Source organism: Triticum urartu, chromosome 4, assembly GCF_003073215.2.
Source record: "Triticum urartu cultivar G1812 chromosome 4, Tu2.1, whole genome shotgun sequence".
Taxonomy (NCBI): Eukaryota; Viridiplantae; Streptophyta; class Magnoliopsida; order Poales; family Poaceae; genus Triticum; species Triticum urartu.
Genome location: NC_053025.1, coordinates 578,557,854 through 578,628,740, shown reverse-complemented (window position 1 = coordinate 578,628,740; position 70,887 = coordinate 578,557,854). Strand labels below are relative to the sequence as shown.

General features: G+C 47.4%; 6 protein-coding genes and 1 long non-coding RNA gene across 7 annotated transcripts; 4 read left to right on the top strand and 3 right to left on the bottom strand.

Annotated features, from left to right (window-relative positions):
* Window positions 1-10,206: 10,206 nt before the first annotated feature.
* LOC125554227 (protein TIFY 11a-like) lies at window positions 10,207-11,200 on the bottom strand. The gene has a single exon (XM_048717810.1). It carries the CDS (start codon window positions 11,002-11,004, stop codon window positions 10,477-10,479), a length of 528 nt encoding a protein of 175 aa, XP_048573767.1. The 5' UTR covers window positions 11,005-11,200; the 3' UTR covers window positions 10,207-10,476.
* A 2,862-nt stretch (window positions 11,201-14,062) lies between these two features.
* Window positions 14,063-15,612, top strand: LOC125552846 (protein TIFY 11c-like). The gene is made up of 3 exons (XM_048716539.1): window positions 14,063-14,660; window positions 14,793-14,974; window positions 15,075-15,612. Exons 1-3 carry the CDS (start codon window positions 14,455-14,457, stop codon window positions 15,269-15,271), a joined length of 585 nt encoding a protein of 194 aa, XP_048572496.1. The 5' UTR covers window positions 14,063-14,454; the 3' UTR covers window positions 15,272-15,612.
* An 8,741-nt stretch (window positions 15,613-24,353) lies between these two features.
* Window positions 24,354-25,196, top strand: LOC125552847 (protein TIFY 11b-like). The gene has a single exon (XM_048716541.1). It carries the CDS (start codon window positions 24,517-24,519, stop codon window positions 25,051-25,053), a length of 537 nt encoding a protein of 178 aa, XP_048572498.1. The 5' UTR covers window positions 24,354-24,516; the 3' UTR covers window positions 25,054-25,196.
* A 9,948-nt stretch (window positions 25,197-35,144) lies between these two features.
* LOC125554226 (pollen allergen Dac g 3-like) lies at window positions 35,145-35,557 on the bottom strand. Its single transcript, XM_048717809.1, has one exon. It carries the CDS (start codon window positions 35,527-35,529, stop codon window positions 35,164-35,166), a length of 366 nt encoding a protein of 121 aa, XP_048573766.1. The 5' UTR covers window positions 35,530-35,557; the 3' UTR covers window positions 35,145-35,163.
* Window positions 35,558-37,071: 1,514 nt separating this feature from the next.
* On the bottom strand, window positions 37,072-40,754 carry LOC125552844 (cyanate hydratase-like). The gene is made up of 4 exons (XM_048716538.1): window positions 40,255-40,754; window positions 39,968-40,039; window positions 37,787-37,895; window positions 37,072-37,349 (listed from the first exon to the last, which is right to left on the bottom strand). The coding sequence occupies exons 1-4, from the start codon at window positions 40,680-40,682 to the stop codon at window positions 37,305-37,307; spliced, it is 654 nt and encodes a 217-aa protein (XP_048572495.1). The 5' UTR covers window positions 40,683-40,754; the 3' UTR covers window positions 37,072-37,304.
* Window positions 40,755-40,878: 124 nt separating this feature from the next.
* On the top strand, window positions 40,879-41,654 carry LOC125552845. Its single transcript, XR_007303810.1, has 2 exons — window positions 40,879-41,133; window positions 41,228-41,654. It is a non-coding gene; the product is annotated as an uncharacterized LOC125552845 (long non-coding RNA).
* A 22,943-nt stretch (window positions 41,655-64,597) lies between these two features.
* LOC125552843 (protein WHAT'S THIS FACTOR 1 homolog, chloroplastic) lies at window positions 64,598-66,999 on the top strand. Its single transcript, XM_048716536.1, has one exon. It carries the CDS (start codon window positions 64,802-64,804, stop codon window positions 66,287-66,289), a length of 1,488 nt encoding a protein of 495 aa, XP_048572493.1. The 5' UTR covers window positions 64,598-64,801; the 3' UTR covers window positions 66,290-66,999.
* Window positions 67,000-70,887: the final 3,888 nt, after the last annotated feature.

Here is a 70,887-nt window from a genome sequence, read left to right as displayed (position 1 = left end):
GTGGATGAAATGTTTCACGCACAAAAGCACATTGCGCCTTACGACATGTACATCATTCAAGAATGCAACATGAGGTCGTTATCGTATTGTTGGCACGCTATCCAGAATAGCGTCACCAAGTTCTGTGATGTGGTTCGCCAGCTGGAGACAAGATGGCCATTGCACACGGTAGAGGACGACGTAAGTTTTGCTTCCTCTTGCTTAACCTATTAATTGATTCATTCACTCAATGTTGGTCTACGCATTATGTAGCCCGCACGCGCTGTTGTGATGTACCACAGGACATGGGGGACAACCATTTACGAACACACACTGTTGGATGAAACTGAAGGAGGGGGGGGGGTATTGGAGGGCATGATCCGTTAATGAAAACCTTGTTGGACATCCGGACGAATTTAAGACATTGTTGTACTAGATTTAATTTGCATACTATGTATTGGTGATGTGTGCTATCCTCTATCCGAACTTTGATGAATATCGATCGTTTTGCATAAGCTTCGTTCGGTTAGTTTAAATGCGGGGCAAAATATATGTGGGCAGCGATGGACGATGACGGCTTTTCACATCCGTGTCCATGGACTGATTCACCTATCTGTGAACGGATGCGGGAGAAAAATTACTGTTCGCACTTGAAGATGCCGTAAAGAAAAGAAAACCGGCAACGGGGCGTAACGAAACGTGCAAATGTCAAATGCTCTTTTTCAGTTGCAAAAAGTGCCAAATGCCGGGAGATTCGCAAAGATAAACAGGTGCCAAGCACCGAGAGAACGTCACTGTCATGCACGGCGCCACCATACCGAATCGTGTTTCCTCGTGACTCGGTGGCCGCAACGCGTGTGTGCGTACGTGCCAGTACCATGGTGGGGGTCCCGTGCTACCACCACCACCACGCACTCGATCGACGCGGGCGGGTCACGAGTTCACATGTGCAACAACTCCGGCGGAGGAGATCGAGTATCATGGTAGAGGCAGCAACGGACAGCGGCGTAGCTGCCCTGAAAGTGGGAGCACCGACGTCCACGTCGATCTCCTCTATAATTCCTCCATCCCGCCCTCGCGGTCGACTGTAGACTCACGAATATGTGTGTGTGTGTCTGCCTTCCGGGAAAGAGCCATCGACTGGGACTTCTTCCTTTTGCTATGAGCTATAGAGGAGCAGTACGCGTGCATTATCGGCACCGTGTGTAATGTAACATATACTGTGCGTGAAAGCACGATGGAGCGTGCATGAGATGGGCGTGCGTGCATGCGCATGCGTCCGCGTTTGTTGGTTTCATGTTCCTGTCATCACGGGGCACCGCACCGTACGTCCGGCCGGCCGGGACTCCAGAGAATGACAGCAAGTTTGCCGCTTGCTGCATATCCTCGAAGAGAACTACTCCCTCCGTCTCAGGGGCGGAATTAGACCTGGGGCAACTAGGGCTATAGCTCCAGGCGTGGCCCAACTTACAACTACATGTCCAGCCCTAGACGTGCACATGCATTTCCATGCCTAAGCCCATATACAACCCACAGAGCTTTCCATCGCCACCAGCCCATAATGCATGACCGCTCCAAAAGGAATCACCCATCTCGCCCGTAGCTCTCAGTGATTGTGTCTGCGGAGTTTTTTTCCCTCACGTTAGGGTTCTTTCTCCTCTCGGGGCGATTGTAGTTGCCGCCGTTGAGAAACTGCACTTCCCTGCCTCCACCAAGTTCCCCGGACTTCTCCCTTGGATCGGGGGCGCCGTGTGTGCTCGCTGGTCAAGGGAAGGACGGGGGAAGGGGGGGTCTAGGGTTTTCTCTCAAAGCCCGCGTCTCTCTTTCCGATCGGGCTAGGTTTTTGAGTCTTCATGGCATCTGACGGATCTTCGGGGCCAGCCGCTAAGGGGGCTACGGAGCCAGATGATGTGGCAGCGCTCATGGCAGAGTTGGGGCTCCGGGAGGAGGACCTCGATGATGTGGTTTTCGATGAGAAGGATGCACCAGATGAGGCGGCGCTTTGGATAGCGCTTGTTAGGGTTCATACCGCTAAAACCTACAGCCAGTTTTGGTTCTTCAGGAACATGCGAGCAGCATGGGATCTCGCCCAGGAAGCTCAGTTCAAACCTCTGGAAGATAACTTGTATATGGCGCAGTTTTCATGCCTGGGCGATTGGGAAAGAATAACACAAGACGGCTCATGGCACTTCCGTGGTGATGCGGTGATCATTAAACCGTACGATGGCTTGGTGAAGCCGTCTACAGTACAGCTTGACACCATCGAGATATGGGTGCATATCCATGATGTACCTCCCCTGTATGCTCATCTAGTGCCCTCCCTAGCTTCAAAGGTGGGAGAAGTTCTTTTTGCTGAACCACAATCGCATGACTTCGCGGGAAATTTTCATCGCGTCTGGGTCCGGATCAATGTAAATAAGCCGTTGAAGAACGCAGTATCGATGATAAGGGAAGGGAAGCGCCAGATTTACAGGTTAAAATATGAGAAACTGCCCGACTGATGTGCGGTATGTGGTATGTTGGGACATCTGTTCAAAGAACATGGAAGTGGTTTACACCCTCCTTCAGCTCTGGTTTTCAAGGATCTGAGGGCAAGCTGGGTGATGAGGTCTGGACAGGGCCCGGGAGGAGGCCGGGGACGCAGAGGAGGATGACGAGGTGGACGCGCTGGGCGAGGAACAAGCTCTCGTTCGGATCCCGATGGGAGTGGTGCTTGGAAGGATGAGGCTGGCCATGGAGATGACGAGGTGATGGCTGAGGCAGAATATAATAGGAAGAGGGCGCAGGCAAAGCAACAGCCCAGCAATGTAAACGACACTTCTCAAGGGGCTATGCTGTCGCTACCCTCAACCCAGATTGACCCACTGAGCCCAAGCAGCAGTCAAGACCAAAAGAGGGCCAAGATCAATGCAGAAACAGGAGGTGAAGATGTGGAGAAAAGGAACGGCTCTGGCACGGTCGTCTCATCTTTGGCGGGCTCCTTCGAGGGGCGCCGCCGGGCCCAATGAATACCTTCGTTTGGAACTGTCGTGGCGTGGGCAAAGCGGCGACAGTTCGTGAGCTTCGTGACTTCGCGAGGCAATTTGCCCCTACCCTTTTTTGTATTCTGGAAACACAAATGGATAGTGCAAGGGTAGAAGCATTAGCGAATACTTTTGGTTATGATAACTCCTATGCGGTTAGTAGTCAAGGTAGAAGTGGAGGAATAGGCTTGTTTTGGAACAATTCAATAAAAGTGGAAATTCTTGGTTATTCTGTTTACCATCTTGATGTTTCTGTTGAGGAACAAAATACAGAGAAATGGAGGCTGACTTGCATATATGGAGAGGCGCAGACCAATTTGAGGCACCAAACCTGGACAACACTGAAAAACATTAGTACTTTGAGTGCGCTTCCATGGCTCTGCGTCGATGATTTTAATGAAGTGTTGCGGCCAGATGAATACCAGGGTGTTGGACAGCGCAGCAACGCACATATTCAGGCTTTCCGAGAGACTAGACGTATGCATGTTGATTGATTTGGGTTACAAAGGCAATTTTTGGACTTTTGAAAAGAAGGTGACGGGAGGAACCTACACTAGATGCATATTTGACAGAGCTCTAATGAGTGCTTCATGGTTAGCTAGGTTTCCTTTGGCCTCAGTATCTCACTTGGTGGGCGTTACCTCCGATCATTCTCCGCTTTTGATAGAGCGAGATGCAGGGAACACAGCTAGTTTTCAGAATTTGTTCAGATATGAGACAATGTGGGAAACACATGAAAGCTCTAATTATGAAGCTCACAACTTCTGCGGTTTTTGATTTTTGCAATTTTAGTCATGAATCTAGAAGCTCTAATTATGAAGCTCACAACCTAGCGAAACATGCCCTCTCTCTCGGTGATGGCCGCCATGTTTGGTTAGGGCATCCCGGGAATTTACCATCCATCCCTGTAAACATTGTGACGAATTAATAAAGCTTCGCGACGTTGTCTAAAAAAAACCCCATCTCACCCGTTCGCTGCTCTCCATCGCCATGATGCACGACTCAGGCTCGCTCTCTCGGTTTCCATCGTCTCCCTAGATTAATCAGAAAAACAAAACCTCGTTCATGTTGCGCCACCAATTCACCTCGTTTATCTGCAAAACTAAACCCGCTTATATCTGCAAAGCATTTGCGCTTAGCGCACCTCATTTAGAACATACGAGCTACGTCGGCTACATTTACCGACACTAGAAAAACACTCATTAAACCGTAAACTTCTCTTCTTCTTTTTATAAGGAGATTAAAAGAAACTCCCTTTCATTTATGGATCTCTCTTCCAAACAAGTTGTGCCATTTCTTTTTCCCCTCGAACACTTAATATGTGCCATTTCATCTAGTTGATCTCGATGTTGCTAAGCTTCAAGTACGTTATCTATCAGTTGTTCTTCTACTATATATTCTATCAGCTGTTCTTCTACATTATCGGATGGAGGAGGGTACACTGCACCTTGCATGCATCAGTCTCTATCTGATGGACAATGCTTCCTGTTTCCTACAGCGTGTAGGACTGGTTTTCTTTAGTGATGCCATCTGTACTTGGTATTGGACTTCAGGTAACCAATGCAAACATGATCCATGCGGATGAGACTGACGGTAGTGACATTCCGTTGCTGCGTACACTAATTAGTTAGACAGCGAAGGCGCGACCCTGACTGCTGGTTATGGATAATTAATTTGATTTACTATACACAACGACGTTGCATCTTATGTTCCTGTGACTGAGACAAGCAATACTTGTGGCGATTCTAAATTGCAATGAATTTGAGCGTGTTCCACGTTGCGCGATAATGCTCCATCGATGGGGATTGGTCGTGTGTCACGAAGAGAGCACCGCTGCGTTTTTTAAATATATAGAGAGGTTGCTTTCGTTGTAATGTTTGCTTCATTGCGTGTCATCTTAAAGCGTGGACATGTGTTTTGGGTGCTTTTCTTGTGTGCTGCGGGGTAATGGGCGTGTACGTCCTCCTCCATGATTACGCAGTACGGGATGAGAGGTATGTTTAATCTGCTCATTCTGTTTGTTCGAGTGCAGAACACACAGTGATTGCTGTGATGAAGAAAGGACGAAGAAAAAGAGAGTGAGATTACAAAGTCTCTCTACAATAACACACTGAACACATCTGTTTCTGCTTGCAAGGTATTTTCTGTGACACGCTGAACAATACTGTTACTGCCTGGAAGCTCAGGATTCAGCTCCCGCACGCACGCTGCAGCTTTTTTTTAAAAAAAAAAAGAAGGTTAACCCCCGGCCTCTGCATCATTCAATGCACACAGCCATTTTATTTAGAAAATAGTCCAAAAGTCTCCTCAGGTGGTCTCTAAAGATCATAAAGAAACAAATGCCACACGCGGCCAAAGTAAAAAAAGCCACAGCCGGCTATAATAGATCAAGATGTCTACACACCTAGCCTATTACTGAACCGTAATCCATATCGGTTGTATGTATCTCGTGCAACCGTTTCTCATCGGTTGCACCCAATAGCCATGTGCTCCCTATGGTCCGTATGGCTTAGCAAGGACCACGTACGGATCCATGTAGACGCTCTGAAGATGACCTGCAAAAAATTAGTAATGTTTTGTCTGTTAAAGGCAACATCATTCCGACAATTCCATAACGCCCAAAGCAACGCACATACTCCGACTCTAATTTGTGCAGCTGTCTGAGGTGCCACCCCATTCAGCCAGTTATGAAAAAACTGTGATATTGAAGTTGGTGGAGTGATGTTAAAAGCAACATGAATAGTTCTTCAAAGTAATCTAACAATCGGACATTTAATAAGTAGATGTTCAATTGTTTCATTCTGGTCACAAAAGTAACATCGTTGACTCCCTTCCCAATTGCGTTTGTCTAGATTATCTTTGGTTAAGATTACACCTTTGTGAACAAACCACATAAACACTTTTATTTTCAACGGCACCTTAATTTTTCAGATATGGCCCGACCTTGGGATGTCTCCAGTATTGATTAAATCCGTATACATTTATTTAACCGTGAAAACACCTGACCCCGTTAACTTCCAACTTATCGTGTCATTGGCATCCGAAAGATTAATCTCCATTAACCTACCACGCTGCAGCTATATGATGATATTTTTTTTTGTGTGTGGGTCTGTGATATTTCTTCAGGTTTAAATCCATGGTGTTTCTCCATTCCAAACTAGTCGAAGTTCTAGCTTTGTTCCAAGTCAAACTTCCCCATATTTGATCAGAATCATATAAAAACGTGCTAACATCTTTGGATTCTTTTTGGAAAATAAATCTATGACAAATCAAAATGAAACTAATTTGGTGTTGTAGATGTTGATGTGCTCTTTCTGTAGATTTGGTCAAAATTTTAAAAAGTTCAACTTTGGTAGGAAGAAGAAACTATAACCCGCAAAAAAAGGGGGGCATCAGAGGTACTTTCCTCTGTAATAAAGGAACATAAGACTTTAGTGATCTAAGGTGGTGTTTGGTTCTCTAGTTCTAGGATTTTTTTCTAGTCCCAACTAAAAAGTCTCTAGTCCCTAAAAAGTCTCTTCCTGTTTGTTTCCAGAGACTAAAAAGTCCTTAGTCCCTTCCTAGAGGTTATTAAATGACCATGTTGCCCCTAGTATATAGAAAAATAACAATCAAACAGCACCATGGGGTCGCGGGCCAATGGGTGCATGGAGGGGCATTGTTGAAAAAGTCTCAAAAAGTCCCAAAAAGACTCTCCTTGAGAGTCTTCTTCATTTAGTTCCAAATGTCTAGTTTAGTCCCTAAAATGTCCCTCCCGTTTGGTAAAAAAGTCTCTAAGAAACAAACACCCCCTAAAAGGTCTAAGGGCATGTACAATGGTTGATAAGGTAGTCCTATCTTAAGTTTTGCATGTAATTTAGAGATGACAAAGAAAAATGTTTACAATGGGTCATCTCTTAGCCTTATCTTCAATAATTAGCAATTCCTAAAAATATGGTGAGACATATTGTGCTAAGAGATTATCTCTTGTCTTATCTTAAATAAGAGAAGACAAGCCTTCTCTTATAAGTTCTATCTTCTCCACTTCATCATTTATCCTACGTGGCACTCTTAAGATAGCACCAACTAATCAGTTGTTTTTCGCAAAAAAAGAAAAAGAACTAATTAGATGTCCAAGTAAACGGAAGAAACCGGTGCCCGGCCGGCCATGGCTTAAAACATGCCGCTCAAACCGGCAACGGGGCGTAACGGGATGTGCAAATGCCGAATGCTCTTTCTCTGTAGAGCCGCAGGTGCCGAACGCCGGGCGATCGCAAAGATAGATAGATGGAACCTGCACCCACCACCGAAGCCCAAGGTCGCCGTCATGCACGCTGGCGCGACCACCGAATTGTTTTTCCTCGTGACTCGGTGGCCGCGACACGTGTGCGCGTACGCGGGCCACCAGACACGGGGAGGGACGTACGTACGTACGTACTAGCTAGCTAGTCCGACGGCGGGGATCCCGTGCTGCCGCCACCGCCACCACGCACCGAGGTCGATCGACGGGACGCGGGCGGGTCACGAGTTCACATGTGCAACAACTCCGGCGGAGGGGATCGAGGCCGGCAGCGACAGACCGCGTAGCTGCCCTGAAAGCGGGAGCACGGCCGTCGCCGTCCGTCCGCCCGTCTCCCCTTTTAACCCGTAGTCCATCTCGCCCTCGCGGTCGACGGTGGACTCACGAGTGCGCGCGCGCGCGTGCCTTCCGGGAAAGAGCCGGAGTAGTTGGCGTCGACCGGGACGTCTTGGGTACAGGAATATTTCGAGCGGGCGAGCATGAGATGGGCGTGCATGCATGCGTCCGCATTTGTTGTTGGTTTCATGTTTCTGTCATCACGGGACGCCGTACGTCCGGCCGGCCGGGGATCACAAGAAGTTTGCCGCCTGCTCCATTCTCGAAAGGAACTATATCCACATACTATAGGATTCTGTTTGCTGCAACGTGCTAAAAAAATGAGAGCTGTTCCTACTTGAAGCTGGCTTTCTGGTGAAGTAACAAGTTTTCTTCTGGCGATCGAGGTTTCTCGCTAATAACTAATAAGAGAAGCTGCGATGACATATAGTACAACTCAACAGCTCACCGTCTCATTCTCATGCACGCCCATTTCATCATGCAACTAATCGCAGGTGAAAAAGAGGAAGATGCGTACGGCGTCCGTGTCACGCTCGCATGCTTGCCGGGCAGCCCCAAAAGCGCCTCAACCCATGAGCGTGAGCGAGCGGATCACGCGAACCTCGCCTCCCAACCAACCACGGCATCACAGGGGCACACTTTCGACCCTTGCTCCTCCTGTCACGCACGCACGCATGCAGCGGCGTCATGCCGTTCCCATTCCCTCTCTCTCTCTCCCGTGCTCCCCTCCGTACGTCGCCGCAATGCATGACGACGTACGCACACGTCCGTTCCGTGCGCATGCACGGTGCTTCATGGGCGCTTTGCCGCACGCGCGGGGGTGGGTTGATCGGGAGGAGCCAGGAAAGAGGGAGCCGGCCGGAAGCCACCGGGGCGCCGAACAGTTGGGCGCGCCGTACGTAGCGCCGCATCATGCATTGCATGCATGCATGCATGGTGGCTCGAAAATCACATGAAGCCATCCACATCGAGGCACATGTAACATGCGATTGGTCGCGAGTTAACTAGCTGGAGTACGCCTCAAGGCAGCAAAGCAACGGGAAATCAACGTGCGGTTCCTGCAACTGGTTTCCGTGCCTGATGGCCAGCTCGGTCGGAGACACGGCACGTACGCACGTACGGCGGTGCAATGCGTACAAGACGTGCGTACGCGTACGACGATGCCGTGCTGCACTGCACTGCAATCAGTGCGGGCCCATACAGCAAACCGACCGATATCGATCCCTAATTTTAATGTGTCCTGTCCATCTGTACGTGTGTGTTAAATCACACAACCATCGTACCGATCGTATGCTTTTGGTCCTAACAAAGAGCATCTCTAGCTCGTTTCCTCTAAAATTTAACTCCTCGAATCACCACCTAGAGATCAACTAGAATGCGGCGTCAGATTTTTAAGCACGGCAAATCAAATGTTTCTTATAGCAAAGTATGTTGCCACGAGGATGACAATTTTCTTTGACAAACTCGGCGATTCCTGACAAAAAAAACTGAACATAGCAAGGATCCGCCATTGTTTGCTAAAGGAAATTGTCATCCTCACAACGACATAATTTGTCATCTCGGGAGTTCAATTTTCCTGTTAAAATATCTGACGACCGATTGGTGACGAAATCCAAGCTTTCCTCAACTGGTTTCTTCCCTAAACCTAACTCACTGCTTTTTTTGCCAAATTATACTACGTTATATTCTTTTGCATTAGAAAATTCACTCCAAAAACACCACATTATTTCTGGATTTATTTCAGGCCTTGCAGTGATGTGCGTTTAGCGGGAGGAGACATTCTCGTCGACCATGAAGGTGTCTGTGACAACTTCGTTAATCTCAAAACGATGTGTCGGCTCAATATCTCGGCGGTGCTTATAAGGGTTGGGTGTGCGTGCGTGTGTTCATAGGCGTGAGTGTATAGGCGTATGTATGAGCGTCCGTGTCTACATTGTGTTAAAAAAATCCACATTATTATAGAAAACATAGAGAAAATGAGGAAAAGAAATATCCTTTTAGGCATATCACACACATGCATTCTGATATTAATACACATGTTTAAATTTTATAGGGTCATCAGGACATAATTTTGATTATTATTATTATTATCATCAGAATACATGTGTATGATATTTATATATAGTATTAGCACTATGTATAGAAACACTGGACGAAGAAACATCTTGTTATGAAGCTTCTAATGAATTTCATTTGGAGAATTGTCACCCATGCTTAATGGTTGAATATGAAATTTGTATGAAAATGGTTTTTTCCTTATCTGTAGTTCCATACATAACAGGGTTGTGTTTTTTTCACTTTACGTGAACTATTATAATTTAAATATTTCTAGATGTGACATGAAGTTCATTGAATTCTTTTGTTGAAATTTTCCTCCATGATTAATGGTTTTATACAAATTTGTATGAATAGTGGAATTCTATCAATTTTCTTGTATGTAATACTCCCTCCGTCCCATAATATAAGAACGTTTTTATTATACTACACTAATGTAAAAAAACGTTCTGCCGACGGAGGGAGTACCATATATAATAGTGTTTTGACAAACTCATTGATCATTAAATTTAAAATAAATAAACGGCGCATCAGTATATATGAGGCGAGCAACTTGGCAACACATGGTTGATACAACATACATAAATTAAGAAACATAGTGCATGGGTTAAATTTTGATGGAATGTTACGATTATGTTACCGCGCTCTGCAGTGAGCATGCATGCCACGACATGTGGCTTGAATTGATGTACTTACTACTACTACTAGACGTTAATAACACCGTGCTACGGAAGCAAGGGTTGTTTCAATTCCCCGCTGATCACAGCTCGATGTACCAATGTTGCCGTGCATGTTGAGAGGTTATCACGGCGCGTGCATGTCCCCTAAGCTACCCAGGGCAAGCCAGGAAGAAGCCTCCGTCTTGCCCTTCTTCTTTGGCGGCGCCGGCTCCTCCTCATGATGCGCGTACGGCGGACCCTCGGGGGCGGGGGCGGGGGCGGCGCCGGCGGACCTGCCCTTGCGCTTCGACAGGAACCGCTGCAGCGACGCCTTCCTCGCGATCGGCATGTCGACGAACGCCGGCGCGGGCGGCTGTGCGACGGGCGCTCCCTGCGAGGCCGCCGCCGCCGCGGCGGCGAACCGGACCAGCTCGGCGGCCCTGGCCGGCGTGCAGCCGTCGAGCACCACCACCCTCCCCCCGTAGAAGATGGTCAGCTGCTGCGCCCCGTCCGCCGGCGAGCCGGGCTCCTGGAGGGCGGCCCCCAGCACGCCGGGCGCCGAGACGCCGGACGCCCTGACGTACTGGCTGAGCACGCCGCAGGCCGAGGCGAAGCGGCGCGCCGCGGAGTCGGCCGCAGCCGCCGTCGCCGTCGTGGTCGCCATCGGCGGCATCGTCGCCTGGACGGACGTGCGGGCTAGTGGGCGAGGCGAGGCGAGGCGAGCCGAGACGAGAGGGAGGGAGGGTTTCGGTGGCGATCAATGGCGTTCGCTAAGCTCTGCGCACCAACCGCGGTCGCCGTTCGATCGATCGAGTTCGTGGACCCCGTGTTATATAGATGGACGCGGCAGGAGGCAGGGGAGGTGGGGACGAGACGGGACGAGACGAGGAGTTGGTTGCCATGCAGTTGAGGGAGGGAGGGAGGGGCGGTGCGGCGTGGCGACCCGATGGTGGTTAGGGACGGGCGGGACGTGAGGGAAAACGTGGGCGGTTGGCCGGCCGGCGCATGCCGCGCGCGGGCGACACGGCGAGGCGAGGGGGCGCTGGGGAAGGTGGCGGATCGACCGCGCGAGCGCGCGACGCGCGTGCGTGAATTCGGAAACGGGCGCCCTCGCGCTGGCGCGACGACCAGCAACCGTCTCCTCCTTCCCGCTTCGGGCCTGGCAGTAAAAAAACGAGAGGCTGTGATGGACTGGGCAAGGGCCTCTGGCTGACTGGACGAGTGGCCCGAATCCGTCGATTCACATCGGATGGACGCCGAAGCTGCGTGATTAACCGCGTGCCCGCTACGTTTCTGCCTCGTGCGCCGGGGGTGAAAAAAGGGATAGGGTTCCTTTCTGCGAATGTGTCGCGTGTGTTGTGGGCGATGGAAATGCTCAGATCGAGATAAGCGCTGCTTTTATCCGGTTGGTTAATTAGGGTCCCCGCCCCGCTGTTTCCCCTTAACCAAGGATAGCAACACTCCTAAATAAAAGTGTTCCTTGGAAGAAAGCAAACAAAAACATGGGAGCCACATGACTGTTTTGGCTTTGTGGCACGTGCATCACTTCTTTCACCACAACATATACCGCAAGAGCTTCTCGCATCCTCCCATCCCAGGAATCAACTCGTGGAGCTGAAGGCTACTGTACACCGCAGGTATCCCAACACGGCCAAACCCGCGCATGCACTTTAGGCGAGGCGCCACGTCCACTGCACATTATTAGCTCCGGCACGGGTCATTTCCTCTTCCTGCTACGAACCCGACGCGCTGAAACAACACTGCCTTCATAGCGAATCTGCACGATTCTTCTCCATTTCTCCCCGCGTTCGAGCACCCGACGCGCCCCACGGACGTCGGGTAGCCCGAAGGAGCAGGTAGGCTGCCCCCGTACGTTCGGCGAAGCCAACTTGTGTCGTTGTGCGTCCGTCGATTCTCTCTCTAGCTAGCCGAACCGTGCATACTACTTTCTCCGTTTCGGATTACTTGTCGTAGGTATAAATGTATCTAGATGTATTTAATTCTAGATATATTCATTTCTGCGATGAGTAATTTAAATCGGACGAAGTACCATCGACCGAGTTGGACGCGGTTCCTTCCCTTTGGCTGGCTGGCTAGCTAGCTTTCGGTAAAGAAACTTACTAGAAAGGCACTACGGGCGACTGGCGATCACGCGGCCGAGGACACGGGGGAGGCAACCACTCCTCTCCACGCGAGCTTTAGTAGCTAATCTAATAGCCGATCCCTCATGTGCGTGCATGATTAGTCGCGGGACGTCTTGTCTTAACATAATGTGCGCGAGCTCATCTACGCGACGTAGGACAAATAGGATAGTACGATGCGGCCAAACCGATCCCATTTGTCTATGCAGCCATGCTTTGCGCTCGGCTGTTGGGGGCCATTATCCTACCATATCGTCGAGCGCAGGACGTCGTGCACGCACTCGCCTGCAGGATCGGCCGATTCCCTGTGCATCCCGCGTGGTGCCTTCTCTATTCTGGCTGCCGCCGCGACGACTTGCACGCGTCAACGACGAGAACCAAGCGTCGCCGGATGCATGCACGAAGCTTCCAGCTCCGTTCGTAGCATGGCTGATTGCGCGCGTGGCGGTGCTATGCAGTGTCGACGGGCGTGCCCACGTGTCGACGACGATACGTGTGCGTGTGGCGGCGTCGGGGCCGACCTTTGGTAGTCGGCCAAGTACGTCAAATCGTGCCGCTACTCCTTGAGTTCGTTCGTGCGTTCCCATGCAAGTCGGAGTGTGGGACTGATGGATGGATTCGATGCCCCGCGGCTTTGTGCTGCTTTCACACTTTCTTCGCCCCAAGTACAGCAGAGAATAGCTTGGCGTGCCGTGCCTCGCCGCCTTTGCACGTCCCCTGCATGACATTGGCTCTTTACGTATTGATCGTCGTGCCGATTAATTAAACTACGTACTGCTTAGACACTTCTTAGTCCTTCTCTTTTGTTGCGAGCATGTGCTGATCACTTTTGCTAACTTGTCCTGGACTGGGCTCCTAGGCACTAGCCAGTCACCACCTTTCTTAAGTGATCGCTTTTAATGGATTATTATATTTTTCAACTCGACCACCTTTTCTAATTGATCGTTCTAAATTCTTTTGTATTACTCCCTCCGTTCCGAATTACTCGTCGCGGAAATGGATGTATTTAGAACTAAAACGGAGGAAGTACTTTTCAACTAGAAGTACCTTTGCTTCTACTCCCTCCGTTCCAAAATAGATGATTCAACTTTATACTAATGTTAGTACAAAGTATGATTAGTACAAAGTTGAGTCATCTATTTTGAAACGGAGAAAGTATTGCATAGTCAAGCAACGTAAAATGAAATGGGTGCGGCTAGGTCCTAGTCGATTAAAAGGCTTAAGCAAGTCTCAGTCAAATGATATAGTATGTATGAAGAAAAAACTGAAAAGAATTTTTTTTTGCATGAATCTTCATGCAAAATCAAAAAAAGATAGTATCGACTGTAACATAACGAAGTCTCAATGAACGCAGCTATACCATGAAAAAGAAAAGGAAGAACATGTTAAAAAAAAAGAAAAGAAAAGAAAAGGAAGACACAACCCCCGACGTGGCCAAGAAAAACCACCAGGAGAGAGTATAGGGGCCCCACCACCAGCCCATGACCCGCGCTGCACACTGCACGCGCAACCGTGGCCTAGCAAAACCGGCCGCCGAACTCAACCCCGAAAACGTACAGAGCCCAGGCATTTCTTCCACCACCCCCTTTCGTCGCTCCACGCCACCACCGCCACCAGGCCGCGCACATGCGCAGCACCCCGCAAATACACGCCGACCGGCTGGCCGATCGGCGAAAACCCACGGCGAAATTGGGCGAGACGTGCGGTGCTGGGAGACGGACGGGCCTTCCGCTCCTATCCATCCATCCATCCATCCATCACTCCTCGTCCCGTCGCCTCCCGGCCGGCGCCTTTCACATGCTGCTTTCCTCTCCTGCCCGCGAAACAGAAATTAGGCCTCGCCCAGCTGTACACGCCCGCGAAAAGGAGAGAGCGCGCCGGGACTTAACCCCGCGACTCACCCGCCCCCCGGCCGGACGGGCAAACACACGTACATACCTCGGCACCGCAGGTCTCATCTTTTCCTTCCGCTGGAGATCGACATGGGAGCCGAGCAGCAGCACCAGGCCGCCGGGGACAGCAGGTTCGCCGCGGCGTTCGGCCTGCTGCGCCAGTACATGAGGGAGCAGCCTGGCGTGGTCACCGTGGGCCTCTCGCCGGGCGTCGAGGCGGTGGCGCCCGAGCAGCGGATCCGGACCATGGAGCTCTTCCCCCAGCAGGCCGGCACGGTCAGGGGCTCGCACGAGAGGTACGTCTTTGCGCGCCAGCCACACCTTCGTGCCCGCCGGGTGACCGGAGAACGTCCTCGAAACGTCTTCCCATGGAGTTCTTGGAAAATATTCACTCCTGATTGATGGATGCTAACGCTGTTGCTAATCAGGACGGGGCCTGAGAGAGCGCCGCTCACCATCTTCTACGGCGGGAGGACGTTCGTGTTCGACGACTTCCCCGCCGAGAAGGCCAGGGAGCTCATGCAGCTCGCCGGCTCCTTCTGCGCGCCGCCGCCCGCCCCCGACGCCGAGCCCGCCTGCCAGAAAGCGCCGGGGCAGCCTTGCTTGTCAGGTCCGGATCGCGCTACACTCGTGCTCGGTCACCGTCCGTATTAGATACAAATACAACCAACTGACAAAAACATGTGTCGTGCGCGCGCGCGCTTGTGTAGACCTGCCGGTCGCGAGGAAGGCGTCGCTCCACAGGTTCCTGGCGAAGAGGAAGAGCAGGCTCACCGCGGCAGATCCGTACCCGGCGCCGTTAGCGGCGCCGGGGGCCGGGGCGGCCAAGGAGACGGCCGGCAAGGCTGCGCCGGAGGACGGCGGCGCGCCGTGGCTCGGCGTCAACCCCGCGCTCCAGCTCAACTGAAGGATTTGATGAGCCGGGGAGAGGAATAAATCACTGCCTCACTGCTTCTCCACGTAGTACTACTAGTACTATGTACTGCTACGTGGATCCTTGATTGTTGCCGTTTTTATCTTACGCCCGTTAATTGGCTGCGTCAGGGCTATCAACTGCATGGCGCTGGCTAAATATATATAGCACGTATGTTCTTCATCTGTTTGAGAATTCTTTGGTGTCGAATAAAAGAATTCTTTCATGCTGAATTTGTTACTGTATGCGAGTATACTACTAATTACGTAGCTTAGATTTGTATAAGCTGTATTAAATGTAGTGATGGTGCGCAATATTGTTACTTTTACTGGTTATTTTTTTATGTGTTAGTGTGAACTATTAACGTTTGCTCGTTAGATCGTTGGGTCATGTATCTTCATGAGAATATGTGAAAATTGAGAGAACTACATTTCACGCATGTCTTGTGCTGCCCGCACCCGTGACTTGGATGGCGAACCTAGCAGCCACCGAACACTCCCCTCCCTCGTCATTTCCTTCTTCGCCACCATTGGGGCAAAGCCGGAATGGGGGAAGGTGTTGATTGGGCTTCATTCTCGTGTAAGCTATGCTAGGGTGGCGACAACCCTTCTTGTCATGTCTTTGGAAGGGGAGCGGAGGGCAGCGATGCCACAATGATCTTCCTAGGTGGTGCAATGATCTCCTCTATCGTGACATATGCGGTAGGGGCCGGTCGGGTAGCGTTACTACATGTCGGTTTTATCTTACGCCCGTTAATTGGCTGCGTCGGGGCAATCAACTACATGGCACTGGCTAAATATATATAGTACGTATGTTCTTCATCTGTTTGAGAATTCTTTGGTGTCGAATAAAAGAATTCTTTCATGCTGAATTATTTACTGTATGCAAGTATACTAATTACGTGGCTTAGATTTGTATAAGTTGTATTAAATGTAGTGATGGTGCACAATATTGTTACTTTTACTGGTTATTTTTTATTATGTGTTAGTGTGAAATATTAACAGTTGCTCGTTAGACTGTTGGTTCTTGTATCTTCATAAGAATATGTGAAAATCAAGAGTTCACCCATGTCTTGTGTCACCCACACGGGTGACTTGGATTGCGAACCCTAGTCGCCACCGAGCACTCCCCGCCCTCATCATTCCCTTCTTCGCCACTATTGGGGCAAAGCTGGAATGGTGGAATGTGTTGATTAGGCCTTCATTCTCGTGTAAGCCATGCTAGGGTGGCGACAACCCTTCTTGTCATGTCTTTGGAAGGGGGGTGGAGGGCGGCAATGCCACAACAATCTTCCTAGGCGGTGCAACGATCTCCTCTACCGTGACATATTTGGCAGGGGCCGGTCGGGTAGCGTTTCTACACGTCAGTTCTGGTTAGGGGTGAAACGGGAGCCTTAGCTTCGGTTTGTTGGTTAATACTTCAAAGTTTATTAGTAATTTGGATAACAATATTTAAATGGTTTGATTATCCGGCTAGAAATAGGATGTTCCTATATCTTCGTATATTAGAAATGCCATGTCCTATATAGCCTATCCTAATTTCCCACACGAATCGTGGTCAGATTGTGCTCAAATGTCTTACCATATATGGACTAAAAAATGATTATGATCGAAAATGACCCTAACCACTTTCACCCTTAGTTTCAGTTTCCTCAAGGTTGTGGGCCTGAGTTGGGTGGTGGTGGTGCCTTGATGTCGCCCCCTCCTTGAAGGCGTCGTTTTTAGTCCATTGTTCTATGCTTCTCTCAGGGTTATGTGGTGGTGGGGTGCTATTTGATGATGGTAGGGTGTGTTGTAGACCTGCAGCGAGATGTGCTCTTTTGACTGAGGCAGGGACGGAACCAGGCTACCACCGGGCCCCAAGTCTGCTTCATCGCTACAGTGATCAACAATGTAAAAAACACTATAGTCAAACAAAGGGATAAATCCTCACGCCCGGGCCTAGCCCCCCCCCCCCCCCCCCCCCCCCCCCCCCCCCCCCCCCCCCCCCCCCCCCCCCCCCCCCCCCCCCCCCCGCCCGGCCTGGGTCGTGTCTCCGCCACTGGACTGAGGGGCCATTTGTCCATGCATTGGCTCACTGTGGGGAGCTTCAGACTGTCGGGATTGTGTCCCTCATTTGTGGGGAAAGGTCTGACGATGTGGTGCATTCCTAACGATCTAGTTTTGTTCTTTCCCATCCGACGGCTTAGTCTCTTCGCATCGTGTTGCTTCTTTGTGTTTTGTTCAGTCCCACTCGCCTTTAGATGTAACTTCACTATGTTCCATGTACATGTATACCTCTTGTAGTTGCCCTGGTTTGTATGTGTGTTTGTGATTGTATCGCGAAGCTGGTTAAACAATATATTGTGTTTATGTTGCGCGGTCTTTAATTCACCCCGGGCCACGGAGGTTTCTCCATAGGATATGTGAAGATTGTAGAGTGTCTTTAAAAAGGAAGTTTATGAATTCCCCGAACTGCAAGACGATGACAGTAGAGCATCTTCAGCCATGTAACTCTAGTTCGACACCTCAAACGCCCGCAGACGCTGACCGGGCGTGTTCGTTTTGAACCCCTATTTATTCATTCGCGCAGCCACAATTCTCATTTTCTTCCTTATATGTCCGATCATTTGCACGTGATTGGTGGAGATGACGAGAGGGAAATAAAAGAATGACTAAAGAAAGAGAAAAGGTGGTTCGGCTGAGGCTGCGTTCTATGTGGCGGATTGACCGGCGTGTCCGCGAGCCCTCATATCCTCCCCATATTTAAGATGGATATGAGGGTTCGCGGACAGCCTGGACATGTAAGGAACATATGAGGGGTCCAGTTGGGTCACTTGTTTCCCTCTCTCCTATCCGGCCGGGCGCGTCGACGGGCGTTTAAAGGATCCGGTTGTAGATGCTCTTACAAGTTGTTCATTTCTTCTGGGATTAGTTGTCGCTTAAATGGATGTGTCCAGTGTACAAATTTAAACGACCACGTGCCCGTTGATGCCCCTGTCTTTGTAAAACTGCGGAGGGGCCGGATTCAAGCATCCTGTCTTTGTTTATCCCTGTTGACAATTTAGGTCCTGTAGAAAGTAGTGCAACGTTCTCCATTTATAGATCTGCGCCTGCCTTTATCGGACAGGTGGCGTGCCACCTTGTGATCGATGAGCTCAAGATTCGATTGCCAAAAGCTAAAACCTGGTCATCCAATTCGTCCCCGTACGTGTCGTGCGCGGTAGGAAGGCGTTGGAAGAAGCAGGAAACGTGCGTGATGCATCATGCATGGCATGCGTAGTGTGCGCATGGTGTTCGCGGTTACACGTCGTTGTTCTCGTCGAGACTTTGCGTGCGCGCGCACGTCAAAGCTTTTAATTACCACGTCAAAACTTGATGCGGCTAACCTTGGAAATTAAACACGCTGCGGTCGCTGTAATTATTTACTACTCTAAACTCCTGTCGGCCTCGTGGCACGTAGGAGTACTTAATTCGGCGTCGCAAGTCAAAAGCGGAAGAGTAAATTACCAAGAGAGGATCCGTCGTGATCAGAAAGAGGAGCAAGTTTGATCAAATCTTCTTTCTCTCGTACGTTTGGCAGATCTTGCACGTAGGTCCGCAGGATTAGTTTTCAGTTAATCTTTCCATTCCGGTTCGCTGGGAGCACCCGAGCTGGTACGTGTCCGCAGCGTGTGACCGCGCTCTGCTATCAAGGCTGGCTTATTCGCCTGCGTGCGCACGTACGTGGTGTGCATGGCTGTATTTTTGATTTGTCATGTGTAGACTTTTCTTTCCTCTGAGAACCGGTGTAGCTAGGGAGTTGACAAGAGGGCGACCGGAATCCTACGATTACCAAATGTCTTGGTAAATAAGATTTTTTTCCTGACACGTAAATGGAAGGGCGCAGGCAACTGGTGGCGAGCTTGCGGTTAGAGTTTTGCCACTTCCGGTCTCATCTCCCCTGGTCATACGTAGGCTCGTCAGTACGAGTAGATACACTAGTAGTACAAGTTGGGCCAATTTGAATCTGCTAGTTGAGCTCGGTCAGTATGACTTAATCTATTACCAACTGAAAAGAAAGAGCGGCAAACCAATCTGTGGTTGGATGGTTAGAGGGACTGTGGCATCCCAGCCCGTTAGGGTTCAAAGACTGATGCTTGCATTTATTTCTGAATTTATTTCAGAAATTTCGGCGATGCCCGTTCAGTGGAAGGAGATGTTTCCGTCAACGACGAGGTGCCTATGGTTACTTTGTAAATTTTAAGATGATATGCTGACTCAGTCTTTCGGAGATGCTTATAGAGGTACTGCGTTAAAAAAAAAGAGCGGAAATGTTGAGGACGACCGAATTTGTTTCGCATGTGACCGGTTCGTAGCTGCACGCCTGGAATCCCGGAGGCCCCAGCGGCGCTCCGCCCGTCGACCATCGCGTGCTCCTGACACGGCCGCGGCTGACCCCATTTCTTTTCTTTTCGATTGATGCTTGGCTGGCCCCATTTCCTCCCCGTTTACTTTCGCTTCCTACTCCATTACCATCATCACGCAAAATTCAAACCTTATCAGCGGAAACTATGGACGTCAACGCACATGTTCACCTCGTAGCAGAACGGCTGCGACGAGACCAAACCAAAACAGAGCAGCACACACCTCGAAATTCATCAATCAAAAGAGAAAAAGAGAAGAAACTCAACGCAGCGCCCATGGTCGACGGACCATGTGCCGGTGGCCCCCGAAAGCGAAAGCGCGCGCGATCCTCTTCCTCCCCCTCGGAGCTTTCGCACCGCAACAAAACCGCATACTGGTAGCACAGCATATACTAGTCTAATGCCAGTACTCCTACTGTCTACTGGTACTATTATCATCTTTCGTCGTCTCCCCCACGTTTCTCAGCATGTGACCACGAGTACTAGTTTATACTTGGCCGGATGTCCGTCGACCGGCCGACCTCGCCGCGCCCGCCATCGGCCATGCCGTACTGGCCCCGTCCGCCGCCCGTGAAAGCCTTATATTTTCGCGTGTTTGTGCGCCGGTCGGACGGGGACGGGTGGGCGCCGGGTCGCTGTCCTGCTCCCCGTCTCCGTGGTACCACCACCAAAGCGGGTGCGCGTGACACGCCGAGTCTCCTCCGGCGAACCGTGGGCCGGGAAAGATAAGATCACGCCGCGATTCAAGTACAGTCGACAGCATGTACCCGTTTCTCCCTCCTCCTCGTGTCCTCGTGATCGGCGGGCACGGCAAAAGGGCGGGGAGCCGGAGTAAAGCCCGGCTGGCCGATGCCGACTTGATGCCGGGAGGGTGCGTCTCGTGACTGTCTGGTCTCTGGTGTAGGGGCGGTACGGCTGTGCGGGTTGGCCGAGATTTATTTGCTGCTCTGTTTGGTTGATGGCGGCATGCAAATGCACGTGTGTGGGCGAGCTCGCATATGCATCCGTTTGTTCTTGGCGTGTGCAAGCAAGCAAACCTTGTTGAAATCGTGAACACGCTAATTTTATTTAGGTGGTGTTTATGTCTGTTGTTTGTTAATGGAGCGCCGTCTCCGGTTAGCCATTATCTCACCTAGTGTCGAACCATGCGTTCGCTTTTTTTTTTGTATAGTTCACCTCGATATAATCTGAAAATGACCGACATGAAAATATCAAAGGGTCTCATATACCGGTATAACCACGGACATCGGAATATACATGGAGCACAAGCCGGGAAAGAGGGAAGAAAAGGGAGGGAGATGGCAAATCATTCAAAGAAAAAAAAAGATGATGGATGTCCCCGACTTATAGCGGGAGTTCAAACCATTACTAGTGGTTAGAATTTTTTTTACTGCACGTATGATTAGCTTGATCTACTAGGATGAACGAAGTAAGGTGGCGATAAAGCTTGGCTGATTTGGCCGTGATGCGGATGGATATGGTCGGAATAGCAAACAAACCGCCCGCGCGAGAGCCAATAAAAACCTTGTGGTATTGGAATGGGCTAAATGGGCCAAAAGCTAAGCGCTTCATAACTTTTCTTTCCTAGCTATTGTAGATGTATAGGAAGATCATTTTTCCGTTTGTTTTAAGATTTAATTAACCAGAAGACCAATTATAAACTTGGTCATCAACCAAGATCAAAACACATATTAATTATAAGTCTTTTCTCCTTTTTCTACATGTGGTGAAGACAAATGCATATAATTTGGAAGTTAGATAATCAACCTTTTGTGATATTATATTATTTTCATTATAAGTTTCCTCTGAAAAGATGGAAAGTGCTTCTATATTATGCTGGCAAATTCAGATTGTTTGTATACTCACACATTGTGGTTTGACATGCACATACAAGTTAAATTTGTGAATAAATATAAATATACGTCCTTCCACCGATTGTATCTAATGGCTACTTCCGTAAGAAATACTCACACATTGTGGTGCAAATTTCGCATATTGATTTTTTATTTCAACGTTAATAAACCACTCTTTAGTGATCTGAACGCCCTTATATTTCTTTACGGAGGGAGTAGATGGTTATTTCGTGTTCAATATGCTCTAAATCAACTCTTTGAAATTTACTCTGTACCAAGCAACTTTAATCGTTTCTCTTTATATAGTTATTCACCATGTTAGTGAAAATATAATAATATAAAAATCTTTTACGATCAATATATGCATACAAACTTAATGATATTGTTGCTACCGGCATTTTTTGAGGAAATAATTACAATTATTCGTAATCAAATTTAGATAATTTAACTGTACATTGTGAATAGATATATGTACACAACTTTGCTTATTGTCATTGCAATAAAAGAGTACAACAAAAACATGGGAATTCTTCAACAACCTTTAATTTAATGGTGCACTACATGCCTACAAGGATTCAAATATGAAGTTTTACAAATATTTTGATATGACACAACTCTTTATCATTTCGTGGTACTTTCTATTTTATACTAAAATCTTTGTCGTTGGAACAAGGTTTATTAGCACATCCATTCATACCCACTTCTCACAAAACGACTTTAAGATGGTTTTGTATGATAGTTAAGCATAGCGAGTTGTGTAATAGTTTGTTACATATGAAAACTTAACATCTAAACAACAACTCAGTGAAGATAAACCATTTTTTTCTTAAGAGGAGAAGAAATCATTTTTTGTATGAATTTAAAAGTTTGCAAATTACTCCGTCTGTTCCTAAATACAAGTCTTTTTAAATATTTTAATATGAACTACATACGGATATATATATATATATATATATGTATATATGTATATATATATATAGATGTATTTTAGTGTAGTTTCACTCATTTTCATCCGCATGTGGTTTGTATTGAAATCTCTTAAAAGACTTATATTTATTAACGGAGGGAGTATAAGATAGGTGGAATACATTACCCAACAAAATTAACCCCCAATAAAACACACATCATACCGGAAATTTTAATAAAAATTCTGAAAGCATACTGTTGTTTAAAGATGAGATTGGTAGAAACATATTTACTCTCACTGATCCATATTACTGATGTATCTAGCACTGAAATGGATCGGATGAAGTACTAACAAATAGTAGTTTTGAACCGCTTGACCCCAAAAAATGCTCAACTAACATCTTCAATGAGCGTGCAGGTGTTTTGGTGGTGATTTCTAATGCGATATTTTCCTTTGGCATGGATACACCACACAATTCTCACATATCATGAGGCAACCCTCATATAGTGGTTTCACACAACATGCACACATATCGCCGGCAACCACACCAGTCGCCAAACTCATTTGGCGGACTCAAACAACGCACACACACTAACAAGAAGTCTCATCCGGTGCTATCATGTAATCTCTTCCGACGGTATCACACAAGGCTCATACAACATACAACTCATGCACGTTTACATTCATACAAGAGTGCATTAGTAGTAAGATTGACCCTGAGCGCATGGAAATTATGGCATGGTGACAGTATTGTGGATTCGCGCACTTTACGCTCATACAAGAGTGCACGATCAATACAAATAGAACATCCGAAAGGCATGTGGTGAAAGGGAATTTACCTCCCGAAGTGCATTGGTTTGATGACGACGTAATTTGCGGACTGATCGAGTTCTTGAGGTACTAGGGCATACTCAAATGACACAACCCCTCGTGCTCGTCGTTTCTATACCCCTCACGGTTTTTTGGTATAGAAAGTTGCACTACCGTTTCATTCGAAGTCATCCCATCGCCTGCTGCCATTTGCGTGAAGAGTGGCACACCAACATGGCAGTGGATGGGAGGAACTGACTATCACGCGCTCTCCATATGACATATGGGGTCCACTTGTTAGCAAAGTAAGCAGACATAAAAAAACATTAGCATCCCTGTTTGCACCGTTTTCCCCCAGAATTTTCAAGGAGGTGCTATGTTTGCGGACAATACATCCACAGGCATATCCGTTAGGATGCTCTCTTCTGGCACCCCCGGCTTGCCGCTCTCCCTTCATACATATTGCCTTTGTTCCTGGATATAAGTATTTTTAGAGGTTTCAATACAAGCTAGATAGGGACGTATATAGACATATTTTAGTGTGTAGATTCACTTTATTTTCTCCGTCTCTTCTTGAAATCTCTAAAAAGAATTAGATTTAGAAACGGGAGGGGTAGTTTTAAATCCATTTGCATTCAGCTGCAAGCTCACTGGTTCACGCCCCCCTGGGGGCAAAGGAAACTTGGGTTCGTTCGGTTCATGCAACTTGGTCAGAAATTTAAAACATTTTTCAAAAACGAGAGACAGAAGTAGTAGAGATGAAACTAGAAAGCCCCCCGAGGCGAGGCGGCAGGCGCACATGAAGCGCGTGCGAGATAAAACAAGTGGCGGGAGACGGGGCAAAGCCGCGGTCGACAAGAGACACGGCGACAGGGAGAGAAAAGAAAAGAAAAGGTCGCAACTCTCCCACCGAATACGCATCCGTCGCCATCACCCACCCATACCCCCCGGCCTCAATCTTCACGTGTTCTTCGTGCCCCGCACCACCACCACGTCTCCTTCACTCGCCTAATCTATTCACAAAAACAAACCAAGCGGCCATGGAGGATGCGACTCTGCCTGCTTCTCCCTCCCTTCCCCTCCCCCCAACACCCCCCCCCCCCCTCTATAACCGCCCCCCCCGCCATAGAGTACCTCACATCCCGCCCCCCACAGCCATCCGTCCACAGAGTCACCACAGCCGCACCGCAGCTCCATCTTCACCACCGTCATCGTCAACGAGAAGCAGCGGCGAGCAGCAGCGCCCGGCCAAGAGACGAGACGAGACGAGAGAACAAGTGTTGCCATGGCCGCGATGGAGAGCAAGAGCCGGAGGTTCGCGCTGGCGTGCGGCGTCCTCAGCCAGTACGTCAAGGCGGAGCAGAAGATGTCCTCCTCCGCCGTCGTCGCCCCGCCCCCGCGCGCCCCGCCGGCCACCACGCTCAGCCTCATGCCCGGCGCCGACGTCGGCCAGGACCACGCCGCGGCGGCCGCTGAGGAGGCGGGCCCGGCCACGCCGCTCACCATCTTCTACGGCGGCAGGGTGGTCATCTTCGAGGACTTCCCCGCGGACAAGGCGGCCGAGGTCATGCGCATGGCCACCACCGCCGGCGTCGAGCGCGCGGCCGCCACGCCCGCCCCGGCCCCGGCGCTCGCGGACCTGCCCATCATGCGCAAGGCCTCCCTGCAGAGGTTCTTCGAGAAGCGCAAGGACCGCCTCGGCGCGCGCGCGCCCTACGCCCGCCCCGCTGCGCCGGTAGCCAACAAGGGCTCGGAGGACAAGTCGGCGTCGTCCTCCTCGTGGCTCGGGCTGGCCAGCGCCGACGGCGCCTTCGCGCTCTGATCCGGACGGACGGACGGACGGGGCAAGACGGCTTGCTCGCTCGCCTCAAGACATCGCTTGTAGAGCACTTTCAATTTTAATGTATTCTTTGGGTAAAAATTCGAATAGCGAAAGAAAGAAAGAAAGAAACAAGATTGAGTTCATAGCAAGCCCTCTTTGTTCGTTCGTTTGATTTGATCGACAAATTCTTGTGATTTCTGCGCGGATCATCAGCCATGGTTCGCACAGAAACCCAGTTCAGTTCATGAACCGAACAATAACTTGAAATAAAGACGAGTGCTACCAGCTTCAAACAACGCTTCCTCCATGTCTGGCATCACGACCACGACTAGCACAGCTACGATTACCATCTTGAGTACGTATGCCATGATCCCATGAACCGAAATGTCAAGGGAAGAAACCCATCTCCAGTTCGGCAAGCACGAGTTCATGGCGGAGGGGAGGGGAAGGGTGGGTGAGAAACGGTCAGAAAAGGGGGAGCGCAACTTGTCAAAAGGGGGACGGGGGTTGCGGTGGGAGACTTGGACGTGCGTACGCGTCATTGCCCTTTGTTTTTGTCTTAGAATAACGAAGAAATGGCGCACGTTCATGGCGTTCCGGGTGAACAACCATTGCTCTGCCCGGCCGTCCGTTGGCCCTTCGCTCTCGGCCCTCGCGCACACGCGGCGACGGCGACGGCGGCGAAGACGACGACGACCCTCGGAAGCCCCGTGGCTCCCTCTCCTCCTCCAACGTGGAGGTGGCGGCGCCACCTGTTGGCCGCCGGCCTCGTGAAAGCGTGTGCTGATCCGACCCGAACGTGACAGCGGAGGAGCGAGTGTGGACGGGGCGCGCGGCATCCATGGATGCTCGCCGGAACGGAGTGGTTTACTTTGCGCTCTGCACCCGGGGGCTGGAGGTGCTTTCCTCGTCGGCGCACGGCGCGCGCGCGTGGCCGGCCGATTCGGTCGGTGATGCGCTCTGTCTGCCCCCCGGCCGGCGCAACGTGCTCGGCACGGCGCGTGGGATGGGAACGGGAAGGAAGGAACCGGTTGCTTGCTTGTGCTTGAAAAGCTTCCCTTTTTCGCCTTTCCGGACGGCGAATCCGCCACGTTTTTAGTTCGTTCGCGCCACGCCGGATCTGATCGAGGGGACTTTGCTGTCCTGGGCGACTAATCTTTTAGTACTTTTTAATAGGGAATCTAGTGGTGTTGGTGGTGGCGAGCTGGGGCTGTTTGCCCGCTTTGCTCCCCCCTGGGCTGAGATCGTGTTTAGACTTTATAGACGGACAAACAAAAGCTAGTACTAATAGCACCGCCAGGAAAAGGGTCGGAGTAGGCCGGCCATGATCGTGCTAGCAGCAGCTTGAAACGTCAAACCAGTTAGCTAGGCATGCTGGCCTTTCAAAGCACGTTGCCCTGCGCTCATGATGGACAGATCTCGGCGCAAATCTTCGAGGCAGCAAAGCACTCCGGCACGCAATGTTTGTGCGCGACAGGCGACACAACAAGTCAAAGACCGAGCGACGCCGCCGGCCTAGCTAGCGAGATAGCCTAAACGAGTACGTACATAATAGTATAAGAGGATTCTCCCCTTGAAAAGAAAAGAAAAGAAAAGAAAAGAAAAGGTCTCGGAGACAACGTGTGCGCCTTCTGCTCAGGATGCACCATGCCTTGGTGAAACTTCTCTGTCCCGGAGAGCATGCAGCAGGGGTGGGAGAAGAAAGATGGCACACCTGCACCAACCAAACTGCCCAGTTGAGCTGCAGGCAAAGAGACTGTAGGAGGAGCATGTGCGAGGTGCGGTGTGCTTTCCCTTTCGTCCAAGAATCCAACACCCCGTCACGAGAAGCAAACTCCATCGACTAGCACATGTTTTCTTTCAGTTGACACATGTTTCAATCCCCCTCCACCGCTCATGGATTTTTAAAACCCTAGCAATTTGCGCCGCGATTCCCCCACCCCCGCAACCGCTCACACGAGAGGGAAGTTTCAGCATATGGCCTCTTCCTCCCGTGCGCATCCCGATCAATGGCGCGGTCATCCGTACTGCCGACGTTTCCGCCCCTGTCAATGTCATAGCTGCATATCCATGGAGAAGAGTATCAATTAATGGACGTTGTGGCGTTTCACACCGGTCTTGCCACCCCCAACGCGACAAATCTCACCTTCACGGAGCATGCTCATTCCAGGGTATATAACCCCCATCACCCTTCTTCGTCGGCGCCACCACATCCACCCTCTTCCTCCATCACAGTTACCGCAAACTCACCCACCATCGCCCCTTCGTTGGCCTTCACCCTCTCTCCCCCCATTACAATGTCGGTGTGACCGTACCCTCACCATGAACCTTTCTTTGACAAGACCGAAATGGACCGCCCCGAGAGAGAGTTCTCCGAGAGGCTGTGTGGGAGTTCTCGAGTGGGTCGAGGACCATGCACGTCTTAAGGTTGAATCCGCCATTGCCCGTGCCAGCCTCGTCGCCGCCCTCGAGTACTTTGACCACATTTCAATTGCCCCCGTCGCAGAAATGGTCACCGTATTCATGCCTAAATTAGAACGTGCTACGCAACAACAAAATATATGCACATGATCATCTGAAGACCATTATGGGCTTACAGGCCAAGATCGTCTCACAATCCACACAATGGAAGTAGACGAAGGAGAGTTGTTGTAGAGCGCCGTTTTTCGCAACTAGGTTATACCTCTCACCCACGAGAATTCTTCGGAAAAATCCGTCGATCTACAATCGAAGTAGGCGACTCCTCTGAGGTATCCACGTGTACCGATCTATAGCATCACATTTTTATCAGTGAACCAGAACATAGTGCATAGGTACTCTTCACTCCTCAATAGCTTCGTGCACCTGATTTTCTCTCTCACGTGTCCGCCTCTTCTTATGCAATGTTTTTATGGCGTCAGTTAGCATCACATTTCCATCAAATATAGGGGTTTTGTTATTGATGCTTAAAATCTCTTAATTCTTCGGAATCCTAGCAAAAATAAGCCCAAAAGCGATAAAATACAGAATTTCTATTACTACAACGCAAAAGCAAAAGATAAAAAAGTGATGCAAAATGCACTCATCAATATGGCCAACCTTCAGTCGCCCATGAGGTTGTAAATAATGCACAATAAGAGGGTTAAATGTAAGAGTATCTACAATCACCCATCATATCTAACACAAATCTTGGGTGGATATGGGGAGGCCTGGTACGCCCGCGCGCGTTTGCCACGTCGGACCCGACCCTCGCTGGCCTACCCCGACCCCATATATATTCGTCCTCATCCGCTCTCTGAGTCAAACCCTAGCCACTTTGCTCCACTCCACTCCACTACTCTCCGGCCCAATGCTCCCTTCTGACGATTTTCGAACTTCTCTGGCATGTGAGACAGTGGATCCGACTCCGACCAGTATGGACCCATAGACTGCGGCGTATGGGCCCGACCTATTATGGATTCGATCCGACGGGAATCCATTGTATCGGTGGAATGGATGCTCGAAGCCGCCGGAGTAGGAAGCTCAAGGTTCGTCTGTCGTCCATCTCCGATGCGGTGGAGTATGAGAGCTACATAGACCTGTGTGCCCACCGTAAGAAGCAGATTGCGCGGGAGGTCGAGGCCCGCCTTGCTGCCGACATGCTGACCGACGGATGTGGCGGCGCATGCTGCCTTGGAGGAGGAGTTCGTCTGTGCCCGCATCGTACAGAAGCAGCAGAGGAAGAACCACACGCCCTCGTCCGAGAGCAAAGTCGGAGGGTCCGTGCCATGGCCGGACTGCCCTCCAAAGATAAGGAGGACAGTGACGGGTCGGACAACTCCAGCAATGAGGAAATCCAGCTTGATCCATTTTGCTTCTTCAAGCGCAAAGACGACAAGGGGAAGGACAGTCGTGGATGATCTTTGTCCATAGCTAGCATATAGGTAGAACATGTCAATTTTTGATAGTCCAATGACATGTATAGTAGCCGGACACTTTGAATTTGAGTTTTGTTAAATGAGGTATCCGATTATGGAACTTTTTAAAAGCGTGACCGCTCATTGTCCGCGGAAGATTGAGGGGCTGGATTTGGTATGCTCTAAAGCAGCCGGCCATGGGTGACCCCGGGGTATATCCGCCAATCCACGATCATCTTCCTGCATCCGTCGGGGCAGTACCGGAGATGGAGAGTGGCGATGATTGCATGTTGTCAACCATGCCTTTGAAGCTCTCCCTCCGGCACACTTCTAATGGCTACTCGCCACCGGAGGGTTGGACGGGGGCAAGGCAACCGGTGCTGGTGCCACTTGTCGGTGAGGAGCGTGAGGAGGAGCTAGTAAACTAGGGTTGTTTGCCCACTTTGATCCCCCTGAGATCATGTTAAAAGTTTTGACAAAAGCTACTAGCATGAGCAGGAAGTGTCAAAACACTTCCTCCGTTTTAAATTAGGGTGCGTATTAGCTTCGATCAAAGCTAAGCTTTGTAACTTCGACAAAGTTTACAAACAAAAATATTAAAATATACAATAACAAATCAACATCACTTGGTTCATTATTGAATGTGTTTTCACATTATATATAAATTTATTATGGTAAACGTTTATCTTGTTTTTTATAAACTTTGTCAAAGCTTACGAAGCTTTGTCAAAACTTTGTCTGTGCGCGACGCAGCAGCCGGCCGAAACGATGGTTGTCGACGCGACAAGATTCTCCCCCTCCCACAGTTTCCTCCTTCCCAAAGGCATCTGAGAGAGACGAGGCAGGCAGGGGAGCAAAGCCCGTTCGTTGGCGGAAGCGTGTTCCGAAGTCCCACTTTGTTTCCGCGCAGCTCGGTGCCGCCCGGTGCCGTCTCCTTTAGACCAAGCCCGAGTTGACCGGGGGACAAAGCAAAGACTTGTTAGAACCCGAGCCGGGCTCTTCGAGGTGCACTGCTTTACCTTTCGTCCAAGAATCCAACACCCGGCCTACGGAAGCAACTCCACCCGAGCACGTGTTTTGAGCCCACGCCTTATGCAGTTATGCACGTGTGTTTTCAGTCGAGTGGCATGCGGTTTTGGTTTATTTGGGGCCCGTTTGGTCCCGAATTCTGTTTAGCGCTTAAAGCGCCGGTTTTAGGTCATTTGGCAAACTTCATGGGCCGCCAAAAGTAGTTCTTTTTAACCGTTTCAGGTTCTGCAGTGATTTTCTTGGAATTTTTACTTTCGTTTTTTCTCTCGGGGATTACTTTCGTTTTTTATGCGCGGTTTTCTCTCAGTTTTTTATGTTCCCTTTATTTTTTTAAATGCACGAGCTTTTTTCAAATTTGAATACTTTTTCAAATTCATGATTTTTTTTTTCGAATATGCAAACTTGTTTCTGAATCTGTGAACTTTTTTATTTGAAAAATTGTGACATTTTTTCACAACACATGAAATTTTCTTCAAACCCATGAACTCTTTGTCAAATTTGCGAATTTTGTTCTACCAAATTGATAAACTTTTTCCACGTCCATGTTTATTTTTCAATATTCATGTTCTTTTTCAAGCTCGATGAACTTTTTTCAAAATTATTTTTCTAAAAAAATTAGCATTTTTTCCCTGAATTGATGACCCTTTTTCAAACCAATGATTTTTCTCTTCAAAATCCTCAGGATAATCATCAAGAGTCTTAGTAGTGGAGAGATGAGCTAGAGGTCTCACTTTCAGGCCGCCTTCTTTAATGCAATTTTCAGCAATGCAATCTCCCAATGGAGGAGTGAAAGCAAACATGATCGGATACTTTTCTCGGATTTTGATGTAACCGAACCATTTCTTAGAACAATATCTAGTGATCCACTGCAGTTTAGAGTTTCGTTGAATAGTTTTTTCTCCTCTAGGAGGTGTGTGATAAACACCGGGATCAGACATTTCAGGAGTGGTATCTTTTTCTCGGCTATGACCACCTTTTTCTTGGTTGATCTTCGGAAGCCATTTCCAGATCTTCAGTAGCAGCAACTTCTTCAAACTAAGCAGCCTCGGATGGAATTGCTTTCTCAACGTTTTCTATTGGCTTCTTCTTCAAAGCCTTTGAAGCCTTGCAAGTGCCTCTCATCCTATTTTGACCTTTGCCTTTGTCAGGTGTGATTTGTGGCAAGGGTTCTTGAGACTTTGTATCACTTCCAGCGCGATCACCTGAACCAAACACCATGAGCTTGTATGAAGAGAATTAAGATACAAGGAAAAATAGACAAGGTCATGATTGTGCAAGGTCATTATCGAAAGGAAAACATTTTCTAGAGAATTGATCAGGACTTCGAGAACAATCAGAGGCGAGGATTATCATTGAAAGATTTCATGCTTGTAAGTTCCGAGAGAAATCTACTGAAATGAGATTTATCCAAACTTTGCCGGAGACGAAACACAAAGTCTAGATCTTGACGGATACGCGTGAGGAGATACTCCTAAAGATCTACCAGAGCAGTAAGAATACTGAAAAAAAGGGAGAGCCCGATTATAGATAATGTCCGGGCACACCATCCGGGTACGCGCATGTGCAAAGGTCGAGCAGACATGCCAACGTGCCTTTTGTTCAGGCTGCACGATGGCTTGGTGAACCTCCTCTTCTCCTTTGTTCCAGAGTACGAGTAGGAGGAGTAGTACCAACCTGACAACAAAACTATTCAGTTCAATTGCAATTAAAGGAGCATGTGCGAGCAGGGCTCTTCGAGGTGCACAACTTTACCTTTCGTCCAAGAATCCAACACTCCAGCTTCGGAAGCAACTCCACCAGAGTATCTCTAAAAAAACTCCACTGGAGTATGTGTTTTCATCGACGCCTTATGGAGTGTTTGAAAGCCTGCATGCTCTACCATGAAATTTTGTTTTATTTGGGGCCTGTTTGGTCCCGAGTCCTATTTAGCGCTTAAGGCGGCGGTTTAAGGTCATTTGACATACCACCGCACACCCCCTCCACTTCACTAGTTGCTATATGGGCCGGCCCAAGTAGTTTTTTTCCACCAGTTAGATTCTGCAGTGATTTTCTGGGCGTTTTAAATTCGTTTTTTCATGCACGGTTTCCCCTCAGTTTTCCCTTTTTGCTTTCTTTAAATGCACGAGCAATTTCCAATTTGAAAACTTTTTACAAATTCATGTTTTTAAAACGTGAACACTTCTTTGAATTTATGATTTTTTTGGAATCCGTGAACTTTTTTCTTCTAAAATCCAGGATCTTTTTTCATATTCATGATTTTTTTCAAAATCGATGAACTTTTTCACATCAATGATTCTTTTTAAAAAAATTTATGAACTTTTTTTGAAATACATGAAATTTCTTCAAATCCGCAAACTTTCTTTCGAATTAGCGATTTTTTTTCAAAACCAAACTTTTTCCCCATCCATGTTTTTTTTTCAAAATCCATGAACTTTTTTCAAATTCGTGATTTTGTCAAGCTCGATGAACTATTCCCAAATCGGCAAACCTCTTTTGAAAATTGATGATATTTTTAAGTCGATGATTTTTTCCAGAATCGATGGACTATTTTCAAATAAATGAACCTTTTTTTTTCAAAATCCTCAGGAGTCTTAGTAGTGGAGGGATGAGAACTAGGAGGAGCTGGAGGTCTCACTTTCAGGTCGCCTTCTTTAATGCAATTTTTAGCAATGCAATATCCCATGAAGGAATGAAAGCAAACATGACCACATACTTTTCTTGGATTTTGATGTAATTGAACCATTTATTGGCCCAATAACTAGTGATCCTCTACAGTCTATTGTTTCGCCGAACAGTTGTTTCTCCTCCAGGAGGTGTGCGATAACCACTAGGATCATACATTGCGGCCGTGGTATAGTTTTCTTGGCTACAACCACCTTTTCGTGGTTGGTCTTCGGAAGCCATTTCCAGATCTTTAGTAGCAACAACATCTTCAGACTGAGCAGTCTATGAAGGAATTGCTTTCTCAATGTTTTCCGTCGGTTTCTTTTTCGAAGCCTTAGATGACTTGCAAGTGCCTCTCATCTTCTTCTGACATTTTCCTTTGTCATGTGTGATTTGTGGCAAGGGTTCTTGAGACTCTGATCACTGCCAACGTGATCACCTGAACTAGACGCCATGAGCTCCTATGAAGAGAACTAAGATACAAGGGAAATATACACGGTCATGATTACGTAAAGACATTTTGAAGAGAAAACATTTTCTGAGAGAATTGACTGGGACTTCGAGAACCATCCCAGATGGGAATTATCATCGAAATATTTCAGGCTAGTAAGTTCCGAGATAAAACCACTAAAATGAGATTTATCTAAACTTCTCGGGGACAAAACGCAATGTCTAGATCTTACGGATACGCGCGAGGAAAATCTACGAACCATGCTCACTAAAATATATAGGCTCCTAAAGATCTACCAGAGCAGTAAAGATACTGAAAAAAAGGAGAGCCCGATTAGCGAGAATGTCCGGGCACACCTTCCGGGCACACACATATCCAAAGGTCAAGAGACATGTCAAATCACTCCATATGGATAGACGGCATCGTCCAAAGGAAGTGGTATGATAATATGTAAAATGATGTAAATTTCTGGGTAAAGTGGTATGGTAGTTCATGGAGGCAGGACAGATTTCATCTCCGTCTCATTGGTATTGATGACTTCACAGAGTTTGTCTTGAATGTCCATGAAGACATTCCAAAGCATCCGGTCCGGCGAGACCATTGGATTTTGCTGTTGCCCCAGCCGTCGTTCTGATTTCGGACTATGATGTTGGATATATGGACTGTTGCTTTATCTGTAAAGTGGGGCAAAAGCCTATTTTGAGACCATTGGATTAAAGTATCTAGCACACCCAAACACAATTGCCCACCAACAAACCAGTACGTATTCTCCGCTATGTTGAGCAGGAGAATGTCAAAGATGATGTCCAGCCTTTCATGCCACATGATGATGCACCGGAGGAGACTTTAGGGTACTCCAATAATTGTATTAGATGTATCTTGTAAGAAGAAACCAAGTTTTTACTCTCTTTTGTTGTGGTCTTCGTCGGTTTCCCTTATGTAACCGTGCCATGTATGGTTTTTGGGTCCGGTTTCCCCTATTAACTGGACCAATTCTCTTCTTCTTAATGCAATGCGGAAGCTCCCCGCCCTCTGACGAGGTTCCGTCAAAAATAACCCCAAACGGCCTCTTTCCACAAGCTATCTAGGCCTAAAAGATTGAGATGGACTACTGTAGAAAGTTTTGGTGCCAAGTGGCAATGATTTCCAGTCGTCAGATCGTAATCCAAACTATCTGGCGGTAACATCCTAGCCGTCTAGTGGTGCGAGAATTTTGGAAGAAGACGTGAATGGTGACCATACGTTCTATAGGGACGTTATAGGAGGGGACGATGCACATGTCGGAGAAGACGACGGCGAACACGTCGTGAACATCTGATTTGTACACGCCGTCGATTAAATGCTTTTGTTCATATGACTTGTTAAAATTATGTACACCATTGCTTTGAAATGGTGTGATAAAACGTTTGATTTTGGAGGCAATCAAATTGTTTTAATGAAGAAAAAGTAAAAATGTGGAGGCTGATATATGTTGACTCTGAGTTTGCACATCGGCTGGCCAGCCGCTCCATATGTAACATGACGATTGCAAATTTGGCGACTCTACTAGAGTTGGTATAAGTGGATAAAGCGCAACTATAATATGGTGATTTACTTTAATTGCATGTATATATTTGATATGTTTATTGGTTTCACGAGAAACTGAACATGGTTCTTGACTTTCCCGAATGTTTATATCCTCACTTTTGTGGTAGTTAGTTTGTGACTGGTTTGCCCTCATATTAACAAAAAAAAAATGGAATAGGCAACGCAAATATATCTCCATCCTCTTAGATCCTTTACATACCACCTTTTGATCTTGTATCGCGTTACCTCAAAGTAAGTAGAAACAAACATAACCAAAATAAAGGTGACAAGATACAAAAAACATACATTTCATAATCTTGAGCAAAATTCGGATACAAACGGAACAAGACAGATGCATAGGCAGTGGATGAATGGAGAGCAAACACATCCGCACCGTATGTATACGCACCTCATAGGCGTCGATAATTATGTATTATCCACGCATGAGGGCGAATACATGCAAATATAATGAAACGGAAACAAGGGAAAACTCGAATCGACTAATGTGACACACCGACGGAAGGATCACTCTTCCGGGGCGTAGGTTTCGCCGATCTTGAAATCGGTGGAGAAGACCTCGTCGAAGACGTTCCTCATGCCGTTCTCGGACATGAAGCGGAAGTTGAAGGGGCCGACGAGGTCCTTGGTGGACGAGACCTCCCAGAAGCCACCCTTCTTGGTCAAGGGCTGCCACTCCTCCGAGCCGTGCTGCCGGAGCTCCACCTCGGCGAGGCTGTCGCCTGGTCTGGCGTAGTCGATCTTCAGCACCAGCTTCTTGGCGCCGGACCCCTTCTCCACCGTGAAGGCCACCTTCACGGCGCACATCGCGCCGGCGAGCAGCGCCGCCAGCACCGCCGCCGCGAGCAGCCTTGAGGACGAAGAGGAGGCCATCTGGACTGATAGAGAGATTTGACTGCGGTGTGTGGGTGCTTCGAGCTGTGTGGATTCTGATGGATCATGTGCGCGGTATTTATGGGCGGAAGGGAGCGTCCGACGGGCGGTGCTCCGGGCAACACAATCGGAGGAAACGGCGCTGGCCGTGACCGCCGCGCCAATTCAATCGGAGGAAACGGCGCTGGCCGTGACCGCCGCGCCAATACAATCGGAGGAAACGGCGCCGCATGTCACCACGGTATTTAAACGACATGAACAATTGTTTCGGCTGGCCTGCAATTAAGTGGTGGGCCTAAATTGGTGCCTAGTCTTGAGCCGTTTTAAGATAGTCCTAAGTCGATATATATGAGCTGTTATTTTCTCCTGATCTGAAGGCTGATATTACTCTTACGTAATGTAAGGTAAAACATGAAGGCGGATAAAGAAAAAATATAGAAATTCCAATTACTGTTATCTTTGCTTTCCAGTTTGGTCACAAGGCAATAGTCATCACTGTAAAGTTTTTTTTTATGTTTTTAGTGTTGACACTGTATTCTACCCATTGAAAAAAAATAGCACGCTATAGCGTGTAGAGAATTGTCTCACTAAATTGATCAATATAAAATGTCTCGCTAATAGCACGCTAATAGCATATTTTCAAGGACGACGCTATTTTTTGTAGCGCGCTATTTTTTTCATTGCCCTACCAGATGGTACTAATATTTATGCAAATGATGTGACATTCATGAGAAATAGGTATGAATATAGCACACACAATTTTTGAAATACATAAATAAGTTGATTATATGTTAATCTTAATATAGAGAAACATAATTTTGATATTAGAAATGCATACGCATACAAACTATCAATATGCATACTTAAGTATAAACAATATTTGAAAAAATCATCAAGTTTGAGTTGCTAACCACGTGTGCCACATGAATACTGAAGTGGCATTGACATGATGATATATCACACGATTCTAATTTTAAAACCAAGGAATGTCCTAAGATTAAGAAAATTGTACTTTAAGATATACTGTATTATACACCTGTATCTCAAAGAAAAAAACATGTATGCCATGTTTTTTTTCAACGAACATGCATAGTATAAATGGAAGTATGTATTTTTAATACTAGACGCAAAATCTCTTTTAGAAAAGAGAGATCACAGAATCTGTCAAGAATGTTTTCTATTTATTTTGTTGTATTTACCATATTTATATAGACAAATTGCCCTCAATCAAGTGACGGCTAAGATTAAATTATCCTCTTACCTTTCGGAGGTAAGAGGGGCCCTCTTAAAATTTCTCATTCTAACTAGTTAAGTATTATGATTCGCTCAAAGAAATGTTATGTATTCACTATGCCTTTTCAGCACAGTTTGCCACATTGACACATCCGTCGATAAAATGCAATATAGATCATAGTTGATACCAAGCTGTAGATTTGCTTCAGAAACAATTCATGCACACATGAATACAAGACGGTTTATCTTATCGAAAATCCAGCCTATAAAACCATGCTGAGTTACTCTTCAAGTCTGAAGTACAAGCAGGGATTACAAACTATATTGCCACTTTATTTAGTCGATCATTCAGACGAGGAAAATCATGTCGAATGCTGTTCCAGGTCCAAAATACAAGCAGACATTACATACTATATGACAACTCTTTATTTGGTCGATCATTCAGACTAGAAAAGGGACACTCAATTTTTTTGTCTGAAGTATAAGCAGACATTAGTGAAGCTACATATCCCCCTTCTCCTAGTACCAGCCATCTCATTATCTCAAGGTGCCTTGCAGGGCAACTTCGACATCATATTCGCGGCTTTCTGCAGATGTGAAAAGAAAAAGGAATAAAACGCTTAGAACGATCTGTCAAATTCAGAGCCAGGAGCATGGTAACCTTGTGGGATAAACATAGGACAACTGCTTGAATTTGTGTAACTATGTCTCTTCATTCAGCAGTTATCTGTAACTAAGATTCGCTGATAGTCATACAATGTGACAAATTGTAGGAACTAGGAACTAGCAGCACTTGAAGCAATTAAATAATCTCTCTGCACTCGGGGGGTATGGACATCTTATCTTTTGTAAATTTGTAAATTTTAGCAATTTCAAGCTGGGCTCAGGGTGTTTTAACTACAATGGCCCTGAGATTTGGCTGAATCTTGGCTCCGAAATCGCACTTCATTCGGTATACACATGGATGCAAAATGGGTTATCAGGAACAGAGAATAGGATGAGAACACCTGAAGGAATTACAAACCTGTTCAGTGTGAGGCAGATACTTCCCATCAAATGTGAGCACCACACGGTCTTTTCCATCAGCCCCTTTAACTTTGTCGACTGTACAGTAGAAGTCTATAGCCGACATGCTGCAATTGAAAGTGATAAGATAACAAGTGAATTTTGCAAGTGTTATTATTTGACATTTCGTTGATTATGCAACAAAGTTCCACGGAAATGAGCATAACATTTGGATTTAGAATTGTGCACATGTGAGACATTTTGGAAAGTTTATTTAGGTTCTACAAACAAAGCAAAGTCTTGAAAGAATCCAAATCATCTGAAATTCCACAGTTGTTAAGTTTCAGGTTTAGTTATTAATGTACATGCAAAATAAATTGGACAACCAATGATTTGTCTTGTATCAAATATCAAAATATGTATATGGCAACCGTGTGCCAGATTGCGAAATTGCCACACGCCTTCCGATCTCCTTCCTTTCCCGCACGTCCTCCCCGACCTCCCTCCCGATTTCTTTCCTTTCCTGCACGCCTCCCGATCTCCTTCGTCCTCCCCGACCTCCCTCCCGATTTCTTTCCTTTCCTGCACGCCTCCCGATCTCCTTCCTTTCCCGTGGGCACACCCGCTCGTGACTTCCTACTTCCCAATTTTCGGGCAAAAATAATGCTTGGACTAAGATTTGATCTCTGGTATGCAGGTAATCAACAAAGGGAACTAACCACCTCACCTGTGACACTGATTATTGAACAAGCTAAGGGAAATACTATTTTTGACATGTTTTTGCCTTTAATATGTTAGCATCGATTTTTTTTTGTTTCAAGCATCGTGGTAACTTTGATCATTGGAAATAAATTTGTTGAACCCGCCCTCGGTAATTTCTGTAAATAGCACGATAACATTCACGCTATAGACCTGATAATTTAGATACAAACATTGTGGTAACTTTAACCATTGGGGAAGATAAATGTGAAAAGATACCCGATAATTTATGTGTAAATAGATGGTAATATACGCAGCGCACATATGATAACTGAGGTAGAAACACCATGGTAACTTTGACCGTAGGGATTTTTTTTGAAAAGATACTCCGATATCTTCTGTGTAAATAGCACGGTAGCTCCTCCCCAGACATTTTTATGTGTAAATAGCATGAAAATATATGCACTGCGATAACTAAACACCATGATAAGTTTCTGACCCGTGAGGAAGAATTTGCTGAAACATACACCTGATAAATTTTGTGTAAATAGCATGGTATTTTAAGCACTACGGGCTTGATAAGTTACCTAGAATCACCATGATAACTTTTCTCCCAGAAAAAAGTTGTTCAAAACATCCCCAATAATTTTCGTGTAAATAACATAATAATATAAGCACTGCATAACCGATAACTTGCAATATAAACATGATGGTAACTTTTTTTACCAAAGGAAAATAAGTTGTTAAAGACATACACCCGCCTCGCGCGTGGGCCTCTTGGATGAACACAACACATGGCGTGCCACGAGAAAGTGACATAATGTTTAGTGTCATGAGGGGCACACGTGCTATAGGCGTGATAAGTTACGCAAAAACATCGTGGTAATTTTTGACCTATAGAAAATGCTACCGAAACACACCCAGATTTTTAGGTGCAAGTAACATGATAATATACGAACTGTACACCTGGTAATTCATGTACAATCCCCCATGGTAACTTTGACCAGGGAGAGGTTGATGTACATATACCCTGATAACTTATGTGTAAGTACCACGGTATTTTACACATCGAAAACCTTCTAACTTGTGTATAAAATATAGTGGTGAATTTGAAGGGGTGTAGTTGTTGAAGCATAGTACCTGGTACGTTCTATGTAAATAGTATGGTAAGTTACGCAACACAGGCATGATAACTTGCATATGAATATCATGGTAACTTTCTCTTGAGGAGAAATCATGTGGTAGACGTGAAGAAGTGACAGTTTTCTCGGGGGTGGACGCGCAAGATGTGCGGGAGAAACAGGTTTCTCGGACGAGCCTCCGGGGTCATTTGAGAGGAGGCGAGGTCAAAGGACGGGGGATCGTGTGGTACTTTAAAATGAAAGAAGTAGAGGTATGACAGTTTTGCTTATATGGCACACGTGTGCCAAATATCACAGTCCATCAAATATTAACCAGAAAATAATGCAAAACTCAAATTTAAATCGGTGAATCTTCTTACATTCCATCACCAAAGTCCTCATTGATGATTGCCTTGATGCTCTCTCCAAAATGCATGATAGCTTCATTCAGTCTGTGTTCAGTGTAAACCATGAAACAACCAGTGAGGAAAAGTTAAGCCGATTGATGTTTGTTAACTAAACATAGTAGCATTGCGGCAGTTTCCCATTTGACACAATCCAGCCACAATCTCTTCCCATTTGACGCCAACAAGTTGGTATCTTGCTTTATCATATCAATCACGGGCTAAACTTGTACTGAAAAAAACAGCAGTGGCAAGAGTGGCACCTGTATATGGCGGGCTCGTGGACCATTTCCGGGTTGTAGGACCGGAAGGGCGGCTGCATCATGAGCTCCACGAGATCCTCGGTGAGCGCCGGGATGGCCGCCCGCAGCGCGGCCGCCGTGTCGGGCTTGAGCTGCGCCTGGCGGCGCAGCAGCTGCGCGACGTACACGTTGGTGAGCCCCGTCTCGGCCCCAATGTCGGAGAAGCTCTTCCCGGACTTGGCCTTGGCCGCCATCAGCTTCTGCACCGCGGCAGCCCTCGCGCCGCCGTCCTCCATGGCCGCCTGCGTCGCCCGGGATGTGCTCGACGGAATGGCGATCGAGGCGGGGAAGCGTAGGAGTGGGAGTGCAGTGGGCGAAGGAAGGGAGAGACGATGGGAGTGAACTGGCCCCGGTTGGGCCGGCTTATATGGCCGCGCCGGATACGCCATGGGCCATGCGGTGGCGCACCAGCACCACGGCGGCTAAGCGACGGGGAAAGTGTCGGCAGTGGGTGGTGGCATGCGGGGACACGGAGTAATTGAGCCGAGCTCACATGAGCCCGCTATCTTGGTCGTTGGTACGCGCTTTAGAGATCCGTGCCCTTTTTCTATGCGCGTGCCAGAAAATCGAGTCCTGTAGTGAAATACGTACGGATCCGACGAAAGGTTGGACAGTCGTCTACCGACGGTGAGGTGAGCCGCGGACCAGAATTCACGTTCCGTCTGATCCGTGGCTCGGGAAGTTCGCTTTCCGTCCAGTGGATCCAGACCCGAGATGAATGCAGGGACGAGAGTGTTCTTGGCTAGGGCGTGGTTCAGTTGGAAGCTGCGGACTGCTAGATAGAGGCAAGGAGCGCCGGCGGCCAGACACCATGGGGTTTCTGATGCAGCTAATCGGCAGGTATGTGGATGTTTGCTTCTCCAGTGATGCTGCCTCCATTTTTTTTGCATTCTGGTTTAGCTGATCCAGCGGACGGCTTTCCCTCAAATTTCAGATAGATCCAGTGTCCTTGAGGAAGTTGGGGAAAACTTGGTGCCGGCTCCTGTGGCTGTGAGTGTCTCTGGGGTGGGGGATTTGGAGGTGGCTCAGCCGGCGGAGCGCGAGGTAGCCAGCGGTGGACAGTGACGACGTACAAATCTAGTTCGCGCATGAAGCGGCGGCCAACAGAAGGGAGAGCTCGCCGGCGACGTCGGAGCTGTCAACGGAGAAGATGAATCCCCAAGCACTTGGTGGAACAAAAGGTATACCAACTTGCAGTCCATCAGATTTTCAGAGATTTAGGAAAAAGAAAATAGAAATCAGTAAACAAATCCTGAAGTTAGCGGGAGAGTTGATTGCTCTATGCGTCTAGAAAATTCATGCTATATGTGTCTGCGTTTGGAGGCTGATTTGCTCTCTGCATTTACAAAATTCATGTTGTATTGCGCCTGTGTTTGCTTGCTGGTTGCTCTGTGCTGTCCAAAAAAGGCCTGAATTTTGTGCTGGTGTTTGGAGATTGCTTGTTGCCGCAGTTAGATATTTCATACTAAATGTGCATTGTCTGTAGACTGGTAGGTTTCTTCAGTTAGAAAATTCATGTTGTATGTGCCTTTGTTTGCAGGCTTAGCATTGGTGCTGCCGCACCTAGCAGAACACCATTAGTGCGGCTGGATAGAGTTACTGTAGGGCTCGTGTCCTCTCTGGAGCTCCTGGAAGTTTCAATTGTGAAATAGAGGAGCTTGTAGCACTACTAGGAAAAGGCATGCTAGTGGCGCACCAAATTTGCCTTCTAATGGCGCACTACCGGTGCGCCACTGGCATCACGCCGCCATTAGTATCTGATGTTCTAATGGCGCACCACGTAGTGCACCATTAGTGTAGCCTGCAGTGCGCTATTAGAATGCCTCCCAGGGGGCCATATGTACCCATGTGCTTTGGCATTCTAATGGCGCACCAACAGTTAATGCGCCATTAGTGTGATGATCACAGTGCGCCATTAGTGTCTTGTGTGGTGCGCCATTAGTATGAATATTAGGTTTTTTTTGTTTTTCTGATTTTTGCACAGGTTACAAAATATATTATTGGACAGAATATAGACAGCAGCACACAGCAACATCAGATTCATCGAATACAATAGAAGATTAGTCTCCGAATACAATTCATCATATTAGTCTCCGAATTCAAAAGACCGAACAAAGATAAAACATTACAAGTCTCAAGACCGCGAGTATCGAGTTTGCCTTCACATTACAAGTCGATATCGATCATCTAAACTACCATCACATAGAAGAGAGCTGTGGTCATCACGATGAGCATCATCGCGATCAAACTGGTCTTCATCCGGTTCCTCCAACGCTCCCTCCTCTCTCCCTCTAGATAGCGGGCATATCTACATTCGGCCTCCGCCCTAGTGGTGTACCCTTTGTAACTGTTACCGCTGAAACGGTGAACCTGTCTCCGACACTCCTCCCAGTCGTCGTAGACTCCGGAAACCTTACCCTTGTACACGACATACGACGACATCTCTATGCACAAGCCAAACAACAGACAATACATAAGCAATATGTAAGTATGCAACAAAAGGATTGTAAGAGAAAAGTAAGACATTAATAGCACGATTCATGGTCCTACTAATAAATAGCATCGATTACATCTAAGTTGAACGACTGTCCAAACCAAAGAGACATACGAATTCATTAAAGTATAATTACAACATGAGCCAATCAATGTTTCAGAACTACACATCACTACTTTCGACTCGACTCATCGGACAGGAACGTGGATGAAGCCGCCGTCTGTCGTGATGGTCATGAAATCGTGGTCGTTGTCACCCTGCATTTGTAGCATTTCATCTATCTCACAGTTGGACGGTTGATATCCGAGGAAGAACTGCCCCGAGGTATGAAGGACATCTTGATGGATGATGTCCGCAAACTCCGATTGGATGCGAAAGAATTCTTGTCTGAGGTCCGCGTCCTGGACTGCCGACAAGCTCGCGGCCCAATCTTTGAGATTATCTGGTAGCAGAAGTTGATGATGGTCCCTTACGATCGCCCGCATGTGATGGAGGGCGTAGTAGGCATCCTTCTGACCGCCAGGCGGCTGCTTGACGCAGCAGAACTTCGTATTGTGTGAGAACACGTGCTTGCCGTACTTACGAACTGCCCTGGTGAAGGTGCCTCCAGATTTGGCGTAGGCGGGGAGAACATCATCAAGAACTTTCTTGACATTTGTGTAGTCTATCTTGGATTTACGGTTCGGGTCTAAATACGTGGCCATGGAATATTTCAGGCTTAAGAGGATGAGTGTGCAATGTGTGTCACTACACAGAACACGGAATGTTAGAAAAAAAAAGAACGATCGAAATCTAAGAAATCATATGTTACGGGGCGATTAAGGGATGACTTACTCGGGAAAGTAAGCCACAAGGAAGTTATCCTTATCTGGGTTTGCCAGAATGACGCCTTCGAGGTGTGAACTCGCAACTTGGCGGTCCCCAGCGCTACTCAAGTGCTTGGCACGCATGTAGAAGGGGTCGACTATCATGATGTCCGGGGTCTTGTCTCTAATGATCCGCATCTCCATACTCAGCGAAAACAGCCGAACGAAGGTGTAGTGCAGCGGATGAAGGTTAAACATAGCAAAGATGTCATCAAACCGCAGGACGATCGTACCCCCGATGTCGCCATCCACAAAGCCCTTGCCCTCTGGCACCTTGGCCACGAAAACCGGGTATGACACATCCTTCTCTCTGAGACGCCGCTTCTCCAAAGAAAGAACACTGTCGTGCAGACTCCGCATAGCACCGGTTGCAGCATTCAACATATTTGGCGGTAGCATCGCCCTACCCGCCACATGCACCCTTCTCGAGATATCCTTAGGTGAAGGTGGCCCATCCTGAGCACGGATCAAACTCGGTGCCGGCTGGCTCGCACCGGCGCCCTTGTTAGTATTTCGTTTCCGTCCCTTCTTCTTGATCTCCTGTAATGGGACCGAGTTCTGCTCACAGACCGCCTTCTTGAGCGTGTTGGGGCTGATAATATTTCGCACCTCGGCTATCTGAGGCTCGGTGAAGGCGGGAGCTGGAGGCGTGTCCTGAGAACTGAACGCCAGACGACGCCTGTTGCAATTGGATTTCTCCGCCGTACCAGCTAGATCGCGGTCGTCTTGGTTGGGTTCTTGAGAAAGAGGCCCGCAGAACTCGTCAGCGTACCCATGTTCGGCAAAGTACTTATCAACTTTGGTAAATGTACCATCATCGTTGTCGTCACCGTCCGGATCCTGTGCCATAGGGCTATCCAGATCCTGTGCCATAGGGATGTCCGGCAGGTCCGTTAGCGTTGCGGCGTTCTTTCCATGGCTTGGCGCCAGCACGACTGGCCGTCTTGTCTGTGGGGTGGTGTCCCCCGCCCCCAAACGAATCTGGCTCTTCGGCCAAAGCAGGGGCCAGTTTACGCAGGTGCTGAGGGTCATCTCATCTTCTTCGTCGGCCCCAGCGGGTCGAATCAGAGGTAACAGCTTGTCGCAGCCTGGCGGCACCCGAACCACTTCAACCCTATACATTGTGGGTGGCATCGGATTACCGTGGAACATGGGGTTGCCCGGTTGAACGATTCTGCCCTTGGCGACATCGACCAACTCGGCGCCCATGAAGTGCAGAAGAGTGCAAGGAACGTCGGCGGTGCCCTGCGAAAACATGTACAGGGCGTCAGGGATGCCCAGTAAAGGCAAGGAGATGAAGTCATCGGCCGAGAGGCTTAGTTACCGTGATGCCGTCGAGCTCGGCTAATGTCGAGGCACCGCCAACGGCGGGCGTGCAGCTGACGGAGGGGGCGCTTGCTGGCGAGGTGCCGGCCGGCGTACACCCGGGTGCATTAAGCTCCAATGCCCGTGCCGGCGCCGGAGACACGAATACCGCCTCCGTCAGAGACACCAATGGCGCCGCCGCCGGAGACACCAATGGCGCCGCCGGAGACACCAATGGAGCCGCCTGCGCGCTGTGCGAGTTGCTGGCCGTGAAGCTGGGAACCGGGGGAGGCCCCTGTTGGCCGCCCGCAATCCACGTCGTCAGCCCATGAATCAACGTAGGCACCATGGCATTGAGCGTCGTTCCAAGTTGTTGTTGCACTTGCTCTTGGACAAGCTCCAGAATCCGCGCCACTTGTGCCTTGAGTTCTTCAACCTCGCGCGTCTGGCTTTCCGAGCTGGTCTTTTTCTTCTTCCGCACACCAGCGGTATAGTATGACCCGCATTTTGTGGACAAGCCTTTCCCGGCCACACGACCAGCTGACGTCGGCTTAGTGAGCTTATCCTTATTTTTCATTACGTTCAACGCCCTATTTAAAGGGGTGTCGAAAGGGGAGCTCTTAGACGACCCCGCGCTACTGCTTTCAGTGTCCTACGAAAGGAACGTGAACCATTTAGAAATATTGGGGATTAATTAGAGTGCAACCATATGGAGCTAATTACGCGGGGGTGTATTCCTTACCAGAAGAAGCTCAAGCGCCCTGGTCTTCGGATCCGTGGTAAGCTCCTTTGTTATCGGGTCCTCCTTGTACCGGGCCCTGACATAGTTCCTGGTCTGCTTGTCACCGCTGTATTTCTCGAAGCGGGGCGGTAGGCCTTGCTCGGCACGCTCCGCGTCCTCCTTGTCCCATATAGGCTCCGCCACTCTGTAACCGCCGGGACCGAGTTTGTGTTCCCCTAAGTTCAACTCCCGCATTTCTTTCCCCCACTGACTTGATTCGGAGGTTGCACTGCTCTCGCACTTGATCTTGAACTCCTTGTACTCATCTTCGCTCATCAAAGGATATTTCGCCTTGATCTTCTCATAACTATCACCTTTATCAATCATTCTCTTCACCGCGCTTTTCCAAGTAGACAGGGCCGTGCTCATCTTCGTGAGGGCGGCACTGTTCACTTTATTCCCTGAGAGGCGTGTGTTTTCAAATTCGGCGGGGAACCTGTATCGTTCGTGCAACTTCGTGAAGATGAGGTTGCGCAAATTCCCTCGGTCCTTATGCCTAAGGTTCTCGGTGTTGATTGAGACGGTGCTCCGGAGAATGCACCCGAGCTGAACCGAGTACCCCTTGACTATATGTTTGGGCTCCGTTGGATTCCCATCGGAGTCCACTTGAGTGAATTCCTCCTTGAGGGTGCGGAGCGCATTCGGGCGCCGGTCCTTCCTTTGCTTCTTCGGTTGGCTGCCATCTGTGTGTGCGCCGCCATCATCTGTGGTGGCATCCTCAGCGGCACCATCAGTGGTGTCATCCCCGATGCCACTAGGGGTTGTGTAGTCAGGATCGGTGTCTTCCGCGGCGTCCTCATAGCGGTGAGGTTCTTCCTCCATCTCCTGGGACAACTCCCAGAATTGCTTGCCGCCTGAACCGCCGGCCTCATTGTTGTGGGCCATGTTTCGCTCTAAATAGGAAAAAAGTTTGGTCAAAAAGTTGGTTATTGTCAAGGAACAAGATCATGGTCTCATCATTTAGGGTTTGTCGACACCGAGGCAGTCTAGGAAAAAATAAATCCGCAAGTCAATATATCAGGACCCATCACATCTTCATAGACTCGATGGGGCCTCAAATGCCCTTCCTCATCTACAACTAGTTGCCCGCCTCAATCGATGGGTTTTCTCACATTTTTCTGATTCAAACTAGATTTCGATGGCTGTTAGGTTATTCGGAAGCAGTAGCAACTTGTAGAGGGTGCAAACTAGCCAGCATTGGGAAGTTCCGGTCTACTAGTAGAGGGAAAAACATGGGGAGCAGCTTATAGGTTTGCTTGCTCCGGTGGGACGAGATGGAGGATATAGCTATAGCACCCCTATATCGTACATAGATTTATTTTTTGCCCTGTTGCTCTTACTAGTTTTAGCTTATCAAAGTGGATGTATGTATCATATGTTTCTGAAACTAGATTTGTATTGCTGGTAGGTTATTTTGTGTATGTGATCTAAAATAAATACAAAAATTATTTTTTGCCCCGCTTCTCTTACTAGTTTTAGCTTATCAAAGTGGATGTATGTATCATATTCTTCTGGTGCATGAGAGAGTGAGGGGTAAACCACAAGCTAGACAAGTGAAGGTGGTGGAGTGGTGCTGCATCCCCATCCATCCATCTATCCATCCATCTGCATCATCTCTTTTGACTTGACCACATTGGCTCATAGCTAATCTAGCCAAGCTACCTAGATCCACCTGCTTGCTTGTTGCACATTGTGTGGAGGGAGCAGATCTCGCCACTGCTTAAGTGTAAAGCTAGATAGTGTGTGTGTGAGAGTCCACTTAGCTGAAAATGTTGTGAGACATGATTTATCTGTTCAGTCACCATCACACACACTCAGATTAACATTCAACACCTGAACTAGAGTTAACAAATTGGGCATCTTCTAGGTCAAACTATAAATGTTGATTAATTTTTATTTCGGTTGAGAATCGGGCACCTTCTAGGTCAAGAAAATTGGGCATGACCTTTGCTAATTTTCTTGACCTAGGAGTGCCCCATTCTCAACCGAAACGGAAATTAATCAACATTTCAGGAGAAAGGGGTCATTTCAGAAGATCACAAGTAGCAGCAGCATCACAAGTTGACAAAATCACAAGTAGCAGCAGCATCACAAGTAGTACATCAGCAGCAGTGAATAAAATTTAGCCAAGTAGCAGCAGCATCACAAGTAGTGCAGCAGCAGCAGCATCACAAGTAGTACATCAGCAGCAGTGAATAAAAATTTTATATGAAGTTTCTGAAATTTATGGAAGTTTCTAGTACACTAAAGGAGAGAAAGGAGAGGAAGTACCCTAGCAATCTATGAAAGTGTCCAGTACACTAAACTCCAACTCCGGTACCAGAGGAAATGGGCAGTAGATGGGCAGCACTAGACCACCTACAACAGATGCAACAAATTACTCCAGTTAAGTTAAATTACTCCAACTCCTATTTGCAAGATCACAAGTACAACAAGCAGTACTCTACTTCTATTTGCAACATCACCAATTATACTAGCAGATTACTCAATCACACAATTATACTAGCAGATTACTCAATCATAAAGCAAGATTTCGATGACAGTTATTTCTCATAGCATAAAGATGGAGTAGAAGCAGTAGAGAGCGGCAGCAAGAAGGATTTAGAGAAGTGGAGTAGCAGCACTAGGGGCGAGGGGAGAGGAGCAGCAAGGACGAGGAAAGGAGGCGGCGATAGCAGCATGTAGAGCAGCAGAGCAGCGCGGCGGCGCAGGCGTGCAACCACGACAGAGCAGCGGCAGCAGGGTCGCGCGGGCGGGGTCGGGGCTCAGCTGGCGGTAGGCCGAGCGCGATGCGCGGGGCGAGAGCAGAGGCGGGGGCCGGTGCAGGCGGGGCGAGGGCGGGCAACAGTAGGGCAGGTGCTCATCCAGTGCAGAAATCAGAGGGGATTTTGAGCGGGCATAGGATGCAATAGGGAAGGAGGGAGGGGGAGGGAGGAGGAAGGAGGGGTGGTGGCTACCTGCCTATGGACCGGTCGCCGACGTAGCTTCGGAGGCGGCGTTCCTGGGCGGGGGCGGCTGCTCCGGGGACAGGGAGGGAGGCGCTGCGGTGCCGGAGTCGGAGCCGCGGAGGCTGGGCGCGTGTTGCTGCCCGGCTCAAGGAGGCAGGGCGACGACGGTGGAGCCCGAGGAGGCAGGGCGGCGACGGTGGAGCGGGCGGTGGAAGGAGGGGGTGCGCGTGAGGGTGTGGCGAGGGGGGAAGTGGATCTGGCGAGGGGGGAAGTGGATCTGTCTAGGGGGGGCATTACTAATGGCGCACCCCCTGGCGGTGCGCCATTAGAATGTTTTTTTGATAGCAATGGCGCACCCCCGAGCGGTGCGCCATAAGTAATCTTTTTTTTGCAATGCAATGGCGCACCAGCCAGCGGTGCGCCATAAGTAATTTTTTTATTTTTTGTTGCATCTAATAAATTTTTTAGAAAATGCATATGAATATGAAACAGTAATAAATTTTTATAAAAACAGTAATAATTTTTAAAAAAATATCATCAAATTTGTTATTTGAAAATATCATCAAATTTGTTATTTGAAAATATAATCAAATTTGTTTTTTTGGATTTTTAGTTGCATTCATTTGTGACGGTGGAGCGGGGGAGGGTGCGGGTGGGATCGAGATGGAGGGGGATCGAGATCGAGATGGAGGGGGAATCGAGATCGAGATGGAGGGGGATCGAGATCAAGTGTCCTCATGAATTCAAAAAGTGCCCATGAAATTTAAAAATATTCATGATATCAAAAAGTGCCCATGAAATACAATCGAGAAATAAAGACTACGATTTAAATACAATCGATCTTAGCTAGCTATCTGTTCACAATCTTCTTGCCCATCTTTTTCGCAAATGGAGTTCTTCTGTGGAACGGACGTCCTTTAGGTAGGGTGGTCCTGCTTCTTCTTGTGGTGTGTGCTGCTACTTCATCGTCGTCGTCATGTTCGATCTTCGGGTCGCCGTACTTGTCGAAGTCTTGCTCATTGGCTACTCCATCCATTCCGATGATCTTCCTTTTGCCTCTCCTCACGACAACACGACTGGGCTTTGACGGGTCGGTAATGAAGAAGTATTGGTCCACTTGGGAAGCCAGTACCCATGGCTCATTTTTCGCGGTGACGTTTGCGCCCGTGGTCTTGGATTTGGCTTCGGGTATAACCATGGTGGTGAAATACCGGTCTTCTTTTAGGACGCTCTTGGCCCATCTGACACGGAACATCGGGACCTTCTCTCCAGCGTAGCTCAGCTCCCAGATCTCCTCGATCCTTCCGTAGTATCTGTCCTTGTCGTTACCGGTGTAGGATTCCATCGTTACCTCGGAGTTATAATAACCATCGCTCTTCATGTCCTTGTTCTCGGTGTAGAATGTGTAGCCGTTGATATCGTACGCCTCATAGGTCATCAGGTTGTGCTCGGCGCCCTGTGACAAGGCGAATATGAGTTGTTCTTCCGCGGAAGAATCCTCATGTAAAGGGTACGACAGAAGCTTCTGCTTGAACCAACGCGTGAAACATGAGTTGGGCTCTTTGAGTATATCTCCATCCGTCCTCTGTTGGCCTCGGTCATTGTACGTCTTCTCAATAAAGGTTTTGTGCTCTACCACCCAAGGATCGACCACGTCTATGTGTTGTAGCGCGACTAGGTTTGCTCTTTCAAAGTCGGCGAGTCGACCCTCGAAGTCGACATGCATTTCGCGGCGACCCTCACGGTGACCCCATCCAGCGAGCCTGCCGAGGTGCCTGTTGACGGGCAGACCAACGGGGTTCTCAATGCCTAGATAATTCGTGCAGTAGGAGATGCACTCTTCGGTCAGAAAGCCCCTGGCTATACTTCCCTCTGGACGTGACATGTTGCGAACGTATCCTTTGATGACACCATTCATCCTTTCGAACGGCATCATGTTGTGCAGGAACGTCGGCCCGAGTTGGATGATATCCTCCACAATATGGACCAGCAGATGCACCATAACGTCGAAGAATGCGGGCGGGAAGTACATCTCAAGCTCGCATAGTATCACCACGATCTCTTCCTGTAGCCTTCTAAGTTTCCTCACGCCAATCGACTTCCGAGAGATGACGTCGAAAAAGTTGCATAGGCCAAATAGCCTTTCACGGACGTGCGCGTCCATGATCCCACGGATTTCAACTGGAAGTATCTGCGTCATCAGCACGTGACAGTCGTGAGACTTCATCCCGCTGAACTTCTGCTTCGCTGGGTCTAGGTATCTGCTTATCTTCCCCGCGTAACCGTAAGGAAGTTTTACTCCTAGGAGGCAGATGAAAAACTGCTCGATCTCCTCCTGACTTAGAGTGAAGCACGCGGGAGGGTAGTCATTTTCGGTCTTCTTGGCCTTTTTGCCTTTGCGACGACTTTCTGTGTCCTGCTTTGCCTCATCATCATCATCATCATCATCATCATCATTAGCGTGAAGCTCCTGCCTGATGCCCATTGATTTCAAGTCTGCCCTTGCTTTCGGCCCATCTTTGGTCCTCTCTGGCATGTTGAGCAGGGTACCAAGCAGACTCTCGCACACGTTCTTCGTGATATGCATGACATCAAGGCTGTGAGGCACACGGTGGATCTTCCAGTACGGCAAGTCCCAGAAAACAGACCTCGTTTTCCATACCTTCAGCAGCGGCTCTGGCGCCTTTCGCTTCTTTCCCGGCTCTGGCGCCTTTTGCTTCTTTCCCGGCAGTGGGTAGTCTTTCCAATTTTTCAACAGCTCGTCTATTTCCTCGCCGCTCCTCGTACACGGGCGTTTTCGGGGTTCGGTTTCACCATCGAACAGATCCTTGCGTTTCCTCCACGGGTCATCGTCGCAAAGCCACCTTCGATGTCCCATGAACACGGTTTTCGAAGACCCGGGATCTCTATCTAGCTGGCGATACGTTGTGTCATCCATGCACCTTACGCATCCAGAAAATCCGTGGACTACCTGCCCCGCGAGATATCCGTAACCGAGATAGTCGTGCACCGTCGTGAGCAGTGCGGCTCTCATAGGGAAATATTCTTTCTCTGCGGCATCCCACGTATTGGCTGGCGTTTTCCACAGCGTGTCTAGCTCCTCCTTCAGCAGCCCCAGATACAGATTGATGTCGTTTCCTGGTTGTTTCGGCCCTTCAATTAGCATACTCATGTGAATGTACTTCCTCTTCATGCACAACCAGGGGGGAAGGTTGTACATCCACACAAACACAGGCCAGGTGCTATGTGTGCTTCTCTGGCTGCCAAACGAATTGACTCCATCGGTGCTCGCGCACAGCACGATGTTCCTTGGATCCTTCCCAAATTTTGGGTATTCGAAGTTCAACGCTTGCCACTGGCTCGCATCCTTAGGGTGACTCAGCATCTTGTCTTTTTATTTATGTCCAGATCATTTTTCCCGCTTCTTCTCCTCCCTATCCGCGTGCCAACGCAGGAGCTTTGCTACCTTAGGGTCCGCGAAATACCGCTGCAGACGAGGAGTGATCGGAAAGTACCACACCGATTTTCGAGGAGCTTTCTTCCTCTTCTTGTATCGAGTGACACCGCACACCGGACATATGGTAGACTCCGCGTGCTCGTCCCGATAAATGATACAATTGTTCATGCACACATGGTATTTCACGTGCGGTAAATCCAGAGGACTCACGATTTTCTTTGCCTCCTCGAAACTGGTCGGGCACTTGTTCCCCTTGGGAAGACGTTCGTGCCAGAATGACATGTTCTCGTTGAAGCATGCGTCGGTCATTTTGTGTTTTACCTTCATCTCCAGAGCCATGAACGTTACTTTCAGGCGGGTATCCTCGAGCCTGCATCCTTCATACAATGGAGTAACCACGTCTATCTCCAGTTGATCCAGCTTGGCTTTCTCTCGGGCGGCAGCTCTTGCGTTATCCGTCTGCTTGAGAAGCAGCTCTTGAATATGAGGGTCCTGCACCCAGCCTCCATCGTCGTCTGCTCCGGCATCTTCATCTTCATGATCATGCCCTTCGTCTTGATCTTCCTCATCATCATGTACGACATCTTCTACATGATGACTGTGTATAGCATCACCGTCGTGATCATGTCCTGGAGATTCTTCGTCTTCTCGCCCGCCCTCACCGCGGTGGTACTTGTATTGTTGCCCTTCCTCATTTCTTGCCCGGCCCCCATGGACGACTTCATAGTCATCTTCATCACCTTGCCACCGATAGCCATCCATGAAACCACGCAAGAGCAGGTGGTCCCGCACCTGCCCGGAATCCGGGTCCGCAATAAGGCTCTTCAGCTTGCATCTTCGACACGGACATCTTATCTCCGTCTCGTTCTTTTGAAGCATCTCGGCCTTCGCGGAGCTCAAAAACCTATTCACGATGCTTTCAGTCATCGTGCGGACCATGGTCGGCTGCGGGGTAGAGCAAAACGATATTTTAGAACCAAGAAAAAATTTGGCATGACCTTCCCTAAAAATAGGACCAAAAAGAATGCATAGTGCCAAAATTCTCGCCGAAACAGAAATGAATCAAAACATTCCGGCAAAATATTGGCAACTATCGCATTTCAAATACCGGTACCTTCAAACACAAACATATATGCAACACCACAAACACATGCAACACCACAAACATACATAGATCTAGCTAGGCCAAAAAAGTGCATGTGCACGTTGTTGGAGCGAGCTAGGGAGAAAAAAAGTAGATCTACATCATGAAGATAGCTTTCCCCTTACTTACCTATCAAAAAAAGGTAATTTCACCACTTAATTTTGATGAATCTATGGTGGAAATGAGGTGAGGAGGAGGAGATGGCCGAAAGCTTGGAGAAGGAGGTGGAGGGAATGAAGTGAGGAAAGTGAGTGGGTAGGTGTGGGGCTATCCAAAATATCTTGTTGGGGTCCCAGGTTACTAATGGCGCACCACCAGCAAATGCACCATTAGTAACCCTGGTTACTAATGGCGCACCTGCAGGTGGTGCGCCATTAGTAGTTTTGCAAAAAAGTAAAAAAAATAAATATATATACTAATGGCGCACCGGGTAATAGTGCGCCATTACTAGTTTAAACTAGTAATGGCGTGAAGGAAATATGCCCTAGAGGCAATAATAAAGTTATTATTTATTTCCTTATATCATGATAAATGTTTATTATTCATGCTAGAATTGTATTAACCGGAAACATAATACATGTGTGAATACATAGACAAACGGAGTGTCACTAGTATGCCTCTACTTGACTAGCTCGTTAACCAAAGATGGTTATGTTTCCTAACCATGAACAAAGAGTTGTTATTTGATTAACGAGATCACATCATTAGGTGAATGATCTGATTGACATGACCCATTCCATTAGCTTAGCACCCGATCGTTTAGTATGTTGCTATTGCTTTCTTCATGACTTATACATGTTCCTATGACTATGAGATTATGCAACTCCCGTTTGCCGGAGGAACACTTTGTGTGCTACCAAACGTCACAACGTAAATGGGTGATTATAAAGGTACTCTACAGGTGTCTCCAAAGGTACATGTTGGGTTGGCGTATTTCGAGATTAGGATTTGTCACTCCGATTGTCGGAGAGGTATCTCTGGGTTGCGAGATGATGTATTACGGAACGAGTAAAGAGACTTGCCGGTAACGAGATTGAACTAGGTATTGAGATACCGACTATCGAATCTCGGGCAAATAACATACCGATGACAAAGGGAACAACGTATGTTGTTATGCGGTCTGACCGATAAAGATCTTCGTAGAATATGTAGGAGCCAATATGAGCATCCAGGTTCCGCTATTGGTTGTTGACCGGAGACGTGTCTCAGTCATGTCTACATTGTTCTCGAACCCATAGGGTCCGCACGCTTAAGGTTTCGATGACAGTTATATTATGAGTTTATGAGTTTTGATGTACCAAAGTTAGTTCGGAGTCCTGGATGTGATCACGGACATGACGAGGAGTCTCGAAGTGGTCGAGACATAAATATTGATATATTGGACGGCTATATTCGGACACCGAAAGTGTTCCGGGTGATTTTGGAGAAAATCGGAGAGCCGGAGGGTTACCGGAACCCCCTGGGAGAAGTAATGGGCCATATGGGCCTTAGTGGAGAGAGAGAGGGGCAGCCAAAGGTGGGCCGCGCGCCTCCTCCCCCCTGGTCCGAATTGGACTAGGAGCGCCCCCCTTTTCCTTCTCCCTCCCCACTTCTTTCCCCCTCCTAGTAGGAGTCCTACTCCGACTCCTACTAGGAGGAGGACTCCTCCTTGGCGCGCCATAGGGGCCGGCTGGCCTCCTCCCCTTGATCCTTTATATACGGGGGCAGGGGGCACCCCTAGACACACAAGTTGATCCACGTGATCATATTCTTAGCCGTGTGCGGTGCCCCCTTCCACCATAATCCTCGATAATATTGTAGCGGTGCTTAGGCGAAGCCCTGCGACGATAGTACATCAAGATCGTCACCACGCCGTCGTGCTGACGGAACTCTTCCCCGACACTTTGCTGGATCGGAGTCCGGGGTTCGTCATCGAGCTGAACGTGTGCTAAAACTCGGAGGTGCCGTAGTTTCGGTGCTTGATCGGTCGGGCCGTGAAGACGTACGACTACATCAACCGCGTTGTGCTAACGCTTCCGTTGTCGGTCTACAAGGGTACGTAGATCACACTCTCCCCTCTCGTTGGTATGCATCACCATGATCTTGCGTGTGCGTAGGAATTTTTTTGAAATTACTACGTTCCCCAACAGTGGCATCCGAGCCTAGGTTTTATATGTTGATGTTTTATGCACGAGTAGAACACAAGTGAGTTGTGGGCGATATAAGTCATACTGCTTAACAGCATGTCATACTTTGGTTCGGCGGTATTGTTGGACGAAGCGGCCCTGACCGACATTACGCGTACGCTTACGCGAGACCAGTTCTCCCGACGTGCTTTGCACATAGGTGGCTTGCGGGTGACAGTTTCTCCAACTTTAGTTGAACCGAGTGTGGCTACGCCCGGTCCTTGCGAAAGTTAAAATATCACCAACTTGACAAACTATCGTTGTGGTTTTGATGCGTAGGTAAGATTGGTTCTTGCTTAAGCCCATAGCAGCCATGTAAAACTTGCAACAACAAAGTAGAGGACGTCTAACTTGTTTTTGCAGGGCATGTTGTGATGTGATATGGTCAAGACATGATGCTAAATTTTATTGTATGAGATGATCATGTTTTGTAACCGAGTTATCGGCAACTGGCAGGAGCCATATGGTTGTCGCTTTATTGTATGCAATGCAATCGTGCTGTAATGCTTTACTTTATCACTAAGCGGTAGCGATAGTCGTGGGAAGCATAAGATTGGCGAGACGACAACGATGCTACGATGGAGATCAAGGTGTCGCGCCGGTGACGATGGTGATCACGACGGTGCTTCGAAGATGGAGATCACGAGCACAAGATGATGATGGCCATATCATATCACTTATATTGATTGCATGTGATGTTTATCTTTTATGCATCTTATCTTGCTTTGATTGACGGTAGCATTATAAGATGATCTCTCACTAAATTATCAAGAGTGTTCTCCCTGAGTATGCACCGTTGCGAAAGTTCTTCGTGCTGAGACACCACGTGATGATCGGGTGTGATAGGCTCTACGTTCAAATACAACGGGTGCAAAACAGTTGCACACGCGGAATACTCAGGTTATACTTGACGAGCCAAGCATATACAGATATGGCCTCGGAACACGAAGACCGAAAGGTCGAGCGTGAATCATATAGTAGATATGATCAACATAGTGATGTTCACCAATGAAACTACTCCATCTCACGTGATGATCGGACATGGTTTAGTTGATTTGGATCACGTAATCACCTAGAGGATTAGAGGGATGTCTATCTAAGTGGGAGTTCTTTAAGTAAATTAATTGAACCTAAATTTATCATGAAACTTAGTACCTGATAGTATCTTGCTTGTTTATGCTTGATTGTAGATAGATGGCTCGTGCTGTTGTTCCGTTGAATTTTGATGCGTTCCTTGAGAAAGCAAAGTTGAAAGATGATGGTAGCAATTACACGGACTGGGTTCGTAACTTGAGGATTATCCTCATTGCTGCACAGAAGAATTACGTCCTGGAAGCACCGCTGGGTGCCAGGCCTGCTGCTGGAGCAACACTAGATGTTATGAACGTCTGGCAGAGCAAAGCTGATGACTACTCGATAGTTCAGTGTGCCATGCTTTACGGCTTAGAATCGGGACTTCAACGACGTTTTGAACGTCATGGAGCATATGAGATGTTCCAGGAGTTGAAGTTAATATTTCAAGCAAATGCCCGGATTGAGAGATATGAAGTCTCCAATAAGTTCTATAGCTGCAAGATGGAGGAGAACAGTTCCGTCAGTGAGCATATACTCAAAATGTCTGGGTATAATAATCACTTGATTCAATTGGGAGTTATTCTTCCAGATGATTGCGTCATTGACAGAATTCTCCAATCACTGCCACCAAGCTACAAGAGCTTCGTGATGAACTATAATATGCAAGGGATGAATAAGACTATTCCCGAGCTCTTCGCAATGCTGAAAGCTGCGGAGGTAGAAATCAAGAAGGAGCATCAAGTGTTGATGGTCAACAAGACCACTAGTTTCAAGAAAAAGGGCAAAGGGAAGAAGAAGGAGAACTTCAAAAAGAACAGCAAGCAAGTTGCTACTCAAGAGAAGAAACCCAAACCTGGACCTAAGCCTGAAACTGAGTGCTTCTACTGCAAGCAGACTGATCACTGGAAGCGGAACTGCCCCAAGTATTTGGCGGATAAGAAGGATGGCAAGGTGAACAAAGGTATATGTGATATACATGTTATTGATGTGTACCTTACTAATGCTCGCAGTAGCACCTGGGTATTTGATACTGGTTCTGTTGCTAATATTTGCAACTCGAAACAGGGACTACGGATTAAGCAAAGATTGGCTAAGGACGAGGTGACGATGCGCGTGGGAAACGGTTCCAAAGTCGATGTGATCGCAGTCGGCACGCTACCTCTACATCTACCTTCGGGATTAATATTAGACCTAAATAATTGTTTATTTGGTGCCAGCGTTAAGCATGAACATTATATCTGGATCTTGTTTGATGCGAGACGGTTATTCATTTAGATCTGAGAATAATGATTGTTCTATTTATATGAGTAATATCTTTTATGGTCATGCACCCTTAAAGTGTGGTCTATTGTTATTGAATCTCGATAGTAGTGACACACATATTCATAGTGTTGAAGCCAAAAGATGCAGAGTTGATAATGATAGTGCAACTTATTTGTGGCACTGCCGTTTAGGTCATATCGATGTAAAGCGCATGAAGAAACTCCATACTGATGGACTTTTGGAACCACTTGATTATGAATCACTTGGTACTTGCGAACCGTGCCTCATGGGCAAGATGACTAAAACACCGTTCTCCGGTACTATGGAGAGAGCAACAGATTTATTGGAAATTATACATAGAGATGTATGTGGTCCGATGAATATTGAGGCTCGTGGCGGATATCGTTATTTTCTCACCTTCACAGATGACTTAAGCAGATATGGGTATATCTACTTAATGAAACATAAGTCTGAAACATTTGAAAAGTTCAAAGAATTTCAGAGTGAAGTTGAAAATCATCGTAACAAGAAAATAAAGTTTCTACGATCTGATCGTGGAGGAGAATATTTGAGTTACGAGTTTGGTGTACATTTGAAAATTTATGGAATAGTTTCGCAACTCACGCCACCCGGAACACCACAGTGTAATGGTGTGTCCGAACGTCGTAATCGTACTTTACTAGATATGGTGCGATCTATGATGTCTCTTACTGATTTACCGCTATCGTTTTGGGGACACGCTCTAGAGACGGCCGCATTCACGTTAAATAGGGCACCATCAAAATCCGTTGAGACGACGCCTTATGAACTATGGTTTGGCAAGAAACCAAAGTTGTCATTTCTGAAAGTTTGGGGCTGCGATGCTTATGTGAAAAAGTTTCAACCTGATAAGCTCGAACCCAAATTGGAGAAATGTGTCTTCATAGGATATCCAAAGGAGACTATTGGATACACCTTTTATCACAGATCCGAAGGCAAGACTTTTGTTGCTAAGTTCGGAAACTTTCTGGAGAAGGAGTTTCTCTCGAAAGAAGTGAGTGGGAGGAAAGTAGAACTTGACGAGGTAACTGTACCTGCTCCCTTATTGAAAAGTAGTGCAGCACAGAAAACTGTTTCTGTGACACCTACACCAGTTAGTGAGGAAGCTAATGATGATGATCATGAAACTTCAGAACAAGATACTACTGAACCTCGTAGATCAACCAGAGTGAGATCCGCGCCAGAGTGGTACGGTAATCCTGTTCTGGAAGTCATGCTACTAGATCATGATGAACTACGAACTATGAAGAAGCGATGGTGAGCCCAGATTCCACAAAATGGCTTGAAGCCATGAAATCTGAGATGGGATCCATGTATGAGAACAAAGTATGGACTTTGGTTGACTTGCCCGATGATCGGGAAGCAATTGAGAATAAATGGATCTTCAAGATGAAGACTGACGCTGACGGTAATATTACTGTCTACAAAGCTCGACTTGTCGCAAAAGGTTTTCGGCAAGTTCAAGGGATTGACTACGATGAGACCTTCTCACCCGTAGCGATGCTTAAATCTGTCCGAATCATGTTAGCAATCGCCGCATTTTATGATTATGAAATTTGGCAGATGGATGTCAAAACTGCATTCCTGAATGGATTTCTGGAAGAAGAGTTGTATATGATGCAATCAGAAGGTTTTGTCGATCCAAAGGGAGCTAACAAAGTGTGCAAGCTCCAGCGATCCATTTATGGACTGGTGCAAGCCTCTCGGAGTTGGAATAAACGCTTTGATAGTGTGATCAAAGCATTTGGTTTTATACAGACTTTTGGAGAAGCCTGTATTTACAAGAAAGTGAGTGTGAGCTCTGTAGCATTTCTGATATTATATGTGGATGACATATTACTAATTGGAAATGATATAGAATTTCTGGATAGCATAAAGGGATACTTGAATAAGAGTTTTTCAATGAAAGACCTTGGTGAAGCTGCTTACATATTAGGCATTGAGATCTATAGAGATAGATCAAGACGCTTAATTGGACTTTCACAAAGCACATACCTTGACAAAGTTTTGAAAAAGTTCAAAAATGGATCAAGCAAAGAAAGGGTTCTTGCCTGTGTTACAAGGTGTAAAGTTGAGTAAGACTCAATGCCCGACCACTGCAGAAGATAGAGAGAAAATGAAAGATGTTCCCTATGCTTCAGCCATAGGCTCTATCATGTATGCAATGCTGTGTACTAGACCTGATGTTTGCCTTGCTATAAGTCTAGTAGGGAGGTACCAAAGTGATCCAGGAGTGGATCACTGGACAACGGTCAAGAACATCCTGAAATACCTGAAAAGGACTAAGGATATGTTTCTCATATATGAAGGTGACAAAGAGCTCATCGTAAAAGGTTACGTTGATGCAAGCTTTGACACTGATCCGAACGATTCTAAATCGCAAACCGGATACGTGTTTACATTAAACGGTGGAGCTGTCAGTTGGTGCAGTTCTAAACAAAGCGTTGTAGCGGGATCTACATGTGAAGCGGAGTACATAGCTGCTTCGGAAGCAGCAAATGAAGGAGTCTGGATGAAGGAGTTCATATCCGATCTAGGTGTCATACCTAGTGCATCGGGTCCAATGAAAATCTTTTGTGACAATACTGGTGCAATTGCCTTGGCAAAGGAATCCATATTTCACAAGAGAACCAAGCACATCAAGAGACGCTTCAATTCCATCCAGGATCTAGTCCAGGTGGGAGACATAGAGATTTGCAAGATACATACGGATCTGAATGTTGCAGACCCGTTGACTAAGCCTCTTCCACGAGCAAAACATGATCATCACCAAAGCTCCATGGGTGTTAGAATCATTACTGTGTAATCTAGATTATTGACTCTAGTGCAAGTGGGAGACTGAAGGAAATATGCCCTAGAGGCAATAATAAAGTTATTATTTATTTCCTTATATCATGATAAATGTTTATTATTCATGCTAGAATTGTATTAACCGGAAACATAATACTTGTGTGAATACATAGACAAACAGAGTGTCACTAGTATGTCTCTACTTGACTAGCTCGTTAATCAAAGATGGTTATGTTTCCTAACCATGAACAAAGAGTTGTTATTTGCTTAAAGGGATCACATCATTGGGTGAATGATCTGATTGACATGACCCATTCCATTAGCTTAGCACCCGATCGTTTAGTATGTTGCTATTGCTTTCTTCATGACTTATACATATTCCTATGACTATGAGATTATGCAACTCCCGTTTGCCAGAGGAACACTTTGTGTGCTACCAAACGTCACAACGTAAATGGGTGATTATAAAGGTGCTCTACAGGTGTCTCCAAAGGTACATGTTGGGTTGGCGTATTTCGAGATTAGGATTTGTCACTTCGATTGTCGGGGAGGTATCTCTGGGCCCTCTCGGTAATACACATCACATAAGCCTTGCAAGCAATGCAACTAATGAGTTAGTTGTGAGATGATGTATTACGGAACGAGTAAAGAGACTTGCCGGTAACGAGATTGAACTAGGTATGGGATACTGACGATCGAATCTCGGGCAAGTAACATACCGATGACAAAGGGAACAACGTATGTTGTTATGCGGTCTGACCGATAAAAGATCTTCGTAGAATATGTAGGAGCCAATATGAGCATCCAGGTTCCGCTATTGGTTATTGACCGGAGACGTGTCTCGGTCATGTCTACATTGTTCTTGAACCCGTAGGGTCCGCACGCTTAAGGTTTCGATGACAGTTATATTATGAGTTTATGAGTTTTGATGTACCGAAGTTAGTTCAGTGTTCCGGATGTGATCACGGACATGACGAGGAGTCTCGAAATGGCCGAGACATAAAGATTGATATATTGAACCGGTGCGCCATTAGTATATAGTAGTGGCACACTGTTTCCATGGTGCGCCATTAGTATCAATCCTATCTATAGCCTTTTTCCTAGTAGTGTAGAGGCGAAGTTGGGGGTAGGAGACGACGCCATTGATGGATTTCTTAATGCAGCCTATCGGCAGGTAAGCGATGTACTTTGGTTTGGCTTAACTATTTTGGAGTAGGATTTCTGATGAATGCTATCTGTTGTGTACTCTCATCCGCACCAGATTCCATGTGCTTTAAGAGGTGGAGGACAATGAAGCGCCCATGGATCTGCGACCTTACACGGTGGCTGCTTTGGTGGGGGAGCTGGAACAAGCGCCGGTGCCAGTCTTAAGTGTAGACGCTTAGATCTGGGATGAAGAAGGGAGAACTCAACCCAGGTGTCCGAGCAGTTGACCGGCAAGATGGACCTGCAAGCCCGGGGATGGACTAAGAGTAAGAGGTTAGTGCATAACTGAAATCCCCTATTGATTTCCACTTGCCTGGTATACGTCATTGACATGGAAGTATGTGGTGTTCATTGTTAGTCTACCAGCAGTCTGCATATAGATTTGGGAGCTCTACGGGTGACTTGTGTTGAGACAAGTAATTCTTTTTCTTACACTTGTGAACTGTCTGAAAACACCACTTCAGTAAAGCTTCATATCTGGGTTTCAGTTGTGGGCAGTAATTTGGTGGATATTTCTGTATTGCTATTCTGGCATTGAATTATTGCAATCTAGTGATGTCACTGTCGAATGGTATAAATACTTGACTTCTGTGAAGACATACTTGGGCTGAGTATGGACCGGCTCAGCGGCACCGGGCAGTACACCATGTCCAAATAGGATGACCGCTTTAGAGAAAGCAATAAGGGAAATCATGGACAATCAAACTGAGAATGTAATTGTATTTGTACCGATGATGGGAACGAGTTCACAGATTCTCTGACTTAGCCGAGACTATGGCAGAGGGATGTCAAATTCATATAATTGTTCATGCGCCATCCGACGGCAGCAAGCAAAGCCCATGGACACACAGCGTTGTCGGCCTAGAAGGGTGATGCTGCCCAGTCCAACGCGTAGGCGACGCAGGAAAAACGGCGCGAGGCAGCCGAAGTATGAATGAAGGAACCGATCACCAGGCTGCCGAAGGATGAGCTGCTCTGCTCTTGTGAGAGATGTTAAATTTTGTAGTGTTCATTTTACCATTCTGTAATGTGCACTTATGTTGCTGCTCAATTCAGTTCCCTTCTCCCACTTGCATTTCATAGTCATGTCCAGTTTAGTGAGCAAAGTCTCTAAAATTCAGCTCATTCAATTATAGCATTCATTCACAACAACCACACTGAGTGATCTCAACCCCTTTTGCCATACTCAATTCTGTTATCAATTTTACAACATTAAGTGATGTGCTCACAAATTGACAATGTCAATGACCTGCTCTTAATTTACAACATCATTGATATGCTCAAAAAATGATAATGTCAATGATCTGCTCTCAAAGTAGTCTATAGTCTGAAACTCTCTTGTTGTTTTGTGTAAATCAGTTTACAATCTGAAACTCAACTGATGTTTGCTTGTAAATCAGTTAACAATGTGCTCTCAATTTCCAGGCTAGCTTCGCCGGCGCCTGCTCGACGGAGTGGTGCATCCATGGCAGCCGCGGCCGTCCTCCTCTTGCGATGGTGCGGGGTCAGCGATGTGGTGCTTGGTTAGCGCCTCCAGCAACAGCGGCGCGACCTCGCGGCGTGATACAACCATGACTTGTAGCCAAGGCAGCGGCAGTCGTCCTCCCGGGGCGATCGCGAGCAATGGCGACGGTGAGCGACGGGTTGTTTATGGGCTGCACAGCATTGTTGTTATTCTTATTTGTTTTCACCTTGCTGCTGTCGAATGACGCATGTGATTTGGATTAGACGTCCATCTAGCAATCAGAAGATTTTGTTGAGTTTGGCCCCGATGGTGAGTTGAGAACCATTGGGTGAAGATGTGTGTGACACATCATCATTTACAAGGAGGGCTAAATGTATGGTAAGTAGGCAATCAGGTGGCGGCACGTCTGCGATCTCCATTTTCTGGTACCTGTACAGACTTGTTAGTTATGTTGTGTCCAGGAGAAGAAACTAATCACATACAAACATGTTTAGGAAGAGCTGATGTACGTACATGTTTGAAATGCTGGGCTATGAATTCATGGAGAGGATTATGCACAATAGTTTTTCTAGATTTGTGAGATGTGGACGTGTGATTATGGACAAGTTCAGCTCGCTGGTGTGGGCGTGATTGGATGCAACAGTGTGGTGATGCTGCAGCTCAATTACGTCTTTAGCTGAACTTTTGTTGCTTGTGAACGACCTGAATTTCTAGAAACATACAACTCTTGAATAAGATTACTTGTTGCTGCAAGAGTTTAATGCGTTCTGCATTGATAACAGTCTTATGGACATGTTTAGCTCCATCCCCATGTCTGCTGATTTGTGAAGGAGATTTGTGTCAATTCTAATTTTAAAATACATAGGCAGGAGCCGACGGACATGACTGCAAGTAGTCAGTCCATTAGTACAGAATCTGGATATCGTCATGCACATCCGAGCCGGTCGACACGGCGTGGACGGCGTCACATTTATTATCTGACAGAAGTGGGCAAGGGGACAGAAAACTGGCGGAATACAAAAATAATACTCGATGCTATACAGCCCAGGTCGGGAATCTCAAAGTGAGTTCACGATGCAGATAGCGAGAGTATCTGAGCTCGTGCTCAGAACATCACTTTCCGGCACGCGGCGGCTATGCGACGGGGAGAGCACACGGCGGGGTCCTGGTACAGTCGAGTCACCGGCACGCGGCGGCTAAGCGATGGGATGTTTTGGCACTGGGCCGGCTAAAAAGTTTTTTATTGGGCTGTCCAGCTGAGTTCATATGGGCCGGTGCAGTCCATTCTGGGCCTTTATCTTTGCCCTACCCCGTCACTCTCTCGCCCTGGAGCTCCCGGCGCCGTGCGGCGTTCTCCGTTCCTCTCCGGCCCTCCAGCCTCCTCCGCCACCTCCCCCTCTCGCCGCCGATCAGCAGCGCATTAGCTTGGGACCTCGACCCAATCCTCCTCCGGGTGAACTCATACCATCGTTTTACCCCTCTCCGATTCTTTTCCGTCGGCACCGCACGCCATGCGCGCCACGTGTTCGCGCAAATGCCTGGCCGAGCTGCTCGGCCGCCTTGGCCAGGTCCAGGCGCAGGGCCAACCGCGCTGCCCCTCCCAGCTATCTCCCGCGCGCTCCATGACGCGCGGCCGGAGCGTGAACGAGCGGAGCAAGAAGAAGCGCGTGAACGACCTCGAGGTGGTCATCGAGCGCTGCAAGGTGGTCTCCAAGGTGCTCGCCGTGGTGGACGCGCTCAAGATGGAGGAGGAGCACGTCACCCCTCTCAAGCGCCTCGAGATCCTGCGCCCGCAGCTCGGGCTCGCCAAGCCGCACAAGGTCGCCCACTTCGTGCACAGCTCGCCGCAGCTCTTCGAGGTCTGCCGCGACAGCCGCGGCGTCATGTGGGCCGGCCTCTCGCCGCAGGCCGAGGCGCTCGTCGAGGAGGAGGCGCGCCTGCTGCAGGAGCACTCCCCCACGGCTGCGGAGTACGTGACCAGGCTGCTCATGATGTCGGTGCAACGGCGCCTGCCCGTTGACAAGATCGCGCATTTCCGGCGTGACATGGGGCTTCCTCATGATTTCCGGGCACGGTGGGTGCACTTGTTCCCTGAGCTCTTCAGGTTGGTCACACTGGAGGATGGCGACTACTTGGAGCTTGTTTCCTGGAACCCAAACTGGGCGGTCACTGAGCATGAGAAGAATATGGCAGCATTGGCTGGTAACACCGATGCCAATTCCAATGCTAGTACACCAGGAGAGCTCTCACTTCCATTCCAGATGAAGTTCCCACCAGATTTTAAAAGTTACTACAAATTTAGAGGAAAAGCTCATCACTATGTGAAAACCGGCAATACCGAGCAGTTTCAGAAGACAACCTACCTGTCCCCTTATGCAGAGGCAAAAGGTTTGACCCCTGGATCTCATGAGTTTGACAAGAGGGCAGTCGCGGTGATGCACGAGATACTGAGCTTCACATTGGAGAAGAGGCTGGTAACTGACCACCTGACGCATTTCCGCCGTGAGTTTGTTATGCCACAGAAGCTGATGAGGTTGCTACTGAAGCATTATGGTATCTTTTATGTGTCTGAGAGGGGGAAGCGGCTGAGCGTGTTCTTGACAGAGGCATATGATGGGACAGAGTTGATAAAAAAGGCTCCGTTGGTAAGGTGGAGAGAGAAGGTCCTTCGACTTACTGGTTACAGAGGAAAAAACAAGAATATTGGAAAAGTTCATGAGTCGTCTGATTCTGAGCACTGTTTGTTCGGTGCGAGCTCATCAACATGTGGCGGTGGTAGCAGTGATGACGATGATGCTGATACTATATTGCATGTTGAAAGTGAAGATTCAGATGATTTCTTGGATGATGGCACTCTTACAGATGATGGTGAGATGGATGATGGTGACATCGATGATGGTCAGATGGATGATGCTGGGATGGGTTTTTCTAGTGAGAAACATGTTGAGATGGTTTTAGGAGATGTAAGTGATTATGCAGAGTCAGTGAAATCCAGTTAGCAGCCTACTAGCCTAACATAGTGAACACTTCTGTTTTTCCGTTTCCTGAACATTAAGCTCACAAGCGAGCAGGAAGGTTTCATATGCGAGCTTGTTTAGGGATTTGTTTGCTGATGTTGATGATATTGTGGTCAATGATCCAAACATGGCTGGACATCCTGGAAAGACAACGCTGCAGGATCTCATAACATCTACCCCCTGTCTTGAGCAACCATGGTGATGCTGTTGTTTACTACCTGGTGTCGAAGGTTGACTTTGAATATTGGCAAGCATGGATGATTGGCATTGATATGAAAACAAAGACTCTGCAAGGGAGTGGCCTTGCTTTCCACCGATAGATCCCTCTATTCCAGTCCTGCCTACCATGCATGTTCACTCTCTGGATATCTGGGGCTTACTCTTTACAATGACGGTGCTTGTAGGAGTGCCTGCTCTTAGTCCTTTAGTTGACCAGTCATGTTTTTTCAGCTCATGTATCAGTATGGACGTATTTGGGCTGGAATGTTTGTTCTGCACCGTTTGTGATCGTTCATCTACTAGCGGTGGAACCTGAGTAGGAACCATGTGTTTTAATGCACATTGGCATCTATGATAATTTGATCTCAACCAGACTTATCATAACAGACGTAAGGTTAGCCATGTCGTATTGCTGTAAAACTGCCTGCATCGAGTGATAATTCCGTGCTGATTAGTGTAGTTTTTCACTTTTACTGGTTGGCAGACACTAATGCTAAGTCTAAAATTGCACTTGTATTTCTTATTTTTCTACATTTCTACTTTATCCACGCTTGCAAAATATTCACATACAGTTCTTTTCTGCTACAGCTGAGCATAATACTTTTCTTACTTTCCCCTCTGCCAAAAAGGGCAACTCGTTGTGCCCTTATACCTCCTTAAATTTACAGAAGGGACATTTATTAATTGCATTTCTAATTGTTGGTAATGGTACATTGGTATCTCTTATGTGTCTCAGACAAGGCAAGCCCCTAAGCATGTTCTTGACGAGGCATATTATGGGACAGATTTTCTTAGAAAAAGGTGTTGCTATTGCGGTGGAAGGAGAAGGCCATTAACTTACTGATTAGAAAGGACATAGGAAGAATAGTACAAAATGTTATGGATCGGCTGGTTCAGCAGACTATTTGTTTGGTGCTTGTGGATTGTGGTGGACTGGTGATGATGATGATGATGATGATGATGATGCTATATTGAATCTCAAAAGTGATGAGCCAGATGATGTCTTGGATGAGGGTACTCTTTCAGAGGATGCTGAGATGTAGATAGGTTATAGTGGGTTTAAGTGATTATACAGAGTGAGTTAGTGAAATCCGGTTAGTAACCCAATATAAAGAACAATTTCCTGTTTTAGTCCTGGACATCAAGCCCTTAAGTGATTCTGATAATTATTTCAGAATTAGAGCTATGGTTGGTTTCTATCTTGATGCTTAGGTGTACATATTATATTCCCCTCGCTCATTACTTCCAGACTTGGTGTTTGACATGCTGTCCCAAGCTTGAACACAGACTGCATATTTCAGACTTGCATTGATTGTTTCTTATGCTGATCTACTTGTTCTGCTTTTTTCTTCAAAAAAGACCATTGTGGTGAATATTCCTCAGAACGTTGTGTATGACATTATCCAAGCAATCTACTGTGAAGCGAGCCCTGTCCTTTTCTGACTTCAGCAATCCAGGGATGGATTCAAAATTCTGGTATGTACTATATATTTCTGTGTCAAGTACCAATTCTTAAACAATGTCTTCACATATCAGCAGTAAGAACATGTTAATTCAGTTTGCAAAATGAAATCTCCAATGACATTGTGATTTGCTTACACTACAATTGTATTGAGCAACAAGGCTATAGCAAATGGCACAGAAAAAATCTATATAGGGGGACACTAAAAGTTGAGACCACATTCTCGTGTACATGCATCTTCTCCTGATTTTGGGTGTTGAAACAACTTAACAGTTGATGTCTAGATCTTCATCTTGAACCAATAGTTCTAGTCAGTGTTGAGCTTGAGCTCAAATGCTCTTGGGCGAATCCTGACTGTAGACTGAAACTCCATGGGTAATCTTTCTAAGCCTCATAATATGTAATCCATGTTGTTGTGGCTATGGTTTTGCCAGAGTTTATATGTTTTGTAAAGTGCGCACTGCCTTGTTGGTTAGCAACAGCGTGTAATATTAGGTGTATTTCACGAGTTGTTTGGTCCCCTTGATTTGTTTCTGTTCTTCTGTTAGTTGGTCTTGCACTGTACATTGTACTCCACTGCCCACCCCGTTACAGCGAAAAAGTCGTAAATAGAAGGGGAAATACATCACCTATCAAAATTAGTTTTGCACTGCCTGTGTACAGTTTCAGCAATTTGGCTAAACCGTGGTCATCTTTTGCGAGTTATGATATGCCATCTCTCACACCGGCCAGCAAATCCTTCTCGATGCCAGACATGCCATGCTACTGTATTGGCCATCTCTGGCCCAAGCATGCTGGTTATCCTATATGTGGCATGCATGTAGCTGAAAGGAATCTACTTACCTACCTATATGTGTCAAGATTAAACAACACAAGTACTATTTCTCACAGCATCTGAAGTAGTAGTGTAGAAAGAGGGAATACTGTATGTTTCTTTCTCATGTTTTTCTTTCTTGCGGGTGGTTTCTTTCTCATTTTGGCTTCGGGGTGGAAAAAGAACAGCTGTAGCATGTAGGAGTGCATATCCATTGGCACCCTTGATAATAACCACATGTACATAACTACGTCTCACTGACAATTTCTAAACAGAGTCTTCACACACTTTTGATCTGTAAAAAAATTGCTAACTCGTTTTGCAAGAAGGAAATTTTGAATGAGTAGTGATCATTGACTAATAAGGGGCTATAACAGAAACAGATGGCATAGCAAAAATCTGTGTGTGTGTGTGTGTTACAAATGATCTCAAGAACTTCATCTTGATCCAATACTTGTAGCCATTCCTGAGCCTGAGCTCAGATGCTCATGATGAAACTCTGACTGTAGACTTAAACTCCTTGAGAAACCTTTGTAAGCCCGATTATTTCTATGCTGTTGGTGCTACAGCTTTGCCAGAGTTGATGCGGTGTATCAAGTACACAGTGTCTTGTTGGTCAGCAACAACAGCCTGTAAAACTATTAGCCGTATTTCAGGAGTTATTTGGTCCCCTCAGCTCGCTTTCTTCTGTTATCGAATAAGTCGTAGGTTCTACACCATACTCCTTCTCCTCGTATGGATCCTTTTTTTTTCTCCTTCTCCTCGTAGAAAGAGGAGTACATGATGACACGCATATTGTTAACAGTCTCAGCAATTTTGCTAAACTGTGGCCTGTGAATATGTTGAGTTATGGTATTGCCTGGCATGTTCCGTTTTGTCTTTCATCTATGATGATGATGATGATGATATGCCATCTCTCTCTCACACACAACTGGCCAGCAAATTTGCTGTGGATGCCAACATGCCATGCTGCTACTGTATTGGGCATCTCCTGCCCAAGCATGCTCGTTAATAAGTTAGCGAAGGTAGTGCTGTTTTTGCCTCTAAAAAAGGGGGTACTGTTTCGTGCTGGATGCAGCTGAAAAGAATCCACTTACCTACCTATATGTGTGTTAAAATTAAGCAACACAAGCACTGCCATTTCTCATGCTAGCCTCAAGATGGAAAAAAGAGAACAGCTGTAGCATGTACATACAGATCCAACTAATTCTTGCGGATGATTTACATTTTTTTTTGAATTGTTGGTGCCATTGATAACTCCCTTGTCCCTGACAGAGTGCATTGCCTTTGATATTTTTGTCAGGGAAAAATATCACCGGCCGGAAGTATAGTGCATGGAAGGATTCTTCATTCATCCACCTCCACCACCACTGGCTCTGGCTCTGGCTCCGTGTTCCTGCGAGAAAACATGCTCACATGGCGAGCAGAGGGTCGGCTTAACGCGAGCACATGGGCGTAGTACGTGCACGGCCGGCACGAATTTATTTCCTGGATGGGTGCAACCATGAATGTTGTTACCGCACTGCACAAGGCAGATCTCCCCATCCATCCATCCCTCCAACCGGCCATACCAGACGCGTATTGGGATGGCGCCATCACAAGGGCCAGTTCATCGGATCGCATGAGACCAGCGCGGCATATCGTCGGCGAATCCGGATATTCTCGCCTTTGCTCGCTCGTATGGGCTTATGGACATTTGCCACTTGAAAGATCGGTCAGTGCATCATTTTCTCCATGGTTTCTTGTTGGAAGTTGGAGCAGAGAGAGGAGGTTCGTCTTCCATGGACTAGTTTTACATACTAGTACGTACATGATCTGGAAGCAGCTGCAGCCTGGGGGAGCGCGGGACACTTCTCGCCGGAAAACGGCATTTGCAAATCGCAGCAGTCCGCGTCGAAAAATGCCCAAAACCGCTCGTGCTAATCCCTTTGATTTGGCGCCTCTTGATTGGTTGGATCGCAGGCCGTGGACTGGTGGTCGAACTGAGACCGTGACAGGATTTCTTTTCTTTCAGTGCGTGATGGAGAAATGCGGGCGCAGATCATGGTCATGGTTTATGAGAAAGGGAGAGGATCGAGTTTTCTA

Coding starts and splice junctions, on each gene's coding strand:
- LOC125554227 (XM_048717810.1), bottom strand. CDS start 11,004: ATGCCGCCGATGGCGACCACGACGGCGACGGCGGCTGCGGCCGACTCC.
- LOC125552846 (XM_048716539.1), top strand. CDS start 14,455: ATGGGAGCCGAGCAGCAGCACCAGGCCGCCGGGGACAGCAGGTTCGCC. Junction 14,661..14,792: donor GTCAGGGGCTCGCACGAGAG/GTACGTCTTTGC, acceptor GTTGCTAATCAG/GACGGGGCCTGAGAGAGCGC. Junction 14,975..15,074: donor GGGGCAGCCTTGCTTGTCAG/GTCCGGATCGCG, acceptor GCGCTTGTGTAG/ACCTGCCGGTCGCGAGGAAG.
- LOC125552847 (XM_048716541.1), top strand. CDS start 24,517: ATGGCCGCGATGGAGAGCAAGAGCCGGAGGTTCGCGCTGGCGTGCGGC.
- LOC125554226 (XM_048717809.1), bottom strand. CDS start 35,529: ATGGCCTCCTCTTCGTCCTCAAGGCTGCTCGCGGCGGCGGTGCTGGCG.
- LOC125552844 (XM_048716538.1), bottom strand. CDS start 40,682: ATGGCGTATCCGGCGCGGCCATATAAGCCGGCCCAACCGGGGCCAGTT. Junction 40,040..40,254: donor CACGAGCCCGCCATATACAG/GTGCCACTCTTG, acceptor CACTGAACACAG/ACTGAATGAAGCTATCATGC. Junction 37,896..39,967: donor GAGGACTTTGGTGATGGAAT/GTAAGAAGATTC, acceptor TTTCAATTGCAG/CATGTCGGCTATAGACTTCT.
- LOC125552843 (XM_048716536.1), top strand. CDS start 64,802: ATGCGCGCCACGTGTTCGCGCAAATGCCTGGCCGAGCTGCTCGGCCGC.